Source organism: Rhinichthys klamathensis, unplaced genomic scaffold (genome assembly GCF_029890125.1).
Source record: "Rhinichthys klamathensis goyatoka isolate OS25496 unplaced genomic scaffold, OSU_Roscu_1.1 h1tg000208l_1, whole genome shotgun sequence".
Lineage (NCBI taxonomy): Eukaryota > Metazoa > Chordata > Actinopteri > Cypriniformes > Leuciscidae > Rhinichthys > Rhinichthys klamathensis.
Genome location: NW_026606733.1, coordinates 431637 through 488610, shown reverse-complemented (window position 1 = coordinate 488610; position 56974 = coordinate 431637). Strand labels below are relative to the sequence as shown.

Genomic DNA, 56974 nt, shown 5'->3' with positions numbered 1-56974 from the left:
ACATGTTTCTGAACTCTACATTTGGTACTACATTTTGACTTTTGTCATCTTGACCTCAAGATACACACACTTTATCCTGAGATAAATTTAATTTTGACTGCAGTGTTTGTGGTTTTAGAAAGATTCATGTAAATTAGGGTTGAAAACTGAATCATTTGTTTCACCTTTATTATAGCATCAATAATGGAGCCTCATAACACAGAGATTATCATCTAGCATTAGGAAATGCGTGGGCAAACAAGACGATATTTCGACAATTAGGAGGCTTGCGGTGTAAATCCGACTTTGAGTTTTTCATTTCTCTCGTGGAATCATTTGTAGCGTGGGAGAATTTGAGAGAGGAAGATTATTGTGTCAAATTGTCTAATAAAAACATGCTCAGAGCAAATGTCTTAACATCGATAATTAAAACAACAAAAGCCATCTATTACCTTTATAAAAATGTGTGGTGCATGAATTCAGTTCAGTATAAAATATTGATATACTTTCCATTTCTTTGTAGGCCTATAGCCTACCATACGGATCGGAATGATTCTAACGAGCCTATGCTACAATTTCAAGAGTAAGAATTGCATGCTATGTTTTCAGTTTTCCAATGACTTAGGATAAAAACCTTACAGTTTAGAACAAAGACTTGCCTTCCCTTTGTTGAATCAAACTGAATTAAATCATCATAGATCAAAGACAGTGCAATTCAACTGAATCAAAAGACGATTCATTCTCATTTTCAAGGCCACAATGTCTATAGTTGAATGTTTGAATTTGTTGACCATTAGCACATTATATTATATAATTACTTCATTGTTATATATTACATAAATATTTTATAAACTTACATCACACTTACATGTTATGTGGAGACACTTTCACTCCACATATTAGACTGAGCTGCCATCTGCTGGACTGATGTCACGGACAAATAAGAATAAGGATCAAGTTTTCAACTTTTAAAACCCTAGTTTTTTGCTTAATCATAATATTCAATATAATGTCTTTTCCCTCTCAATTTGAATTCAAATTTGAATTGCAGCTGAATTTTTAATTGTTTTTGTTTTAATTATTTTGCCTCCCCATTAGGCTCACAAGCCCTATTGTTTCCAGGCCAGTAGATGGCAGTGAAGATTACGAGAACGTTACAAGAATATCATGAAGAAAATGTTACTTTGAACCGAATCTTTTCGAAGTTTCATTCTAACCGATTCGCAGAGTGAGGAGCACAACTGAGAAGTAGTTAGGTGACAAATTGGAAAACGCAAATATAAGATGTGAAAAAACAGTAAGTTATAAAAGATCGCGTGGAAAATGCGGGGGACACAGGGAGGTTTTTGAGTGATGACTCAAATGAATCAGTGAATCGTTTTCAGAGCCCGTTCACTGTACCGATCTGTCTAGGAGCCGATTTGCTAAACGATTCGGATTCCATTGGTACTTTAGCAGGACACGCAGCCAGCAACACTAACTTCATAATGAAACACCCGTGACAATAATAATGGTATTCGCTGATATAATGTAGTGGGTCAAACATTAAAACCGAAAATATCATACATATTCCGACTGCATAAGAAGTAAGTTCATTTAAATGTGCATTTTCTCTTGCTTAATGTTTCGTGTGAGCTCCGTCTTATTCATAATGTGCAACAATGTCACATATTTGATGTTGTTCAGTGTCATTTTAACGAAGTGGATTCATTTAAAATGTCGCATGGAAAACAAACACCGAAAACGTTACCTTTATTTATCTCTTTCCTAAGAGATGCATAAATATCATTTCATCGTTGCTTTTCTGGTTTCTAACATGTAAGTTACAAGGCTTGTCATTTTTTTATCTGAAGATATATGCAGTAATTTAAAAGAATATATTTATCCATATAACCATGGTACTGAGAGTCTGTGGTACAAACGTTATATGTTTTGAAAGTGTATTCATATCATAATGTCACAATTGTATTTACATGGTAGGCTACTCCAAGTTGCTTTAGAGAACATGCCAAAACAAACAAACAAGGAAATCCATGGTACTTAGAAAAATGTTACATGTTCGAAAAAAAGAAAGAAAACAAAACGTAGTATCATGGTATGTTTTGTTAGTATTATTGCAGCTACATCATCTTACCCATGTCACCCATGATGTGTATAATATTTGAAGGCATGTGTTTTTATGCTCTTTGTAGATAGTGTTTTTTTGGACTCTGACCTGACCTCTCCAGGACCTCATAACAGAAATATTGTATCTTCTAAGAGCGCAGAAATGGCTAGTCAATCTAATGCTGAGCTGCTCACTTCAGTTAAAACATAATTGTAAATCAACAGAACCAAAAGTTGTAAACTCGTCAACTTAGTAGTTCTCGAAAACAGTGCATTTACAATTAGACAGATGGCAATTAACCTGGCAATTTTAACTAAGCTGTTCTTGATTAAAACATGTTTTATGATTTCAAAATGTAACTTTTTTTTTTGCATGCTTGCTTTTTCATTTGGTGAAATGTGCAAAGAACATGAATCTTTCAGAAGAAGAGGTAGAGTATGAAATATGGTCTCATTTCCTCTCCAATAGCCACTCCACTTCCCTTCGTAGTTCTTCCAAATATTTTGCAGTTTTATTCACTTCAGAAAGTGTTCACCTCTGTGTGACATCTGTCACGTGACTTTTAGTGGGATTTAATGTTGTTGGCAGATATAGTGTCCTGATAGCTGTGCCCAACAGAGGCTGAAACTGTTGAAGAACTTGCTGATGCCTGGATTTTTAAACTGATTGTTATTCTAATTTAATACAGAACATATCAAGATACTTCCATCAATAAACTAAACAATTAAGTGAATGCTAAACGTAATAGTATACTTTAAATATGTGATTGTCTGTCTTCCTGTCGCTTCAGTGCATGTAACTGTGCTGCCACCATCCTACGTTTTGCAGCAAATTAATGTACAAATTGCTAGTTGTACAAAATTATAGAACCATTTTAAGCAATTATATTGGTCAGCCTCAGTGGAGTGGAAGATCGTCAAAGAATAAAGACTTAAAGTTGGTCAGTTTGCAACAAATCACATGGATTCAGAAGAATTGGAATTTAGCGAATGATTCATGATCTGGTCCACTGTTATGTTAGTTTTATGATGCTTTTTTTTAAAGTTTGAAAGCTGCAGTCCTCATTCATTGTAATCGAAAATGCAAAAAAAATGAGAAGTATGCCAGGCAGAATATCACCTTTTGTGTTCCAAAGTTGAACGTTTTTTATTCATTTTCGCAGGACAATCTTAAGCAATACAATAACCAAAAATAAAATAGATTTGCTGGATAATTCAAGCCATAGTGCTATTCTTTAAGAGAAATGAATTAGTCTGGTTGCACGAACAGTGTGGTATGCAATGGCGTTTTTGGTGACACTTTACAAAGCCTCTAAAAGGACATGTGGTGGAAAAAATTGAGATGGAAAGAAAAAAGTATATTTCGAAACTTTTGTGTTTGCTTGCAAAACGTTTGCATTCCCCATGAAACTTTGAATTCGCTCGCAAAGACCTCAACATCTTTGTGAGCATATGCAAAGTTTCTTGGGGGAATGCAAACGTTTAACGCAAAAGCATTGACATAATTTTTCCTCCCATCTTATTTTTTCTCCATCACTATGTCCCTTTAGGGGCTCTACGTTTAATATGTTAGGTAATGCATTAACTAACAATGAGCAATTCATTTGTTACAGTATTTATACATCTTTGTTACCATTAGTTAAAAAAATACAACTGTTCATTGTTAGTTCGTGTTATTTCATGTCCATTTAAAATATAACAGACACAACTTTTGATTTTAGTAAGATAACTATGCAGTTAAAGGGATAGTTCACCCAAAAATGAAAATCATTTACTTGCCCTCAAATTCTTCCAAACCTGTATGAATTTCTTTTTTTCTGCTGAACACAAAAGAAGATATTTTGAAGAATGTCGGTAACCAAACAGTTGAAGGGCCCCATTGACTTCCATAGTATGGAAAAGAAAAATATTACGGAAGTCAATGGGGCCCAACAACTGTTTGGTTACCGACATTCTTGAAAATATCTAAGAAATTCATACAGGTTTGGAAGAACTTGAGGGTGAGTAGATCTAAATGATGACAGAATTAAAAAAATTTGGGTGAACCATCCCTTCAACAAATGGAACCATATTGTAAAGTGTTAAATAATGTTGTTACCTTGGCAAACCCCGTTAATTATCTTCTGTTTTCTTTTTACCTTATTTATACTCAGACGTTTGAAATGGTGTCATACAAGAGACTCACCCCTGAGGAGGTTCATTTCTCTGGAGCCGCGTTATTGGATCCTGATGAGTCAACGGACACGGATGGGAAGGAAGTCGACCCAGAACTCCCCCTGCTGCCCCAGAGCCCTCGCTGCTCCATCACCGCTGCCCTGCTGACCATCGCAGGACTTATTGTGGTTCTCTCTGGTGTCTGGATGCTTGGAACTATATTTTGGTTTCATAATCCACCCTCTACAGATCCCCATAGACTCCCTCCACCCGCCGTGGCTAAAAGTCCAAACGGGACGTGGCTGCAGCCACAGTCCTGCTGGAAGATTCCCGAAGCGGGGAGGTTTGACTGCTATCCTGAGAGAGGTGTGGTGGTCACGGAGGAGATGTGCCACGTTCGAAACTGCTGCTTCATACAGCAGTCGCAGGCTAAGACATCGCGACGGAATGGAGTGCCGTGGTGTTTCTACACACCCGACTATCCGTCCTATGAGTTGGTGTCCGTTATTGACACCGAGATGGGGAAGGTGGGAAAACTGCTCCGGAACAAAAAGACATATTATCCAAAAGACATAGATGCACTGCAGCTGGAAGTGCTGTATGAGGAAGACAACCGACTGCGTGTGAAGGTGAGAGTATTTTTGGTCTTCATGTTACTGGCTCTTTATTCTTGTGATCTCTCAGAATAATTTAGTGATTAATGTTGATGTTGAAAGTCCTAAATACTTTTTTATTTTTTATTTTTTTATTTTATAAATTGAATTTCAGTGGTGAAATTATCTGCATTCATCTCACTCTCAGACCACCAAAATGCAAATAAAGATCTGACTACAAAAAGGGATCCTCAATATATTGGTACCAGGGCCCGTATCCCTAAAGAATTTTTGTGCAAAAAGTGGCTCCTAGCGGCCAAATTCTAAGAAAATTCTCAGAGTCATGACGTTTTCTTAGAATTTCCCCTAAAAGTGACACGAAAATCCCAGTTAATATAAAAGCTATTCCTCAAGATTCCTAGCGCTTAAAAGGGCTCCTAAGGCGAGATCTGCTAAGAGCAGGGAAGAGGACTTTTAGTGGCTTAGGAGTTCAAGGAGTTGTAGGATATTTGTTAACAAGCCTTCATAAATAGACCAGCCAGCAATCACAGACATTGATAAAAGCTGAGCCGTGTTACCCTTGTTAAGACCACACTGAGTTGTAACGTTGCAATTTCTACTTCATTAAGGACAGCCCCTTGAGATAGGCCATCTTGTTTTCAATGGGGTCCATATGGGAGTGAAAGTACAAAATATGCCAGCTAGGATATTAATATGAGCAAATAAGACACGAATCATTATTTGAACAGGGTGTAATGAGCTTAAGTTTTCAGTAGGGCTGTCAAATGATTAATCACGATTAATCGCATACAAAATAAAAGTTTTTTTTTACATAATACATGTGGGTGCACTGTGTATAATTATATATAAAATATTTATATTTATATATAATATAAATTATATATAAATCTATTCTATATACAGTATATACATGAAAATATTTCTTAAATATATACAAGCATGTGTGTGTATTTATTTTTATATATATATATATATATATATATATATAAAATAATTATACACAGTGCACCCACATATATTATGTAAAAAAAACTTTTATTTTGGATGTGATTAATCACGATTAATCATTTGACAGCCCTAGTTTTCAGATATTTTAGATTCTAATGTTAGGCTATAACCCCTACAGCTTACTATTCATTTTACAGATATTTTCTTGAATGTGAAATATCATTTAAAATTACAGTCTGCATAAGATTAGAGTGTATAATATGTTTATTGATTTGAGGGTATATCCTTTGCTCATTATCACCAAAAGTTCATTTTCATCAAACTTGTAGGATCAACCAATCACGGCTTTTGAAATGAAGACTCATACCTAGCAACGGGGTCAACCACACCTCCTCACTAAGATAGGATTTTCCATCCATTCCTTGCTCAGAGTTCACTGAAAATGTTCTGGAATCACTTCTAAGCTAAAACTCCTGGCAAGGAATTTTTAGGTTAAGTTAGGAGCTCTCTGAAAGGATTCTCAGAATCTTTAGGGATACGGGCCCAGATCTGTTGACATTAAAAATAAACAGTTTTAAATTATTAAATAAAATGATTACATATTCAATCATTTAAAAATGTAACATTTAAAGTAAAAATTTTTAATGCTTTTGAAAGAAGTATCTTATGCTCACCAAGGCAGCATTTCTTTGACCAAAATACTGTAAAAACAGTAATATTGTGAATATTTAATATTCACTAACAGTTATTTTAAATTCCTCCAGTCTTCAGTGTTACATGATCCTTCAGAAATCATTCTAATATGCTGATTTTGATTTGCTGCTCAAGAAACAATGCTTATAATAATTATCATCACAGTTGAAAACAGTTGTGCAGCTTAATATCTTAGTGGAAAAGGTGATTTAAAAATAAATAAAAAAATTTTAGAATTCTTTGATTAATTGAAAGTTCAAAAGAACAGCATTTATTTGAAATATAAGTCTTTTGTAACAATGTAAGAGTATTTATTATTATTTCTATTGTTTTTCGTATCATCATTATAAATGTCTTTGCTGTCACTTATGGTCAATATGATGTATACTTGCTAAAGTATAATTTTTTTTAAATATAAAATGTACTACTGACCCGAAACTTTTGTTATATATATATATATATAGTCAGTTATTGGTTATTTAATCTATTTAACTAAAGTAATTTTCAGGTACTAATAATTCAATTACACTGTTAAATTTAATCTTTGACAATCAAGTCAAGACAGCTTATTAATATTGGCCATATTAATATTGCTATGTCCCTGTTAGAAAACGTCTTTAGATATTCGTAACCTTGTACATTATTTATTGTTTCATAATGTTCAATTGTCTCATACAGATAACAGACCCGTCTGAAAAGAGGTACGAGGTGCCTATAGATGTTCCTGTGGTTCAGAAAAGAGCATCAAATCCTTCTTACACCGTAGAATTCATCGAAGAACCTTTCGGGCTGATTGTCAAGAGAACGCAGACAGGAACTGTGCTGTAAGTACTGTTTTTTTTGTCGACTAGCATGAGAAAATGCAATGATTTAATTTCTTTTACCATTAGAAATGATGACCAGAAGACTCTAGTTTAGAGATCTATAGTGTATCAGCATTGAGTTATTAACATGTATGTTCACATTCCGTTAGGCTGAATACATCTATAGCTCCTCTCTTCTTTGCGGATCAGTTCCTGCAGATGTCCACATCATTACCGTCACGTTTCATATATGGACTGGGTGAACATCGCTCCAACTTTCTGCATGACGTCCAGTGGAACACACTCACCATGTGGGCTCGAGATGTTCCACCCATGGTAACAACATGACTTTTGTCTTCTGATGTAATAATCTGCCAGTGCTCTTTCAAATTTCAAGATTTAAAACACTGAAAACAAGAAGTTTAGCACAATTATTGGCCTTTCATCCAGTCTATAGGAAAAGTAACACGGTCACATCACAGATTAATAAAAGTTCTAGATTGCACTTACTTTTCTGTACTCCTCGATCCTTTTTTCAGGAGCTGACCAACCTCTATGGCGTCCATCCCTTTTATCTTTCTGTGGAATCTGATGGGATGGCACATGGGTTTTTCATGCTCAACAGCAATGCAATGGGTGGGTTCATCACACACACACATGCACGCTTCATTCTAGCTTGATCTTGAGGTAATGGTTAATATGAATTAACTTGAATCTGCTGAAATGTTCCTATAAATATATTTTCTTTCCAACTGTGCATTCTGAATAATAAATAAATATATTTCCCCACTAACAGCAGCAGTCCAGTGCTCGTCTTCTCATTAACAGTGTTTTTCTCTTACTGATCATATTTCATACCTGCTGAGTTTACATTTTTAAAGTAATTTGACTGATAAAGGGATTGCTTGTGTGTGTATTACAGTCTTTTAAAATATTTGAAGGAATGTGTGGTACATGCCTTAAATTTAACAGTTAAATATTTAATTATTAAACAGTAACGCACACAGCATAAAAGGAGAATGACAGTCAACTACTAGGAATATTAATTAAGAATTTGGAGCATAAACATGTAAATTACATACAGTAAAATGACTGACAATGAGAAATGACAGAATAGTGATTAAAATATTGAATACAAATAAATAAATATTCTTATTCATCAGGTCTCACACACTTCAGCATTGTGCAGCATCACTAGTGTAGATGAGCACTGTCAGCCTGTGGTGAAATAATCATGTATGTTTAACAGCCGCTGCTTTCTCAGATTGGCTTGGGTTGGATTAAAACTTCACGGTGTGTTCAATTTGGAAAATTCTTTACACAGTAAACATTAAAATATCTCGTCTCCTGTCTCAGAAAATGTCCAGGTTCTTCTCATTTTAGGTGACGTTTAGTCAACTAGGTGACTAAAGCACATTGAAAATATAAATAACCAGAAATAAATAAGTTGTACTATTTCAAAACCGAAGTGCCTCATGAATGCAAGTAGTCCATTTTTGTTCCTGAAATGCTCAGTGTTTTTGCCTGTGAATCTTTGTTTTTGCGGATAACGTCTCAACTTTGTATTAACGTGTGTAAATAATCTGTCATGTAGATGTGGCTCTGCAGCCTGCACCTGCTCTCACCTGGCGTATGATTGGTGGGATCCTCGACTTTTACATTTTCCTGGGCCCAGATCCCATCTCTGTGATTGGACAGTACCTGGATGTTGTAGGTCAGCAAGCATCATAACCAGTATTTGATTTTGCACTTTGACATGAATCAGAAGTTGACCAACTAATGATGTTATCTTCTCTCATTAGGTAAGCCTGCAATGCCCATCTACTGGGCTCTGGGCTATCATCTCTGCCGATGGGGCTACAAGTCTAGCAACAAAACCTGGAATGTTGTGAGAGAAATGCGGAATTATGGGATACCTCAGGTACTACACAGTAGCTGTTAGATCATTTTCATTAATTATTGGTTTGGTGTAGGTAAATATGGTTCATAGTCAAATGTTTACTGATTGGTTAGAATTTGAAATCAGCCGAAGCTCACTAGATTTGCGCTTTCAATAGACATCAAGAAAAACTCTGCACAGAAAATAATGCAAAAAACGTGTGCAATAAATTATATCTGTTTCCATCAGTGTTGTTGTAAACTGTTGATAAATCTTATAACTTGAACTTAAATGAATATTAGACATGTCGCTTTGGCAACTAAATGAAATTTAAATCAATTGAAGTGATTAAAATTAATAAAACAAAAATAGATAGAAATAGAAATAGAAAAAAACAATAAAAACGACAAAAATCAACACACTTACTAAAATTAAAATAAAAAATTGTTAAAAATAAACTCTGCATAAAAGAAATGTCAATTTTTCAGGATACTGTATTTTAAAGATAATTTTATAAAATCTAAATAAGCTTTACAGATCTTTATTGGAAAGTGTTAAAACAATGTCTTTTCATGCTCGTTCAATGATCCATAAAGAAATTTTTGCACATGCACCAGTTTACAGGCAGGCAAGAAAATTAATGTCACAGTTCCAATAACTTAGGACATTAAAGAGACCTTTCTACTAACATTGAAAAACACAAGGAGAAAGATGCGCAGGGTCTCTGATCACCTGTGTGAACATTCTATAGTCCTGCTGAAGGGAGGCATGAGGACTGCAGATGTGGCCAGAGCAATAAACGGCAAAGCCCATAATGTAAGACGCCTAAGACAGTGCTACAGGGAGACAGGAAGGACTGCTGAGTGTCCTTGCAGTGCCAAACCACCTGTAACCATGTGTCGTCCCAGATGAGTTTGAGAACTTGCAGGTGGAGCAACATCTCACAGAAAAAAACTGTCAAATATGTCTCAGTCCATGAAGATGATGCACTGTAGCACTTAAAATGCCAGATACTACTGACTGCTACTTTTGATATTCACCCCCGCTCTGTTCAGGGACCCATTCCATTTCTGTTCATCAAATGTCTGTAAAATCTTTTCTGTTCATGTCTCATTTGCTGAATCATTTTATGTCCATACAAATATTTACACATAATAACCAATTTTATGTGGAAGCGGGAGCAGTTAGCAGCGTGAGGATGTTCCTTTTTTTGCTGAGTTTAGTAATACATACTATAATGTACATATAAATAATTAATACTAGTCTGTATTGGGGTAAACTACTAGCATTGTAGACAAACACTCATTGTTCACAGGGACATTAAAACAGCACTTTTGAAATCTAGTGAAAATTTTAATGTTGCATATGCATAATGTACTTGATCATTTGCCTCATATTGCTGACACGCAAAGAGAAGTCTGATTTAAAAAAAAAAAATGTATGAACCACAGAAGAACACTGACTTAGCATTATGCATTTGGAAAAATGACTAATTATAAATTGTACAAAGCAAATTGATTTTTTTTTTTATCTTTCAGGACGTTCAGTGGAATGACATTGACTACATGGATCGTGCTCTAGATTTTACTTATGAGCCTATGAACTTTTCAACCCTACCTGATCTCGTGAAAGACCTTCACATACATGATCAACACTACGTCATGATTCTGGTACACACTCACACACACACTCACTTTGATTGACTATGAACTACTATACCTTAGGTAACTCTACTAGGAAAGCTAAATGATCTTGAAGGGGATAGGGGAACTTACTTCATACTTTATAAAATAAGTTTACTGTACCAGCATTTCTGCAGTACTGGTAGTACCAAGTACCCGGTATTATCGGTACCCGCTGTTTTCAAACGCTCTTGTTCGTGTTTGTTTGAGCACTCTCTGACAGATGAGACAAAACAGGACTTTTTTTTTTTAAAGTACTAAATTCCAGTTTTTGCTCTGGTAACGAAATTGGTACATAAAACCTCGAAATCTTTCTGGTATTAATACCGACTACTGAAATTTGGTGCCGTGGCAGCTTCATACATCCACTAAAAATCACCAGTTGGTTAAAAGTCATTGCACAAATGACTCAGAAAAGTGAAGTTTGTTTCCTGCTCAATAGCTCCTGGATCATTTGTTTGAAGATGACACTTGGTTTGAAATGCAATGACTTTCATACATGTTAAATGTGTCTTAAATCATTTGTGAGGACTGTCAATAGATTTATTTCCAGAAAGCAAATCAACTAAAAATCAAAATGAGAGGAACTTCTATGTTCTGTGGGTTTATTAAGCATCCATATGACACAATTCCTCATTCTGCTCTCGTCTCTTTTGTGTTGCATTAGAATCACACTGACAGTCATGAGGCAGATTTGGCAACTGAATGTTTCACATGCGGTTGAGATCATCACTAAAGCATTTGGATGTGTCACTGTGGATTTAGCTGAAGTGGGCTTGATTTAAACTGCAGTTTGTGTCTTTTTTGCTCTTCCTCATCAGGATCCCGGCATCAGTAGCTCTCAGCCGTCTGGCTCCTACTGGCCGTTTGAGGAGGGGAAGAAGAGAGGCATTTTCATCAATGATTCGAATGGAGACATCTTAATTGGGAAGGTACAATGAGTTTTTTTCATTTATTTTTATTTTTATAAAGAAGTCACATATGCTCACCAAGGCTGCATTTATTTGATCAAAAATACAGATTTTTTTTTATATTGCGAAATATTATTGCAATTTAAAATAACTGTTAAAATAACTTATTCCTGTGATGCAAAGCTGAATTTTCAGCATCATTACTCCAGTCTTCAGTGTCACATGATCCTTCAGAAATCATTCTAATTATGCTGATTTTGGTGCTCATGAAACCTTTCTGTTAAATACCGTTGTGTTTTTTACCCAAAACTGAAGAAATGATCTCATGTCCAGATGAATACTACAGACTTTTCCACAATAATTTCATGCCTTATTGGTTGTGGAATAAATGAATCATGGCTGACGACACGAGTAAACATTTCTCCAATTGCATCGTAATCAATAAACTTAAGTGTCATGCTGCATCGCACCAATAGGTGTCAATATGAAGTCCAACAAACATAAACATAAACTTAGTAATTAATTAGAATGTATAAGAGTGCTTGGAAGCTTAAATGTTTTTGATTAAACAAAATTAAATGAAAATGTAGTAATTATGAATATTATATGTGACTTGACTGCAGATATTTTTGCTTGTTTCTAAGGTCTGGCCAGGACTCACTGCTTTTCCAGATTTCTCCAATCCAGACACTCATGAATGGTGGTACCAGAATCTGCAGAGGTTCCATGATAAAGTGCCATTTGATGGCGTGTGGATTGTATGTTGTGCATTTGTATTATTCCTTGTTTGATGGTTCATTATTTGTATTTAGCCAAGCATTGATCTTGCTTTTTAATATATACTCTTCCTCTTTTTGTCTCTTCCTCAAGGATATGAATGAGCCATCTAATTTCTTTGATGGGTCACTGAATGGTTGTCCAGAGAATGAACTGGAAAATCCTCCCTACACACCAGGTATCAGTGTGTTCGCTATTATGTGGACATCTACATTATTCATGCTACGTTTCTTCCAACAATAAGACATGGTATTGTCTGCTGTAGGTATTCTGGGTGGTACATTAAGGGCCAAGACTGTGTGTGCATCTGCACGTCAGAAAATCTCCTCTCACTACAACATACACAGTCTGTATGGACTCATGGAATCTAAAGCCACTGAAAGGTACACACAATCACACAAAAATACACTACCATTCAAAAGTTAGGGGTTGATAAAAAATGTATGCTTTTGAAATGTTTTTTAATGTCTTATGCTCACCAAGGCTGCATTCATTTGAAAAATAATGTAAAAAACGTAATATTGTAAAATATTAATAAACTTTACATAACTGTTTTCTATTTTATATATATAATTTATTCCTGTGTTGGCGAAGCTGAATTTTCATCATCAATACTCCAGTCTTCAGTGTCACATGATCCTTCAGAAATCATTCTAATATGCTGACCTGATGCTCAGGAATTTTTTTTTTTTTATTATTATCAATGTTTAAAAACAGTTGTGCTGCTTAATATATATTTGTGGAAACCATGATACATTTTTGTGAGGATTCTTTGAGTAGAAAGTAAAAAAAAAGAACAGCATTTATTTGAAATAGAAATCTCTGTGACAATGTAAAACCCACTTTTGATCAATTTAATTCATTTTTGGTTTTTCTCCTTCTTTTTAAAATCTTACGACCCCAAACTTTTGTCAAAAACTTTTTGTTATTTTTAAAGAAAGCACATTTTCAACCAAAACATTTCATCCCCCAAAAAAAGTATTTGGACACTTTGTTTATCAAACGTTAGTGGATCCTGACCATCTGTCTCTCTCAGTGCTTTGAGGAAGATCACAGGGAAGCGTCCTTTCGTCATTTCCCGCTCTACGTTTCCCAGTCAGGGCAGGTATTCGGGCCACTGGCTCGGAGACAACAGGAGCCAATGGAAAGATCTGGTCACATCTATACCAGGTATAATCGCACACTCTCTGCTGAGGTCAGAATTAGTCCCATATGGTGTTGTATTGACTACAGATTCACTAACCATTTTATTTAAAATTTTTTCCAGGTATGCTGACATTTAACATCCTGGGCATTCCTCTTATTGGGGCAGACATCTGTGGCTTTGGGGGCAGCACTACAGAAGAACTGTGTGTCCGATGGACCCAGCTCGGAGCTTTCTACCCCTTTACAAGAAACCACAACTCCATAGATGAACAGGTGAACTTTCTTCCATCCAACCAAACACTGTTATGACTCTTTATTTAGCTTTAGACTACAGCAAAATCTGCAGCTGCAGCTGGTCACAACTCATAATGCTAAGATACGCGCTGCTTTAGAGGATCTACTGTGTTTTTCAACTGTTTTGGTCTTATTGATTTTCTGCGGTCTTGAGGCGTTTTTGTCTGTTCATCTGATTAGTTCCCCATCTGTCTGTTGTTTTGCCAGTACAATATTCTGTTTTTATAATGTTTTTCATCTGCATTCCAAAGGCAAGACTCTGATGGATTAACAGTTTTGTCATTTTCACAACAGGATCAGGAACCAACTGCATTCAGTCCTGCAGCTCGTACAGCAATGAAAGAAGCCATCCTTCTCCGTTATTCCCTGTTCCCACATCTCTACACACTCTTCCATCACGCACACATCAGTGGACACACGGTCGCCACACCACTGCTCTTTCAGTAAGATAAACACATGTGACTTCAAACCCTTATTGCATGTGCATTTAATTCTTAAAGGAATAGTTTTCTCCAAACCTTGGAGTTATCTAGCAGCATCTAATGACAGAATTATAATTTTTTAGTGAAATATCTAGATACAGATCCAGGCACTTAATATTAATCATTTCAGGAAGATGTCCACTTTAATTGACTATTTTGCATATAATCACGGTCTGACTCTGTGCTGTGTTTTAGGTTCCCTACCGATGAGAAGACATATGGGATAGATAAACAGTTCCTATGGGGAAAGAGTTTGATGGTCACGCCGGTTTTGGAGGCAGGACGAGATTATGTAGTGGGATATTTCCCTAAAGGTCTCTGGTACGATTTTCACACCGTAAGTCACATCCTCTCTTGAAACCCTTTTAGAAATAGAAACTCACAATTCTTTTACTTTGTAGTCTCATACAACATTGATATTTGTTTGTCACAAACAGGGTGACTCATTGGTAAGCAGAGGAGAAGAGATCAAACTTCAGGCTCCAATGGACAAAATCAACCTGCATCTAAGAGAGGGTTCCATCATTCCTACACAGGTGAAAAAGAATAACATTATTTACATATTCGTACATTATTGTTTTTCAGTTAATGCAGACAGACTTCCTTAAAGGTGCATTGCGCAACATTTCATGTTAAAAATACCTGTTTTTCTAACCCATACATGCTTAAACAATTGCCTGATGGGCTGAATGAGCCCTTCTCTGATCACTGCGATTGCCTCTATAATCCTGTACAGTAAAATAAATAAGAGGGATTCGGGACTGAACGTGAGACTGGGCGTGACGTCATGCGCGTTCACGCTCCCCTGGCTATGTCTGGCAGGTTTGTGTATTCGCCGCCATTCTCCGTATCAGCGAAGCCAACTTGAGCGACAAAACTTTAGTCAACTTTTCGGCAAAAGTAGAAGATGGATTCCAAGAGACCGGCTTGTAGTTCATTTTGTCTTCTAAATGTATGAACTATTGTGACCTTGCCCAGGGACAGCAGTTGAAAAGTATTGACACATTTCACATAAATGTTCGTCAGTATGTATTGTCCCTGTCAAAATATCTACTAAATAAATCAGCACTACTACATGTAGTTTAGTGATTCGCTATTCGAGTAAAACAGTTCAAGATTCTTGAGTGTGATATAAAATGCTGATATATAAGGTAGATAATTAGACACAAATTTTGAGCAAATTACTGCCTAATTAGGATGTAACGTTATTGCTATTGGAATATGCTACTTAGCAGATCAATAAAACAGGCTAAACCCCCGCAAATCTTCGGCGGATTAGCCTTTTTGGCTTTTACGGTAACGTCATAGTGCCATTTGATTGTTTATTACCTTGAGACATTTGAGTGTACTTTGTTGACCAACTGTGTATGGTATGATTATTATTGCAAGCGTGCGTGTGCTTGTGGTCCAAAAACTCAGAGACTTGCGGAATGCACCTTTAAGTAATTTATATGTAATTATTTCTAAATATAATCCAGATTTTATATATAATAAATACATTTCCTGTTAAGGAGGTTTTCTCCATTTACTATTGTTGCACATTATCATACATCATATGTTTAATAGTTAATAATGGTTCTTATTATAATCATAAATGCTGAAAACATTTTTTAAAAGATCTAAATGGTAGTGCATCACATTTCTACAAAAATATTAAGCTGCACAACTGTTTTCAACATTGATAATAATAAGAAATGTTTCTTGAGCAGCAAATCAGCATATTAGAATGATTTCTGAAGGGTCATGTGACACTGGAGACTGTAGTAATGATGCTGAAAATTATTAGGTAGAATATAAATGACATCTTAAAGTCTATTAAATTGTAATAATATTTCACAATTTTACTGTATTTCTGATCATATAAATGCAGCCTTGGTGATCAGAAGAGACTTCAACATTAAAAATCGTAATTATTCCAAACTTTTGACCCCCATTGTATATATACATTTAATAAATAAATGATCTGTTTAGGAAGTCTTTGTTTGATGTCTAGGTAATTTATGTATCATTTATTTGATACTTTAAGGAAGTATTTAGGAAATAATTTACTAGTAGCCGATATTCCCTCTAAGAAGCGGCGGCCGCGCAGAAAAGAATAAAATGCCACGCAGAGGACTGACGCGAAATGTGTGGGGAAATCCATTTGATTGTAGTTTAAGTGAGAAAAAATTTCAGTGCTCTGGTCAACCGCTATAGAGTGAAAACTGGTAAATGCAGTTTACAGGTTTCATAGAAAGAGAACGATGTGAGCGCGTGTGATTGGCAGTGAGTCGTGTGTGCGGACCAAATAGCTCAATACGAGAGGCAACGAGAAACGCAAAGACATGTGAAATAAAATCCCATCATAATGTTTTAAAGAAGATTAAAGTGGTGGAAATAACGGTTGATGGCCACAGAACGGTAACAATTACACACCCACCCACGTGCAAATTCAAAATACATAATTAGTTTAAATAATTGTTTTGTGTGTGGGGGGAGTTTCAGGGATGGTGAGATTATAAAAGAGTTCACATTCACTTTTCTTGAAAATATTTAGCTATTAGATCTATTTAAACGCTTCAGTTTGTTTTCATATTATAATAATATAATATGTAAACAAATTGAAGCATTTAAACTGATATATTATATCACTTCAAATACTTCAATTCGTTTTTTTATATTATATTATATTAGGCCTATATTTTATTATATTATAAGCCTAAATAAAGGATCTCACAAGGGTATTGTTAAGGGCTCGTTGCCATTAAAAAGTTTGAAACCCCCTGCTAAAGAAGATATTGGAAATTCATAAGCAATAAACAATCATTTAACTTTGATGGTTTAATGCTTCCTGTACACAATTAATTGACTGTACAAAAACACTTTATGGTTTTCCCAAACCATCTCAGTGTAACAGCTTACTTTTCTTTCATACATATTCTATTGTAAAGAATTGAACTGTCCTGCAGAAGATTTTGTAAATTATTTTTCATAGGATTTCTTGGTAAAGACTGTACAGTTAACAGCACTGTAAAAAAAATATCAGGTAACCTAAAATGTGCTTCATTTAGTGACTTCTTAATTAACTGCTTGTTTTTCGAAAATATGATTTAATACCAATGAGTTACATCAAGGGTCAAATAAAATAGAAATGGCACATTCAAGTTAAAAGTTACAAGTGAATGTTGAAACCATTGTGTTTCTACGTATGCTGTACAGGTCAGGTATAAAGAATATTTTTGCTCAGGTGGCGAAAAATGTCCGCCCAATTGAAAAAAGTTTTGCTCAGCAAGAAAAAAAATTCGAGGGAACATTGCTAGTAGCAGTAGTGTTGGCTGTGATCTTTGGGCATGTTTACTTGAATTTTGTTCTATATGTTTGTGTTTTAGAGACCGAACACCACCCTGTGGGTGAGCAGCGGTCAGCCCCTTCATCTGATTGCAAGTCTGAGTGAGGACGGTCTGGCCAAGGGTGATTTGTATTGGGATGACGGAGAGACCATTGACTCATATGAGACTGATCAGTACGCTTACATCTATTTCACAATAGAAAAGGTACAGAAAACAGAAAACCGTTCACGTTTACTGAAGCACACCAGAATGCTTTACTTTCAGTAAGCTTTCATTAGATCCTCATTTTATGGGCACAGTATAAAAGGTTATTTATTCATCTATTTTACATGCTGCCTCTCACATTTCATGTAATCACCCCTTAACTTTTCTCAAATACTCAGTTTATTCTTATTCAATGTTATTTTATTAAATGCATCACTTGCTTGTTCTTAAATGCTGTCTACTACTTGTGTGTGTATGTATGGATATAATGATCTTTATTAATGATCTTCAGAACACAATGAAATCAGAGGTGCTGCATAATCATGAGGAGGCTACTTACATCACTGTGGAAACTGTTTCCTTTTATGGGGTGAAGACAGAGCCAGAAAATGTAACCGTGAATTCACAAGAGGCAGCATTCACTTACCGTGACAATCAGGTAATATACTTTAATACAGTTTTTAGGAAGCTACTGGTTATAAGTACTGTGATGATTGTACATATTTAGTTATCAGGTTAAATTAGAATTTTAAACGGTAAGTTAGAAGAATAAAATGTAAATGTTTAGTATGTTCATCTGCAGTTATCTGATACTCTATAAGCTTTCATTAGGCTTAGGTTTTGTTGAAAATAATTTGGAATATTTGTCTGTGGTACACTGAATTACAAAAAAAGGTTTATTTTTGTAATGCATTTAAAAATAATTTAAATACTTAAAATATCTAGGTCAGGGGTATTCAATTAAAGTTCCAAGAGGTCCGGCCTTTATATTTCTTTCCCAGTGGAGGTCTGGACAATACTTTTTTGGAATAGTTTATACATTTCCATCTGGGCGGCAGTAGTACTTTGTTAAAGAAAAAAAATTAGTTTATTGGGCCATCAAAGCCACAGAAGTGGTGTCTGAGAATTAAAAAAAAAAAAAAATAGATAACCAAGATATTAATATTAAAGGGTAACATCAGATGTTTTATCAGTCTATTATTATTTTTACATTTAGATACATATGCATGGCAGGAGGTTTTTTTTTTTTTTTTTGCTTAAAATAAGTATCTGCTAAAAACAAACAAACAAACACTGTACATAATCAAGACGCTCTCATCATGAGCTGAAACTAAAGTTAACTTCTAATTTCGAAGTCTTTCCTTGCCATCTACAAATAATTTTCCCAATTCTAACATTTATGAAAAGCTGTTAACATGGTGATAAATAATGCTATATGTAGATGAAAAAATCTCTTTGTCAAAAAAAGACATGCATATATATATATATATATATATGCATGTCAGATGAAAATAATTGTATTTGCTGCATTGTTGTTTTCTGCAGTGTTTAAGCTAAAGTATTAATCTATTTTGCTGTTCGCTGTGTTTCTGCTACTGTTGTTAAAATAACTGCGTCATCTGCACTGTTTTTAATGTGGCTCTTTAGTGGGAGAGAGAAGCAACGAGCAGGAAGGTCTTGACTTAAGGGCGTTTGGCTCTAGATAAAAAATATTAGAGGATATAGGGTCGAAAGATTATAACCATAAATGACCCTGAGCGTGTGTGGCGTGTTCTGCTCCTTTGTTTTGCTTTGCCGCACTGCTCAATTTAAACAGTAGAGACGGTAAAATGGTGCTACCGTTGTCATTATGACTCGCCGTCCGGTTGGAACCAAACCAGGGTTCGGAACCGGAGCGCAGTCCACCCCTGATCTAGGTTAAAATATCTAGGTTGAATTAAAAGATCCAAGATTCAGTTAGCAGTGGTGTCAAGAATGATTTTTTGAATTTGAAAAATAGCAAAAAAGAAAAGAAAAGAGCCTTAAAGAAATGTATTTATTGTCTTCTGTCTGTCTAGGTGCTGACAGTAACAGACTTGGGTCTGAACCTCAGTCATAACTTCACAATCAGTTGGATGTAAACGTGAATCATCAGTGCTGTTTCTGAACTGCAAATTCCTGCTGAAATCATGATCTTAACATCTCAGCTGACATTATCTCAGTACTTGTACAGTGGTGGTTCTGGTTTCAGCCTAAAATCAAATATGAACCAGAAAGGATATGACAGATTATTGATTGTATGTTGAATTTCTCATGTGCACTTTAAGTGTACTCTTTATTATTGACCCACCAGTGGTCAGTTGCACTCAGAGGAATTAAAACCTAAGGGAAGAAGTATGTGTATTTTGATGAAGTTATTTGTTTGATCTGTTGAATGGATAGATATTTTTACCTATGATGTTATATTACTGCCTGTTATTGCTGATATTGTTTCTAGAGCAGAAAGATTGTTCTTCTGTTTTAAACCTTTTAATTGTGAATTAAAGGGATAGTTCACTTTGAAATTAATTTTTGATATGTTTTAGCTTAGCTCAAGGGCATCCAAGATGTAGGTGTCTTTGTGTCCACAGTATTTTCAATTTTGATATTTTTAGGTCAAACCGTTCTTGTCTGTCAGTCATATAATGCAGGTCTATGGGGTCCACCTCAAAGAGCATGCTCAGAGAAGTCCAAATTAAACATGATTTAATGACTCATACATGTAAGTACACATTGATGGCCTAAGACACGAAACGAGCGGTTTGTGTGAGAAAACGAACAGTATTTATATCGTTTTTACCTCTTGTAATCACAGTCACGTCCAAGTACTCTGATGGCGCGGGCGCCTCTGTCTGCGCAAGCGCCGGAAAGCCCCGGAAGTGATCTCTCGCGCGTGTACATCATTCTCTGACGTCACTCATTGTTTACACAGAGATTTCGGGCGTTTTACCTTTCACTGTGAAGATCTAAACATATTTAGATAAGCAGGAAATCGCAATGGAAGACGATTTCAGAAAGAAATTAGAAAAAAAGAGAGATTTTACGTCCGAAATCTCTGTGTAAACAATGAGTGACGTACACGCGAGAGATCACTTCCGGGGCTTTCCGGCGCTTGCCGGCGCTTGCGCAGACAGAGGCGCCCGCGCCATCAGAGTACTTGGACGTGACTGTGATTACAAGAGGTAAAAACGATATAAATACTGTTCGTTTTCTCACACAAACCGCTCGTTTCGACAAACCTCAGTTTGTTTTCTTGCCAAGAGTTCAAAAGATAGCATCCATTCAATTATTTTAGAAAAAAAGGTCTGAAATTTTGTTTAAATATAAAGAAAAAAATTATAGATTCACCATTTGTGATGTGGCAGCGAGCTATAACGCACATACTTGTTCTTTTTATGTGTTTCTTAGAGGTTGAATTCATATCAAAATCTGCCAAACTTCCCATACTACTTCTGAATAGGATGTCTACTTCATAAATTGTATGAAAATTGTGGAAATAATGGTTCATATCACTCAAAACACATATGGAAATGGAGGGGCCCTTATATGGGCAGTAATGGAGTCTGGTCGTGACCTAGTGAAAAAGTTTGGTACTGCGCCCAAACAAAATCTTACTGAAAGCTCCTTTTTTGAGCTATCAACCTACAATTTGTAACACAACTTGTTCAGATTTTTGGCTTTGATTTTTTTTGTTTTTTTGCAGTTTTAGAGTCGCCCAGGTTTTGAAAATATATTTAATTTATTTCACTTCTACAAAAATCTGCCAAATGTCTTCTTTAAAACGAGACCAATCTTACGTCTATATTCCAAAGCATTCTTGAATTACAACCATTTAAGTTCGAATTGTGCATTTTCATGTATATAAAAAAAAAAGGGGGGTGACAGTTAACGGGTTAAAGTAGTTTCCCATGCCATCAAAACCTATAATTCAAAATGAATTTGAGCATCTTAAAGCAAATATTTTGGAGTGATTCAATGAACCAACAGAACAAAAACAACTGCAAATTCAAAAGTTATCCTGCTGAATTCATAACCTTCCAGATTTTTCCAAATTATGTAAATATTATTTTGAATTGCATATGTGTATATATTGTTTACAAGCATGAAATGCATGTTTAAGTTAGCAAACATTATTTCCATGCACTGACAGGCTTGTAATTAACATGATCCATTATATTCAGCGATAGAAACTTCTGAATCATTTATTTGAATGCCCAAAGTGATTAAGTCTAAAATGTATAACCATGAAAATATTATGAAAGTATATCACTGTACAGTATTCATCAAGGCTTAAAGAGGCATAATTGTGCAGTATTGCTACCACATGCTGTCGATATTACCATTTATAGCATAACATTGTGCCTTATATTTCATCAAAGCTGTGATTCAACATTCAGTGGCTTTACTGTGAATGTATAAAACCCTCTGTTTGAAAACACTGGGCTGCTTTACAGACGTGTGCTCCTACATGAAGCTAAAAGATATATCTATATGAGTGAACAAGCCAGTTTAAGGCATCTTTTTCTTGAAATGCTTTCAGAGGACATACAGGGTAGTGTGCAATAAAATTCAAAGTGTTCATCTTTTCTCTTGTGTTTTTTTCCTTTTGTTTTGAGGCAGTGATACACTCTCAGAAAAAAGTTACAAAAGCTGTCACTGGGGCGGTACCCTTTTGTTCCTTTTAGATACCAATATGCACCCTTTAGGTACAAAAGTGTACTTTTTGAAAAAGTAATGCCCCAGTGACCGCTTTTTTTCTGAACTAGCAATCCCCTAAACACCATAATAACCACCCAGAATACCTTAGCAACATGCTAAAAACAACTCCGCAAATATTTGAGTAAAAGGCCATGTGTTTATTTTTATCATTTACAAACTTTTTAAACCACAGCATGTACTCATATACCCGAACCTAACACACCTGATTATTTGATGTCTTGCGGTCAGAGCTATAGTTATATGTGGCCGGGTTATTCCTACATGAAACTGGATTTGGAGGCACTTCCTTCACTTTGTAATGGGAAATGGCTTTTCTCAGCTCAGTGCTGAGCCCTGAGGAAAAGTCAGGGAGCTATTTAAACACAATACATTTTTCTAGTATTATAAAGTTATATGCCCTCAGAAAATAAACTCAAATGTGATTTTTTGTTTGTTTTAGGTAACATTTAACAATAGTCCCATTAGTTAATATTAGTTTAGGTTAGTTCACCAAAAAATTTAAATTCTGTAATTTATTCACCTTCATGTTGTTTCAAATCTGTAAGACTTTTGTTCATCTTCAGAACACAAATGAAGATATTTTTGATGAAATCTGAGAGCTTTCTGTCCCTCCGTTGGCAGCTACGCAAGTGACACAAAGATGCATCAAAAAGCTCAGAGATCGTAAAACTACTCCATATGAATAGAGCGGTTTAGTCCAAATTTTCTAAAGAGAAACGATTGCTTTATATAATGAACAGATTGAATTTAGGCTTTTATTCACATTCGTCAACTCACACATCAGTTGTGGCAAACAGAAGCTCAAGCATGTTTGCAAGTTACTGTTTTTTTTAGACAGACATCAGTGTTTAAAAAACAACTTTCAGCCAAAGTTTGATTTTAGTGTACAATAATCCAGAGCATGAAAGCAATTACCGACAAGATTTTGTTTAGACCTTGAGCATTTCTGTTGTTTTAAGCAAAATGTGTTTCTGTCTTTTAACACATTTAATAAACATTTTCTTCTTGTTCTAAGAAGCATTGTTGTAAACCCAGAGCTGATAGCCAAACGTAGCTTTCTCTGTGAGTGAATCTGCACATCTGAACCTTCAGCTTTCATCTCACACTGACACAAGACCTGTTTGAAGATCAAAGCCAGACTTTGCTTCCACATAGAGTATGATATGACAGCAAGTTGACAGCCATGTTTCTGTATAGGCCGATGCAAGCAGAAAGAAATAAAGGCAAAAAACAAAACGAAAAGAGGGACAAAAATAGAATTAAGTATGGGGCAGAACTTTCATTTCTTGATTGGTTATTAATTATGATTTCCATTACACGAGAAAAATAAATAAATAATCATAATTAATGAATTAATGCATGTTGAGAAGTGTTTTCCGAAGGTCCAAACACAATTATGAATACATGAGCTTCCTCTGACAGAAGATTTCCATTATTAACAAAATAATCATCACAATTACCTTTAAAACATGACAACATGTAGCAGACCAAGATAATGGTCATAATTACTACAGTGCAAATGTGTTTTTGACAAATTAATGATGAATATGAAACGTGTTAAAGCGAGCGCCTGTCATTATCCACTCCATTCCTCTTGTAATAGGGCTATTCTACAGTGAGAAAACATTGACTGTTAAAACTGTCCTATGATAAATGACACTCAGATACAAAATATGACAGTGGGAATTCACACTACCGTTCAGAAGTTTGGGGTTGGTAAGATTTTTTTTATGTTTTGAAAGAAGTCTCTTGTGCATCAGTTGTGTTGTTAATCTAATTTCAACAAAATCAGCATTGACTGCATTTAGCAAGTTTGCTCTTGCAAGAAACCAAACTAATTTTTAATAATACAATTAATGCGCAACAAACACTAATTCTGGAATGTTGCTTAATTTACTTCACAGCAGATTTACATGCATTGTCTGTGTAATTCCAGTTTAATACGCTAATTGGAAATTCTTTCAGAATGAAATAATGTTTATTTTGGCAGTAAAAGCAGAATAGCATTCATTTTAGCCTAGAAGAAAGCAATCACACAGTACTCCCCCGCATTCTCTGTGTGTATATTGAGGGCTTCCGAGATAACAGCTTCCAGATGTCCCACATTCTCACTCTTTCATTGCCAAAGAAGTGACATTATACCATGAATTGTTGTCTTTCTGTCAGTTTTTTCTGTCACCATGTTTCGGTCACCACCACAGGGTTTTAGAGAGGCAGAAACATTTTATCACACACATACACAGTGCAAGAGTTTGTTGGGAATGGTTCATTCATATCACTTGGTTTTTTTTAAACATCTCTTGGCATACAATCTCAGCATTTCTAACTAAAAATGAATTTCTTGATTCCTCTTTATGTTCCAATTAAGATAAAAGTATGTGTGGGCTGCTACAAGCAATTATTTAGGACTGTTTAAATACACAAAACCACGTTTAATTCTAGAACAAACTAGATTTAACTTCTTCACTAACAAATAGCTTATTCATTCATTACTTTTAGTAAAGACTTAAAAAGCACATGTTGATGATTAAATATGAACAAAATAGTAAAAAAGTCCATTTTTAAAGGAGCTGTATGTAAGAAATGTTTTTCAATTAATCATAAAATGGCCCTGGTGTGTCTCTAGACATTAAGAAATCATGTTCATTTCAAATACTTATATCACTGACAACAGTAGTACGGCCACGATATTGTCATTTAAAAAGTGAAGTTGCAGCCCTCAACTGATGTTGATGTTGTCATCTTGTGTTTTGGCCTGAAGCCCCACCCTCCACCTATCTACCAATCACGAAGTCAGTAGTGTTTCAGCATCGGGGTTGCCAGCTCTGCTCTAGTTGAAAGCTACTTGTAGCAGCCAACGTTCCTGCTGGATCCTGCAGCCTATCTGGCAACCTCGCGTCAGGGGGGAGGGGGAGGGGATGCACCGCTCTACAGTAATTTGAAAGTGATTGCAGTACCAGTTTTGTCCAAAATCTTACATACAGCTCCTTTAAAGTTGGTTTATATCTAAAAATGTATACCGTCCTTTAAAGTGCCCCTGTGGTGAAAATCATGTTGTAGGTGAAAAAAGGTGAATAGGTGAAAAAATGTTTATATGCTATGTGGTGTTTTTAATATGCTTTAAGACAAACCATGTGTAAATTCATGTCAACACCATTGCTGAGTATTTTCTCCTTAAAACTGCTGTGAACCAAAGACAGTCTCGAAAACGCAGTTTGTTTCTGACGTCACAAACTACCTTGTAACCAATCAGGTCAACTTGTGATCCTCAACGAGTGGATCTCTGAGCTGGTGTGAGTGAGTGGAGGCGGGGCTAATTTGCATATTCATTGAACCGCGAATACTAAATGAGGCAAAAGGTGTAGAGTTACATTCAAGCTAAAGGCATGAAAAAACTTTTAAATATGATCAAAGATGAGTTTTAAGGGATAAAATTATTGACTACATGGGGACTTTAAAAGTTTATAAGTCCTTTAAAGGCCCTTACCTTAAAGAGGACCTATTATGCCCCTTTTTTTTACAAGATGTAATATAAGTCTCAGGTGTCCCCAAGAATGTGTCTGGAAGTTTCAGCTCAAAATACCTCTCAGACCATTTATTATACCATGTTCTAAATGCCCATTTTTGAGTGGAAGGAAACACATGTTGACTTCTTTACAAATGAGCTGCTACTCCCCTCTCCAATTCCGCTGTCCAGAAGAGGGCAGATCCTGTACAGCTAATGCTAGGTTTTGATTATCATCTCTATCGCAGTTAGCTCACGTGACATTGCAGTTCTTCATCATCAATAAAGTTTATTATCTGCATGCGTTTTAAAGCCATATCAGTCTAAACTTCTGATACGGTTTTCTGACACACACACACCCGGAGCACGCGCACAGAAAGCTGGATGTCAGACGCCGCGTCCCGTGAGTATTAAACTAAGTTCTCTTTCACGTCTTATGTAAACGGTCAGATAAACACAATCGGTTATGTCTGTGAATGTAAACAGCAAGTTAAGAAATCACGTATATTACTGTATATTAAAGTGAAAGCAGCGTAATATACAATACCTACTGCTATACACTCACCTAAAGGATTATTAGGAACAGTACAGTGAACTCATTGTCATGTTCAAGAAACCAATTTGAAATGATTCGAGCTTTGTGACATGGTGCATTATCCTGCTGGAAGTAGCCATCAGAGGATGGGTACATGGTGGCCATAAAGGGATGGACATGGTCAGAAACAATGCTCAGGTAGGCCGTGGCATTTAAACGATGCCCAATTGGCCCAAAACATCCCCCACACCATTACACCACCACCAGCCTGCACAGTGGTAACAAGGCATGATGGATCCATGTTCTCATTCTGTTTACGCCAAGTTCTCTACCATCTGAATGTCTCAACAGAAATCGAGACTCATCAGACCAGGCAACATTTTTCCAGTCTTCAACTGTCCAATTTTGGTGAGCTCTTGCAAATTGTAGCCTCTTTTTCCTATTTGTAGTGGAGATGAGTGGTACCCGGTGGAGTCTTCTGCTGTTGTAGCCCATCCGCCTCAAGGTTGTGTGTGTTGTGGCTTCACAAATGCTTTGCTGCACACCTCGGTTGTAACGAGTGGTTATTTCAGTCAAAGTTGCTCTTCTATCAGCTTGAATCAGTCGGCCCATTCTCCTCTGATCTCTAGCATCAACAAGGCATTTTCGCCCACAGGACTGCCGCATACTGGATGTTTTTCCCTTTTCACACCATTCTTTGTAAACCCTAGAAATGGTTGTGCGTGAAAATCCCAGTAACTGAGCAGATTGTGAAATACTCAGACCGGCCCGTCTGGCACCAACAACCATGCCACGCTCAAAATTGCTTAAATCACCTTTCTTTCCCATTCTGACATTCAGTTTGGAGTTCAGGAGATTGTCTTGACCAGGACCTTAAATGCATTGAAGCAACTGCACTGTGATTGGTTGATTAGATAATTGCATTAATGAGAAATTGAACAGGTGTTCCTAATAATCCTTTTGGTGAGTGTATATGCTGTTAATATGAATCAAACAAAAGAAAAACAGAAAATCACTCACTGCTCTTGATTGAATAACTTTATAGCTTTAATAGGAATACATTTCTTACTTGAATACTGCTGTTAAATGCTCTGGCGAGGTGATAAACATGGCGGACTGTGTACAGCTCACTCAGGGCGGGTCTATGCTAATAGGGCAGAGTTCGTCGGCAGTCGTGGACGGGGCCTGTGTAATGTTATGTCACATTGTATAGAAACTGAAAATCTGGCTTATTCTGAGACACTGCTTATGATTTATGGGGATAAAAAAAAAGGAATGGGTAATTTGTTTTACCATTATAGGTTGGTTGTGTTTTTTTTTTTACCATATAGGGTGCAACGTGTGTTAGCCAGGTCTCACCTGCGCTCACGAGCTATCAACACAGGGTGATGATAGCGTACATGACTGGTCATATTAGAGCATATATGGCACTCGTATTGAACTAAGTTTAAGGGAAGCCAGAATGCATATCCATTGACAGAAACATACAGCCTAACTCTGTCTGTCTGTTAGATGCGTATGCATCGTCATGAGATGAACCGCGTTGCAAGTGCGTGCCAAACCGTGGGTGGAGAACGGTACGGTTAGATTTCTTACCGAGAACATTACATACACTGCCGACACACATTTATGTTCAAACACCATGTAAAAGTGAATTTTGCATAATAGGTCACCTTTAAACTCCACCCATGAAGACATAACTTCAGATGGTGAAATCTGTCAAAATGTATTGGTGAAGGTTAATGAAAACCAAAAGTGTTCAACATAACAAATGTGTTATGTATATATTTTTTTTTGGATATCTTCAATTTAGAGGACTTTTTTTTTTAAATGTATACTTTAATGTATACAGTAGTTCCATAAAGTTTCAGTTCCATATAAATCAAATTACCATGACATTACCATCCATACTATTTCTGTAAGGGAAGTCCTTTAAAAATGCTTAACTTAAACTCCACCCATGAAGACGTCAAAATAACTCTTCCCAGGAGTTTCAGGGGTTTCTCAACTTCAGCTGACATGGAACTAACTGACAACTACCCAACTATGATTTGGTCTCTTACTGACATCCATTGGTGAAATAAAGAATGACAACCATTCCAAGTCTTCAAATGTTTTTACACATTCTATATTTGCCTATACGTAGGCTATCTATTCTAAATTCTAGCTATGTTTTATTGTGAAAATGTTTTCACTAAGAGCAAAAACATTGGCACATGTCGATAATTAAATATGAACAAATAGTACGTTTTAAAGTTGGTTTATACCTAAAATGTATACTGTTTATATAATACAAATATTAAAATAGTTAAAGGTCAATCATGTCTAAAGTGCAAGCCTCGATTTGTTACTTCCTTCAGTGTGACTCAGCGAGATTAGACACGTCCAACCACACATACAGAGCACAGCCAAGACACACACCCTGAACATAACCAACACCTGCATATGAACACTGATCTGCAATAATGCACCTAAACAGCTGCACAGCTTTATACAGAAATATAAAGCATGTACACTACCTTGCGCATTGTTTTAAACACAACACAAAGTATTTGGACAATAACAGCACACATTGCAAAAAAAAAAAAACTGAAATTAGAAACAAAATATCAGACAAAGTGGCATTTATTTAAGGAATGATCTGAGGTACACTTTTTCCATAATAAGTTTTTGTGTATGAAATGAGAAAGCAACACATATAGCCTACTGTTCAAAATTAAGTAGCCTATATGGACACTTTCTGGTTGTCAAAGTCTCTTTCAAGGATATCCATCGTTGTAGTCTTTGTATAACATTCTCACCTGGTCACCTGTGAACTTGAGGGGAAATTACTTCATACATACATGCACCAAAAAAAATATCAAAGCATAATTAGTTTGCACTTGGTTTGATGTTTTTTAACTAATAAAATAGTATTCAAAGATTTTCCAATATTACCGTGGCACTTGTCATGGAGCAAGCATGTTTTGGTAGGCTACTTTTTGTAAGTTCTTGCTTGGTACATGAATATGGAAATCATTCAGTTCCATATAAACCAAATTACCATGACATTACCATGTTGTAGGCTACCACACAATTTCTGTAAGGGAAGTCCTTTAAAAACGCTTACCTTAAACTCCACCCATGAAGACGTCATAATAACTCTTCCCAGGAGTTTCAGGGGTTTCTTAACTTCAGCTGACGGTGAAATCACTTGGTGTGGGTGAAAACCAAACGCGTTTAACATTCAGCGTTCATCTCGCTTGTAGGCAGTTTCAGAATCCGTGTTCATTTTAAAGTAGCCTACTAGTCCCGTGTTGAATCGCAGTCGCACCATGTCTGCTGTGAAAGCGCTTCAACAGTGGTGTAAAATCCAGTGTGGAGGATACCGGGACGTGTCGATCACTAACATGACCACATCTTTCCGGGACGGTTTGGCTTTCTGCGCTCTAATTCACAAACACAGACCGGAGTTGATGTAAGTAACATCCCCCACAGAACAAACGCGCGGTTCGGTGCTGCATTGTGCTCAGAAAAGCACAGCTCCTGAACTTTGGACGAACGTTTAAATGCTAAACATTCGACCGTAGAGTTTGTTTACGGTTTATACCTCCTATCAGACTTAAGAATATTTAGAATTGTGGTTCAAAACAAAAGACATGTTGAACTTATGACGAGGGCATAACACTTAAGAACATTTAGAACCTAGGATGGCAAGTAAAAGTTGTAATATGATGAGAACTTTTAGAATTTAGGGTGAAGAAATGTATTCGTGAAAAGATAGGAATTATTTTACCTTAAGTTAAGAACTTTAGAATTTAAGAAGGGAACATTGGTACTTTTAGTAGGCTACCATTATTTAATGTTTAGTCCTTCATGATTTAGAACCAGAACTTTTAGAACTTCCATTACATTTGAACTTAGTACAAGAATAGGCTATTGACTTTTTTAGAATTCCAAATTAGATGTTGGAACTTTTAGAACTTTGGATGACATTAAAACTCCTTTAAAACCCTATTTTACATCTTGTCAAATGGATTGTGTGCTTGAAATACTCAAACTTTGTGTTTACGTCTTGTAACATTCTAGTTGTTTCAAGTGAGTATCTGGCACCCCTTGTTTGTTGACATTGCATTGGTACATGCTTGTGATTTGTGTTTGTATTAGTGTAAGATTCACATTGTTAATATTTGGCATGGGAAATTCCCTTTTCTTTTCACTCATGTTCACTTTTCTCTCTTGCAGAAACTTTGACTCTTTGAGCAAGGAAAATATTTACGAAAACAATAAACGGGTAAGATATTGTTCACTTTATAAAATTATCTTATCAACTTTTATCACTTTTTTTCAGTAATTAATTTCCATTACCACAATATTTTACATTTATGGCATTTATCCAACAAATTCAATTCATTTACATTACCTATTTTTATTTTCTGATATCAAATCCATCTCCACAATAGTTAAAATGACACTTTTCCTCATATGACTAACAGCCCTTCAAAGTGATCATCAGCAATATAAAAAAGCAGATTAACATTTGGTACCATTCGCTCTTAAAAATAAGGGTTCCAAAAGGGGTTTTTGCAGCAATGCCATAGAAGAATCATTTTTGATTTCCCAAAGAACCTTTCAGTGAACAGTTCTTAAAGGGATAGTTCACCCAAAAAAAATAAAATTGTCATCATTTACTCACCCTCAAGTTGTTCCAAACCTGTATGAATTTCTTTTTCTTCTGCTGAACACAAAAGAAGATATTTTGAAGAATATGGGAAACCAAACAGTTTATGGATCCCATTGACTTCCATATTATGGAAATAAATACTATATACTAAGTCAATGGGGTCCATCAACTGTTTGGTTACCGACTTTCTTCAAAGTATCATCTTTTTTGTTCAACAGAAGAAATACATTTATAGAGTTTGGAACAAATTAAGGGTGAGTTAATGATGATAGAATTTACATTTTTGGGTAAACTATTTAAAAGAACCCTTTTCCACAATCAAGAACCTTTATGAAAAAAGTTCATGTTCATGGAACAATCAATGCCAATAAAGAACCTTTGTGTTTTTTTTAAGAGTGTTTGTAGGGTTCTTGGATTGCCTATACAGTTCTTCCAGGTTAAAAAAAGTAATTGATGCATTATAAGTTCTTCAGATCAGTATGTTGGTTTAGGCTTCTTTAAAGCATTCCCACAAACATGTTTTGTGAAATATAAAAATGCTTTGGTTCTTAATGAGAGCAGATCAACAACTTTAATTTTTTTGGGAAATGTCTTCATTCCAAGTAGATCACAACCCCATCATTTTAACAGTTAGTATGTTTCCTAGACCTCTCATGGAGCTCTTTGACCCATATGTGGTTGACCAGGGCTAAGATGTGACAGATTGGATGCATACTCCAGGCTTATTCTTGTGGTTTCTTCTATTTTTGAGGCAGCTGAATCACATGTTGTGCTGTTGTAGACCATTATAAATCATCATCTGCACACACTTGCCTTCCTGTTTCCATTGAAAAAGGAATGCTGTCCAGAATTGTTGTGAAAGAGAGAATACAATAATGAAAGTACTGCAAAAGAAAAGCTAATGAATAGCTTTGTGTGCATGTAAGGAAGACATTCTCTTTCCAAGCAGAACACGTGTGAGAGACAGAGAAAGTGAAAGTGTTAAGATAAGGTAATGCATGGTTTACAGGGTGGAGATTAAGTATAAGGTAAACAGAAACCTGGCACAGACTAAGAGTTCAACGTTTTGTGTCACACATAATGGCGCAAAAGTAATGAAATGTTTTGTCCCCTCTCATTGCTGTGCTGTTTTATAAATAAGGAAAATGTGTATAAAATACACTGTGTACAAAATAAGTCTTAACATTCTCAGCTATTAGATCTGTATTGATTCTCAGTGTTTACATTTAGATTTGTGGTCTTTGAATCGCATTTCCTGCTCTGTGAGTTGTTGAATGAATCTTTACAGAGAAATGCCTCCCCTTATTCCTCTCCATCTAGATTTTTTTCTCCTTTTTTTTTCTCTCCTTGGTCATGTCTGCTCTTGTTTATTTTTGATCTAAGTTTTGTTTTTTTCCCCCCAAAGAAATCCAGGCCAAGTTCACATTTTTGTGTGTGCATAATGGCATGGAGGAATTATAGTTCTTCCTCTGGATGGAAAATCACCACAAATTACCCACTTCTTCCCAACGTTTCATCATTGTGAAATATACATAATATACACTCACCTAAAGGATTATTAGGAACACCTGTTCAATTTCTCAGTAATGCAATTATCTAATCAACCAATCACAGTGCAGTTGCTTCAATGCATAGGGTGTGGTCCTGGTCAAGACAATCTCCTGAACTCCAAACTGAATGTCAGAATGGGAAAGAAAGGTGAATTAAGCCATTTTTAGTGTGGCATGGTTGTTGGTGCCAGACTGCCGGTCTGAGTATTTCACAATCTGCTCAGTTACTGGGATTGTCACGCACAACCATTTCTAGGGTTTACAAAGAATGGTGTGAAAAGGGAAAAACATCCAGTATGCGGCAGTCCTGCGGGCGAAAATGCCTTGTTGATGCTAGAGGTCAGAGGAGAATGGGCCGACTGATTCAAGCTGATAGAAGAGCAACTTTGACTGAAATAACCACTCGTTACGACCGAGGTATGCAGCAAAGCATTTGTGAAGCCACAACACACACAACCTTGAGGCGGATGGGCTGCAACAGCAGAAGACCCCACCGGGTACCACTCATCTCCACTACAAATAGGAAAAAGAGGCTACAATTTGCAAGAGCTCACCAAAATTGGACAGTTGAAGACTGGAAAAATGTTGCCTGGTCTGATGAGTCTCGATTTCTGTTGAGACATTCAGACGGTAGAGTCAGAATTTGGCGTAAACAGAATGAGAACATGGATCCATCATGCCTTGTTACCACTGTGCAGGCTGGTGGTGGTGGTGTAATGGTGTGGGGGATGTTTTCTTGGCACACTTTAGGCCCCTTAGTGCCAATTGGGCATCGTTTAAATGCCACGGCCTACCTGAGCATTGTTTCTGACCATGTTCATCCCTTCATGGCCACCATGTACCCATCCTCTGATGGCTACTTCCAGCAGGATAATGCACCATGTCACAAAGCTCGAATCATTTCAAATTGGTTTCTTGAACATGACAATGAGTTCACTGGACTAAAATGGCCCCCACAGTCACCAGATCTCAACCCAATAGACTAGAGCATCTTTGGGATTTGGTGGAACGGGAGCTTCGTGCCCTGGATGTGCATCCCACAAATCTCCATCAACTGCAAGATGCTATCCTCTCAATATGTGCCAGCATTTCTAAAGAATGCTTTCAGCACCTTGTTGAATCAATGCCACGTAGAATTAAGGCAGTTCTGAAGGCGAAAGGGGGTCAAACACAGTATTAGTATGGTGTTCCTAATAATCCTTTAGGTGAGTGTATGTGTCAAAGTTGATCTGGTGACATTCGCACCGTTATAAATAGTATAACACTGATCAAACATTCCACAGAGTTCAACTTGTTCAAAACATCCTAAGTTGTAATAGCTAATGTCAATCAATATGTTCTGTGTAAGAGCTGATAAAAGCAGAAATATAGTTGTTTAATTTGTAAAAAATAAAATTATTTAATTGTAATATTATTGTCTAGTTCCCCTTGTATATTCTATAAGTTAATATTCATCAACACATTGCATTTAATTATGTTTTTTCCCTTTTGCAGCCTGCAGATATCAAGATATGTTAAAATTTGGAATGATTTTTGCACAGGTCTAGCACTTGATAATAGGGGTATATTAATTTATAAACACTTTCAATAGGAAATCCTCTAATTGTTCTGCTACACATATGTTCCAGCAATAATGTCCACACACACACACACACACACACTGAGACATCCTTAGTGCTGAGAGTTAAATCCCACTTGTGAAAAGCTTACTCCTCACATTATTTAATTTTTTTTACCAGGCTTTCGAGGTGGCAGAGAATGAGTTGGGTATACCTGCCCTGCTGGATGCCGAAGACATGGTGGCTCTAAAAGTGCCTGATCGACTCAGCATTCTGACCTATGTGTCCCAGTACTACAACTATTTCCATGGACGTTCTCCCAGTAAGAAATGCGTGCGCACAATGAACATTATTTTTCACATATTTTATATTGTTGCGGCACCTCTCTTCCCAGTCTGTCAGTAACACTCTGTGATGAGATTCTCAAAAGCATTGTGAGCTAAGTTGATCGTTGAGAGCTTTGGTGGAAATGGTTCTACAATCTACTTAGGCTTATGATGTTTTGTGGAATCGCAGTCCAGTTTAGTTCCTGTCTTTATGAAGCCCCTAATTCCAAAAAGCGCAATGTGCTCTGATTGGTCAGCTGGAGCAGTGTGTTGTTAGCCTGACTTCGTCATACTCATATTCTAGTCAGAATGTGAGTCTGATACTGCTTCATAGGGCTTTGATTATGAGGCGTGTCTTAACCGAACCAGGAAAAAAAAAAACCTCTGCACTCAATTGGATAGACCTACAACCAATGAGAGCAACGCAGTAAGTCAACTACTTTGCAAAGCACAACTGTTGTCAACTACAGAACTCAAATGCACGCACGCTGGAAGAAGTAAAATAACGAGTGTTGCTTCTTTTACTTGGCCCTCTATGAGTGCGACCAAAGGAGAAACCACAACGACCACAGGGTTTTCATTGCGTCCCATCTTCTTAGTTACCATCGAAGCCAGCTGATAAATTAAACTTTTGCCGAATCCCATAGGAAGGACGGCGAACACATCTTTCCGATCGACAAATGCCTTGATTGCAGTTCTATGTTCGTCTTTTAAAATGAATGCGCTGTCGATTTCTTTTACAACGGACGCGATAGCGGAATCTCTACATCTCAGTTATCCAGCGGCAGTCAACTCTGAGGGAAACCAGTTCAACCCAAGCGCTCTTTGATAACGTGATGATTACGTCCCTGCAGATCATCTGTCCATCATCGTATAAAGCCCGCCCTGGCAATTTGATTGGCCCGACGATTTCTGAACCGATCATAATTACTCCTCAATGGAGCGAGTCCAGACCGAACTTCCCGATCAAAAAATGTTGTGGGCGGGGTTCAGGCTGGCATCCAGGCTAGTGTGTTGTGATTGGTTAAAAAAAAAAAAAAAAATAACCGCGAGTTTAAACATGCTATGAACGCAACTCAACCAGGAAAACTTAAGACTACAATCAAGGCGTTTCAGGGAGTTCAGAAACAGTGCAATCTTATATAGAGAATAACTCTCTGGAGTGACTCTGAGCTTTGTAGCTTTGCAGACCTTTTTTTTAATGCTCAAACAGCAACATTGCACCCTAAAGCATAATAGGCACAAAAAAGCACAATAGGTCCTTGATCTTTAAAAAACTTGTTTAGCATGTGGTCATTTTTTTAGCATTGCTAAAACATTTCACTCTTTGGATGTGCAGTTGGAGGTATGGCTGGGATTAAAAGACCAGCCGAAGAGTCTAATGAAGCGCCATCTGAGAAGAAGAACCAACCCGTCACAGCTAAAGTTTTCGCTTCACCTAAACCAGCCACAGAAAATAAGACGCCGAAACCGGTGAACGAAAATAAGGTACAATATGTCATTTATCTGAGATTTGTCACCTCATATAGGAACTTTAAATTGTTTGACAGTTCTGTATTTTTGGTCAAGTGTGTGTGTGTAATGAGGGCACATGAGCAATTTAACCCTGCCGTTGTCTTTTATTACTGAGATGTTACTTTATTTTGAGATGACTAATGTAAATATTGTTTTGCACATAATTATTGATTATTTGATTAACTGATAAAACCCCTATTGAGGTGTTTGCACAGTGACTAATTGATCTTTTTTTGTCATTTCCAGAGAGAAGTTTTGGCTGAACGTGCAAATAAATCATCAGGATCTCTGAGCAGCAGCTGTACTGTTTGTAACCAACATGTTCACCTTGTGCAGCGCCACCTAGTAGATGGGAAACTGTACCACAGGAACTGCTTTAAGTAAGTCACTTCTGTTTTTTTGCAAATGGATCCACTCCACATGACTAGTGAATCATGTTTGAATTGTCATCGCAATCATTTAATGTGTGCAATGTTATGTGGGGAGTGTTTTTTGAAATAGCTGCTTTTCAATTTTGCTTTAATTGTTCTGTTCTTCAACTATCATAGTTCTTTTTTTTGTCACCTGATCATTTAGTATGCATGACTAAAAGGGAGTGAAGATAAATATCTGTTGGACTAATATACTATAAATTAATCATTCACCTCCTGATGTCTTGGAAAGCATTTACAATTGTTTTGTTTTTTCATGATCAGATAGCTATCCAATGCATACCTTTTAGACCTTTTTTTTCAACAATACAATATTTATTATAAAGGACATTTAAAAACAACTGAGGTTGACAGAATTGCTGTACAATAAAAGCATACAAACCAAACAAACATAAGATGTACACAAATAGGCAGAGAAGATTCAAGGAAGGTTAAAAGCTGATGAAAATAGGTGAGTTTTAAGTCGAGTTTTAAAAATCGAAATAGAAGGGGCAGTTCTAATATGAATCGGGAGACTGTTCCGGAGTTTGGGACTGGCAATTGCAAATGCACGCTTTCCTCTGTGCTTAAGTCTGGATTGGTTTTTCCTAAGTGTTTTGTTTATTTCAACCTTTCTTTTCAACAGATGCAGAGAGTGTTCCACTATTCTTCTCTCTGGCACCTATAAGCCTGGAAAAGAACCTGGCACTTTCATCTGCAAGACGCACACAAGCACAGAGAAGCCTCTAACAGCGCCAACCACACACATCACAGTGCCTCCACCGAAGACGCAGTCTACCTTTATAACCAAGACTGTCCAGAATGCATCAGGTGGAGGTACTGGAAAATCTGGTTTAACACCTAACGCATCTAAACCGGATTGGCTGGCCAATAAAAGTGACCGTACACCCACCCGTGGGTTAGTTGTCACACCTACTCCAGCAGTTCAGCTCAAGCCAGTGCCAAAACCAACTCCAACACCAGAGACAACAACTGTGAAAACCTCTTTTAACCCCAAAACACCCTCGGAGCCTCTTAAAGCTGTAAGCAACAGTGTACAGACGAACCAAGAAGCCAGAAAGAGGTGAATGTCTTTCGGTTCGGTATTTCGACAATTCATTTGTGATATATATGTTATATTTGGGATAAAAGATAGTTTGTGACCAATACTGACTAATAGTGTAAGTGTGTTTCTCTTGCATTTCGGATCAGTGTTGTTAATGTAAAATTAAACTATTAAAAATTAGTTTTCGGTTTGAAATAAAGCTGAAATAAATGTATAAATATTAGATGAAAAACTTAAATGAAAATATAAATGTTGCCTTTTAGGTTTAAGTTAAAGTACCAAAATGCCTTATTAAAACTGAAATAAAAATAAATGAAAGCTATATGGAATTAAAAAAAAGATAAAATGGATAAAAATCACTAAAGGCATAAGAAAATTACTATAATTTTAGCCAAACTGAAAATATAGTTCTATAAAAGTACTATAATAGTGCTAAATTTCAATTTCATCAGTTTTGTTAAGAATTTATTGTATATCAGATTGTTGGATTGTATTTCAAAGATTGTATTTAGGGATGCATGATATCTCAGTATCATGTCTGCTAATATTACAACTTTAAATTTATTAGTATCAATCAGAACTAGTCATACAGTATATTGGATATTTAATTGTGCATGCTCTTTTCCCCAATTTTTACATTTTAGATTTCCCTTTACTGTCATCTACCGTTGTGATGCCTAAACTCACTTAAGCATTTAAGGGCCGTTTAAATGACACCGTTTTCAACTATAAACGTAAAACGCTTCATGCGATCTGGCTGTTCATTTACATGACAATGGAGATTTGGAGCCTGAAAATGCGAACTTTCAAAAACGAGTTTCAAAGAGCAAGTTTTTGAAAATGATACCGTTATCGTCTCCGTGTAAACTACAAAAACGTGATCTTGTTTAAATGGTGATGTCATGCACATGCGTATTGCGTGTTCAGTCTATAAAGCGTGTAGTGTTTCTTCACAATGTGACATCGCCAACTATTGGCCTGGCATGAATAACACAGCATTTTTAGTCATTTTCATGGATCCATGTGAATGTGGATCGTTTTGACAGCGTTGTCTTCTGTACGCTAAACGTTTCAAAACCTCGAAGGGGAATGTCATGCATTGACCCTTAAGCCTATTGATTTTAGTTTTTTGCGTTTTTTATTATTTATTTTTTAGACAATTTTATTTTAATGCTGCCAATTTATTGGTTATCGACCATAACTTGACAATGTTCAGCTTATTGTACTGACCAGAACATTAATATTTTTTTCCTTTTCTTTGTTAGATTCTTTGAGCCTAGCAGTACTGTGCCTGAAAGTAAGAGCACCCCATCATACACCTCAACTACACCTGTGAGTACAGTAAGTGTTACTCCTACAACAGTGAGTACAGTAAGTGTTACTCCTACAACAGAGAGTACAACGCCTAGAGTCACTGCAGGAGCTGGAGCAGGTAAAAAAAGAGTCCTGCTACGGGTGGGAGACTGGGCAAAAACACAGGACACAGAAAAAGAGAAGGAGAATGAAAAGGAGAAAGCCAAGGTTGTGATCGGAAAGATGGTGACGGTGGGAAAAAATAATAACAGCTTGTCTCCGAGTCCAGCTGGGCTGAAAGCAAGCAGCAGGTGAGCTACATTCACCTATATAAAGCACATTACATACTTGGCCTTTATTTGATCAAATATTTTCATAGGGTGGAAGTATACATGGGTCATAAAACAGAATTTTAGCCTCTATGTACTCAAGCCTGTTGAGTATTGTTTAAATCCATCTTGAAGTGTTTGTTGACGTGTTAGTGTAGGCACATCCATTAACACGTTCTCGTCACACTTTGGTTTCCATAGTAATGTTTCCCCTGTGGAATCGGGTGCTAAAGGCCCCTTTGGTAGGGTGCGTCTCAAAGCACTGGATACCGATGTGAAACCTGCTGCCCCCGCTGCTACTGCACCATCCTGGATCAAAGATAATAAAACCTTATCCAGGCCTGTGAGCACGCTGGCGTCCGAGAGCAAGGGTGAGGAAGACTAACTCACCTATACAACTGTCACTTCATGCATTGATCATTTGCATAGCTTGGTCTTATTGGTCCTCACTTTACAGTGACTTTAAAATAGGATTTTTTTCAAAATCAGGTTTTTGATCATCACATTTCTGTCAAACAAATAGTCCCTGAAATAAGGAGGAAAAGCACCCCCTCTGTGTTAATTTATTTATTTATTATGGTTTTATTAAATATTTTATTGTAATAATATAAAATGGAAATATCATGTCACGTTTCCATTTCAGGTTTATAAGATTTTGAGGTATAAAATAAACTATTGTTAAAGTTCTTTTTACACCTTTAAAAAGTGAAAGAGCATGTATTTTAAAAATGAGCAAAAGAAAGTTATAGTTATTATACTTGTGTAATGTGATTTATCCAGGCAGGATATGTTCCTACATCAGCTTCCATGTTGGAATTCCTTCCTTCTTAGAATAACATTCTAATCAATCAAAGTGACAGTGTAGCCATTTATAGATTTACTAAAGGTTTCTTTTTCAAATAAACTGTCTATTCATCAAAAAATGCATATCTTGGTTTCCACAAGATATTAAGCAGCTCAACTGTTTTTAACATTGATGATGAATAATAAGAAATGTTTCTTGAGCAGCAAATCAGCATATTAGAATGATTTCTGAAGGATCATGTGACACTGAAGACTGGAGGAATGATGCTGAAAATTCAAATGCATAAAAATGGAAACAAATTAGAGAATATATTTGTAATAGACTTTGTGTAACATTATAAATGTCTTTACTGTCAATTTTGATCAATTAAATCCTTTCTCTAATAAAAGTATTAATTTCTTCTTTTTTTTTTAAAAAAAAGTGTTGTTTGCCAAAAATCTGATTTGATTACCTGATGCGAATGTTAATCTAAGACCAACAAGGAAGCTGATGTAGGAACATATCCTGCCTGGATAAATCACAGCTGTAGCTTTCTTTTTCCATTTTTAAAATATCTGACCAGTGACCTTTTGAAGGTGTAAAAAAGAAAATGTAAACTTTACAAATCCTTCATTTCAGACAATGATACAGCTCCATCTGGCTGGAGGTCCATGCTCAAGCCTGTGAAGTAAGTTTGCTCATTTCTGTCGTCTCTCCAAATGAAACCAGCTTCTGACCTTTTTACTAATACTGTCTTGTTCTTTAGTGTGGAATGAATTTATGAATCATTTTGTCATGTTCTTTCTCAGTAAAATCATTTATTATCTTCTCTATATGATTTCCCTAACCAAATCATCTTGCTCTTTATTGATTAACCGCTTCGTTCTCCAGAAGGTCTGTCCCTCCCACTTCTTCACAATCTATTGTGATTGGTTTTCTTCATGGGCATGTAAAACTGCTGCGCCCAGTAAGACCAGCAGTGGGTCGTATCTGAAAGTTCCCAGAGCGATAGAGCTCAGTGCACATGCACTTCCCCCTTGAAGATCTTTCACCTGTAAATACCCCCTTTAAATTCCTGCCCCAAACTTTCACCCGTCAGAGGTGAGAGAAGCGATGCTAAACATTTAGTGGCTGAGAAACACAGCAGAAAAGTTTAATATCTTTCTCGTGTTTCCTGTTTTTTTTTTTTTTTTAGAACTCCTCCCAGTAATATAGAAAGCACCGGCTCACCCTCCAAGAGGCCAGAAGTAGCAGCGGCTTCTCCACGGACATCAGGTCTGGGAATCACCACAGCATCCATTCCTGCTCCCTCTACCACCAGCATCTCCATCAGCATCAGCTCCCCAAAAGGGCCCTCACCTAGCCCGATGAACAACAGCCCTAAAGCTAGTGGTAAGGCCTTAGGAAACGTTGAGGAAATGGAATATTTCTTTATTCAAGAGGTCACATAAGAACGAGTACTTGCTCTGGCAAAAATGTTCTGGCAAAGATTTACCAGTCAAAAGTTTGAAAACAAAAGAAAATCGATCTATCCATAGCAAAGCAATGAATGTATGCATAAATACAACGATCGAGATAAAATACTTTCTCTGAAAACCAGTGTTTTCCCTATTATTTTTTATATACTATTCTAGAATTTAATATTTGGAATTAGCCCTTTTTATGTTTTCATTTGAAAGTTTAGTAAGTAATCTTGTTATGGGATTTTGTCATTGTCATTTATTTTCCTTTTAATTTTTTGTGTTTTAGTCATTTTAGTACTTTTTTTAATCTTTATTACAATCACACATTAACAATAACACTACTGAAAACTAGTACAATTTTGCTTATCAGGTAAATATATATTGTGAAACATGATCAAGATACTGATTTAAGGATATTTTTGCAGTGTATGGAAACCATATATTTACATATCAGGATATACACATAGTCCTTCAAAGTTATTTAAAAGAATATCAACTTAAATGCATTTTTTGTCCAAAATCCAAGGTAATACCATCATACTTTTTTGTAAGGATGCCAGATACAGCCAAACTTGCTCTAAAATGTTAACATTAATATTAATTGCATTAACATGAATAGGGGAGCACTGCATGCAGTACTTTTTTTTTTTTTTTACTGGTTTCTCTGTTCATCCGTCTGTTGTTTCTCTCTCTGTCTGTCTTCCAGACTCCAGCAGTGGCAGCAGTGTTTCTCCGGTTAATCCCTCAGGGACTGAAACTCACAAATCACACAAGGTGTGTGTCAAAACAATAATTACATGTGTTATCTGGTCCTGTGCATTTCTGTCTGCACTGATGTGAGTGAGTGTTGAGGGATTATTTTGTCAAGGGGCCTATTTAGACTGTTTTGGAGAGTCAAAGGGACCCTTTGGGGCACAGTTATCTTTGAATAGGCTACTACAATCAAAATAGAGTGACTTCATAGTAAACCCAGGCTTTTGAAGCATCTATTCAGTTCCTCAGATAGACTATACAGATCCTTAGTGGTTTATTTATTCCTTTCAATGCTTTTTTTTAGAGTAATATGTGCAAAAGTTCCCATTTGACATATTGTGTGTCTGTTTGCTTTAGCCGGGTTACATTCCGAAAGAAGACATTCAGAAAGAGCTGAAAGAAATTGAGATGAATATGAACGAGTTGCAGAAAAGAGGAGTAGACCTGGAAAAACAACTCAGACAGAGTGATGAGGGTCTGTACAAAAATACACACACTCAAAACGGCTCACCTTTTACAGTTGATCAAATAAAATGATGGGATACATAGACTCGCATGACAAACAAAGAATTATTGGTAACACTTCACAATAAGGTTCATTAGTTAACTACATTAGTTAACATTAACTAAGAATAAACAATACTACTTCAGCATTTGTTAATCTTTGTTAATGTTAATTTCAACATTTACTAATACTTTATTAAAATCTTGTTAACATTAGTTAATGCACTGTGAACTAACATGAACAAACAATGAACAGCTGTATTTGTATTAACTAACTTTAACAAAGATTAACAAAAACAGTAACAAATGTATTGCTCATGGTTAGTTCATGTTAGTTAATACATTAACTAATGTTTAATAAATTAACCTTATTGTAAACTGTTACTGAATTATTTTACTGACAAAAGGCTAGATCCACTTCTCAGTATAATAATTCTTCCTGTGTCACATTATTTTGCAAAGTAAAGATGCATATTATGAATTAAGTTTACAAACTTTTCACATTCTATATAAAAAAAAATATATATATAATATATATATATATATATTAGGGCTTTCAAATGATTAATCGTGATTAATCACATCCAAAATAAAAGTTTTTGTTTACATAATATATGTGGGTGCACTGTGTATAATTATTTTATATATATAAATACACACACATGCTTGTATATATTTAAGAAATATTTTCATGTATATACTGTATATAGATTTATATATAATTTATATTATATATAAATATAAATATTTTATATATAAATAATATTTTTTTCTTAAATATAGATGCATGTGTGTGTATTTATATATATATATATATATATATACAAAATAATTATACACAGTGCACCCACATATATTATGTAAACACAAACTTTTATTTTGGATGTGATTAATCGTGATTAATCATTTGACAGCCCTAATATATATATATATATATATATATATATATATGTGTGTGTATGTACTGTATATGTGTATGTATATATTAATTAGTTGGCATGAAATGGAAGTTGCGATCGTATTTTCTTCCCTGTTGTGACGTATACACCAGTGAAACGGCTTCTGTAGGGCGGGACTTAATTTTGTTTGAGAATTGATTAGATTATTTGTCATTTGCATACTTTTCACAGACTGTGGTGATGCATTTCCACAGTTATCAACATTGCGATTATAGTAAAGTTTTTCATATTTAAAAAAATTAAACACATTTGTAACGCTATATATTGTTATATTACCTTGTCGGTAAATGACAGAAAACAAATGACCACTGCTGCGAGGGTGTTAATACAACGACGGAGGGTGTGAAGGCAAATTTGACATTTTTCTCTCTTCTGACCAACGTAATCGATCTCTTTTTTTTCTCTCTCTCTCTTTTGGAAAGTTCTGGAAACTCTTATCAGATTTTTTCTTTTGCTATTGGAGCAAATGTAAAAAAAATATATATATATTTGCTGTCGTCTCCCGTTCGCCACTGTAGACGTTTACCCAACTATGACGACTACCGCTTCTGAGACCCCCGGAAATGTGAAAAGGGTCCATTGCTGTGATGTCATTTGAGTGACAGGTTGTCCCGCCCTCGCGTCAGTAAACGCATCATTAGAGAAGAGACGTCGTTGCAAGAGGGAGGGGAAGTTATTTTGATTGAAGATTGAGGGAAAATTAATTTTTAAAAACTGTGTACGGACAAATCATTTATAATAATACTGTAACTGCAATATTCAATGGTAATAAAAAAAGACTTGTCAATTTAGAATTTCATGGTGACTTAAAGGGATACTCCACTTTTTTGGGAAATAGGCTCATTTTACAACTCCCCCAGAGTTAAACTGTTGAGTTTTACCGTTTTTGAATCCATTCAGCCGATCTCCGGTTCTGGCGGTACCACTTTTAGCATAGCATAGCATACATCATTGGAGTGGACAAGACCATTAGCATTTCTAAAAAAAAAACTTCAAGACATATTGTGTGTCTCAAGAAACTTCACAAGAAACTTCACTGCCGTACCATGAGTGCAGCAGGCGTAATGATATGACGCAGCGCCTGAAAATAGGCCACCTTCCGTCAACACAACGGAACTATTTTCAGGCGCTGCGTCATATCATTACGCCTGCTGCACTCATGGTACGGCAGTGAAGTTTCTTGATTATTACGCAGGAATGAGAGTATAGTTCCTAGCCATATCAGCCTAGAAAATCGCAACTTTACATTTTCCGTCGGTCTTAGTGCACGATGTAACTACAGAAGAGTCAAGTTTTAAATAGGAAAAATATCGAAACTCTTTGGTCATTTTTTTTTTTAGAAATGCTAATGGTCTTGTCCACTCCAATGATGTATGCTAAGCTATGCTAAAAGTGGTACCGCCAGAACCGGAGATCGGCTGAATGGATTCAAAAACGGTAAAACTCAACAGTTTAACTCTGGGGGAGTTGTAAAATGAGCCTATTTCCCAAAAAAGTGGAGTATCCCTTTAAGTCCCTTAAACTCTTTTTTTTTTTTTTAATGCCTAAATGAAAGTGTTGATTCATCCTTACTGTGAACTAATGAATTACGAATAGATGATCAATGTTTTGGTGGTCTAAGCATTATTTAAACACGCTTAATAAAACATAACCATTCAGAGACTGATGTTGTCCTCTGGTGCTCCAGCAGGTGGAGACAAATATTACAAATGCAGATTCTCAGCTCTTTAACTTTGCTTGCATTTCTTTCTTTTTTTTCAGAAGGAGAAGAGGACACAGTAATGAATGACTTAATGGTGGACTGGTTTACCCTCATCAGAAACAAACAGGTCTACATGAGACGCGAATCCGAGCTTGTGTACATGTATGTGCAAACTGTTGAACGCTGATAGTGAATATCCTGTATTTCTGAATGCTCTGTTTATTAAACAGTTATTATCTGTGATTTGTGTTATAATAGTGCCAAGACGCAGGATCTAGAAGAAGAACAGCCCAGTGTTGAGGCCGAGCTCAGGAGACTGATGGACACACCAGGTTGGTACAACACTGGAAAAAAGTCTTAGCATTATACAAACAAAATATTAAACCAAGTGGATGATGTTATTGCATTCATACTTTTTGGGGTCACTGCATCTCAGGATGCTGATGAAGCTTTGTGTAGACTAGACTATTGTAGTCAACACAAACAACTAACTGCTTGATTTGGTCTTATTCAATAGGTCTACTTTGTTTAAAGGCTTAAGTGCTTCACATTCGAAGTAAAATCTAATCTAGCAATAAAATAATTTTTGTATCCTGTAGAGAAACTGAAGACCTACCACGAGCGTAAACGAGAGGAAGAGCTGATGGCCAAACTTGTGGAGATAGTTAATGACCGGAACGCCATATTAGAGGGGTTGGATGAAGACAGACTGAGGTGTGCAGGAAGAAACATATCATATCAGTCTATCTCATATATCATATCTATTTCATATCATATATATAAATCTCAAATATACACACATATATACAGTGTGTATATATATATATATATATATATATATATATATACAGACATACATATATCATATCATATATTGCTTAATCTTACCTAATCTTATTTTATTGCATAATGTCGCATAAATAAAGAAAATTAATTCTATTTTATTCAGTGGTATTAAAGTTATTTGGTATTTAATTTGGTTTGGATTGGAATGCTATTGGGTTTTTGGATATTTTTCCTACATAGATCATTGGTTACATCAGCAGAAGAGTTTAAAATGACTACTTTTTAAAAATTGTTTTATAAAATGCACAATATGGCCAGGTACACTTCATTAAAATAAGTAATTTGTTTGTTTGTTTGTATGTATTTAAATATTCTTTATATTTATCCAGAACACTATTGCATATCTAAACCCTTTACATAATGTGACATTTGTGGCTCTTTTTACACTTACATCCACAGGGAGGAAGAGGAGGATGAGGAGCTGAATAAGATGATGCAGAATCTTGGTACCGGTAAGTATTATTATGTAGCATCAAACCCTGAGAATAAAAAAGTTTTTCCCCATAGGCCTTTTGAAAAAGATGGAGCAAAATAAGCAAATATTTAACGTTTATCAATAAATAATATTTGAAGGACTTTAACATAAATTGCCACACATTTCCCCTACTTTACTTGTTCAATAGATTAGATTATATTTCCCTAGCTAGAAAAATGATTACTGTGCACCAGCTGGCTCCAATTTTAAAGAGGCAGAAATTTGCAGCCAACTCTATTTATTATAGTCCATTCTGTTAGATGATTCAAAATGAACATCCCTTCCTGTTTGCACATAATAAGAGGCTGGCAACAGAGAGGCAATTGTTTATTGTCACCATTTGTTCAATGATGGCACAGAGGATTATTATCGGTAATGTTTAGTGTCTGATTCTAGTCAACATAACAATATAAACGGATATATTTAGTTTGTACTTGTAAACCCTTTTAGTAAAGCTGACTGCACAAGAGATTTACTCAAGGGCAACATTCTCATTTAAAGGCATTGGTATCTGGTGTGTTAAATATGGAAAGCTTGGAAAGTTTTCTGATTAAAAAAACATGCATTCATTTCACAATATTGTTTGCACTTTTAACCCAGCATTTCAGTTTTTTTTAGCTTCTATCACTGATGCTAAAACTAAAGTTTTCTATTTGGAATAACTAGCACCTGTTCAACTCTCTGCCCACCAACTCAAATGCTATGAATCTTGGGAGTAATTACTCCGTGCATGTTTATATATTCCATATTTTGAAAGGCCAAACAGGAAAAGTAATGCTACCAATTTTGATTTAATGATCACTAATGGAAACCATAGGTATCTAGCTTTGGCTAATGATCTGCCTGCATTTTCAATGCTAAAACGAGTTATTATAAAATGTATAATTTACCAACCCAATTAAACCAATGCATAAATGTGGGCAAAAGTCATAACCATTTGCAATTCATGACATAAAAACGGTCTGAAAGCCCTGGAAGCTGTTACTGATGTTCTGTGGAACCAAATGAGACTGTGGTCACCATTAGTAAATGACCTCTTGAAATGAACTTTATGTACCTTGCAGTTAAGTATGGGTTGTGCTCTACCATTTGCAGATGTGAAGAAAGAAAAAGTCAAGAGAAAATCTTCCATATCCCGATGGTTTAGCATAAAAAAGTAAACGGGCGTCTGCTGATGACTGATCCTCATGGATGGTGTGTGTGTGTGTGTTTAGTCTCAGACAGAATGTTTCTGCTGCAGTTTGAGGTCAGATGACAAAATCTAAATTGCAGTTACACAGACTTTAACAAATGGTATTTTTGTGAAATCACATCATTATGTATTGTCACACTGGGTTTTTTCTCTCCACATACTTTTGCACATTTTTCATCTGTCTCCTCATCTCCTGTCTTTGTGGGTGTGATATGTTCATTTTGTTAGCAAACGTTTTGCACTTGAATCCTCTGAATAATGGAGATTGAATCTCTCATTCAGTGTTTCATTAGGGAATTAAACGGTGTTGAGAGAAAGGAAGTCTTTATGTCATATTGATTCATATTGGATCAAAGCTGAAATGGACAGGTATGGTCCGACTGTACTATATTCACACTCTGATGCTTTTTTTTTTTTTTTAAACGTATTTTTAGTTAAGAACATAATTTCTTTCCTATTTGAATCATTTTAATGGTGTTATCCTGACACACTTATACTGTCTCAGCAGCAGGGGGCAGACAGTGACTGATTTCAGCGATAAGACACTGTTTGCCATCTAATTTCTCAACACACTGTAAGAGCACTGATTTAAAGGGGTCTTTTAAGCAATTATTTAGGATTGTTCATTTTAAGAGTCTGTAATGTTGCTACGGAACTAGGATTATGCTTTTAACCACTGCCCAGGTAGCTTTTTATTGATTGTTATTTATTCTTCATTTCCATAAATATGAATTGTCTGCGTGATCTGCACTTTTTGTTTCCTTTCTCTTTTTGCTGTATTTGATCAATCAGTACATCTTACATGCTTATTACACATTTTAAGTATTTCGTTTTTAATTTAATTTAAGCCAAAAGGTCTCCGTTTTTTACCCAGTAACCAACATCTATTTCCAAACCTTTATACAGTGTACAATAAACTTTAATAATCAACTTGAATGCTTTTCTTTTTAGTCCATCTACTACAGTTATCAGATGTAATTATACAGTTTTTTCATGTTTTTCATTATTTTAGTTGCCTATTGCCTTCCATTAGCAAGACAAATTTGTTTGCATATTTTTAACCACGATTGCTGTGTAAGCATTACAAATTTCCATTTTAAATGACTGTGTACTGCCTGCAAAAAACAACCTTTACATTTAGGTGTGACCGTACCGAACTGCTAATCTGAGCCTCTGTAAATAAGTTAAAAGGCCACCTTTTGTCCTTTGCATATAATGGTAAAATGCCCTTTAATTGTAATATTTCAAAATACATACAATATTTTAATATATTAGTGTATGCGTATATAAATATACACACACATGTTATATTGAGTTTTTATACACTGCATGCAAAATAAAATTTTTAACTGATTTCTATTTTAATATATTTGTTATATGCTGATTTGCTGCTCAAGAAACATTTCTTATTTTTATCAATGTTGAGCACAGTTGTGCTGCTTAATATTGTTGTGTAAATTGTGATGCATGATAAATATTTTCAGTATTCTTTGATAAATAGAAGTTAAAAAGAAAAAAAAAGATTTTTTTTGTGAAAAGGTAAATGACTTCACTCTCACTTATGATCGAATTTTAATCACTGCCCTTGCTGTATAAAAGTATTAATTTCTTTAAATTTTATATATATATATAATGACACCAAACTTTTGAACAGTAGTGTATGTTGACACTGTAAAAAAAGACATAGCTGTTGAACTCCATGTCTCCTCCTGTATGGAAGATCCAGAATAGAGTGTCACGTATGCTTTTCAAGTGAGAGTAAATGCTCTTGGAAAACACCTACCAGTGCAGAATCCCATAATAAACTGATGATTGGTCTTATTTTGGGGAATCCCTATGAAACGGACTTTGTACACTTTGTGTCTGTGTACACATGGACTTACCTGACCAAGATTCATCTCAATAATGTATGTTAGCATTTGTCTCTCAGCATGTCTGTGTGCTTCTAATGCACACAAATTTATTCCGGATCTCTCTCTGTTTGGCTTTGTCGTTCAATGAAGAAATCTGCTGCGACACAGATTATAGAGCATGTGAGACCACAAGAATGGGAATGCTAACATATGCTAATGTATGTGTTGATGCTCTGTCAGCGCTGATATGGCGAGTGGATTACCTGTGTTTCCTCCCATCTGATCCACTGAAAGCACCAACAAGCGAGGGCACCCCATTGAGCTGTACATGTGGCACTGCTTTTGATATGCATTTATGCTAAGAGTGTTTGTTTGGTGCTGCTTGAATTGAGTGATGAATATAGGTTTGTGATCTTGTTTAGTTTGCCTCAATTATTTCACTGTTAAAAATGAGAATTCGGCTAAAAATTACAAACATATTCAGTTCCTCCGTGGAACACAAAAAGAGGCATTTAACAATGCTCATGTTGCTGTTTTCGTAACCTAGAATGATTAGGGGGGGGGAAAAACATGCATACTTACATTTTTGCACTTACATTAAATTCACTGCAGTTTCCAGCTGAAACGAACACTAGGGGCTGCACAAATCACACAAATTGATTACAGTGGCAAACTATTGATTGTGTTTTGACCTAAAAACACTTTTACCATAGTGCATGATTTGATTGTAAACCAATAGGCCTACATGTTGACTTGTTGCTTCCATCAAATGCGTTTTTATTTCACGTTTTCTTTTGTTAACAGTGTATTGTTTAGGGTCGGGTGTAGTGTAGGTTCTATTTTCAAACACGATAGAGCCTTAACCTTTTAGCGCTACTCACCACCAGACATTGCTTTTCCGAACTGCCACATACGTACAGTAGCCTACAACAACCAGCATATTAAAACGTTGCCAGATCTGTTTCGGATAAAACAAATTCGTTTTTTTTGTGCCACTTTGAAAGTGAAACGAGATAAAAGCAACATCAGTGTATTGCGTTACAATATTGCATCACTCCCTAAAAAAAGTAACTAATTGTTTTACTTAGTTACTTTTTATGGAAAGTATTGCGTTACTTTGTTTTATTTTTTTTCACCTGAGTTGGGCTTGCTTGTTTTTTTTAAGAACAGTAAAAATTTTATTTTTGCCAAATGTAAAGACACTTTCACACCCAAAGTGAAATGAATAAGCCTCTGATGGAAATGCAAATTCACTCCTGTACAGTAGAGGGCGCAGCTCAAGCATGCTGCCATTCTGGATTACAGAAGAATAGGACGCACATTTAGAACTACAATAACCATCATGTTTACACAGCGCACACAACGCCTCTTTACTTCCGATTTCACTCAACATGGGGACAGGAGAGCTGTCAATCAATGCATAGGAAAACAAAGTAACTTGTTACTTATTTCAAAAAGTAATAGTTATTTTGTTGTAAATTTAAAAGCAATGCATCACTTTACAAGTTACCGTAGCCTACTTGGGGAAAAAAGTAATCTGATTACATAACTCATTTTACTTGTAATGCGTTACCCTCAACTCCCTCAGCATGTCATTTTGCATAAATGTTGCTACAGGTGCGTTTTTCCAATGAGTGAATGTGAATGATCACTTGCAAGTTCCAAAAAATCTTCAATTTTTGAGCTTTGAGTGTGGAAGATTTTTAATTTATAACTATGTATATAGCCTAATATTAATATAAGCAATACAAGTCATACCACATTTGTCACTTTTATACTGTGTACTGGTGCTTGAAAGTCCTTGGAAAAAGAAAATTGTAATTTGTGAGAGAAATTAGTGTAAGATAAAACAATTTATTAAAGGTTGCGAGATTGTGTTATGTTGGAGGTTATTTTTGTGAAAGACATAGTAGGGAATTTCTCTGCAGGTGCTTAATTTCACAACAGCTTATGCATGTGTATAATTGTTTTCTTTCAGTGGGTCCACTGTGCTGAGTAGTGTAATTTATTGTCATAAATGGTCTGGGTTAAATGAATTTAAGCACGCACACACACAAGGCAGAATATAAGCCCCTCATTGTGTGCGAGGAGATTTCTGGGAAAGACATTAGAGATGGAAAAGCTATACACTGATCTGGAGAGATAGTATTGCCTGCATGTGCACAGTTCTACACACAGCACACACAAGTATTTGAGCCAAGTTTGAACCCAAAACTATCAATTACACAAATACACATGTTGTATTTGATGGCTCAATAAAACCGTAAACACCCATGAAGCGTCATAAGCATACTTTAGAGAAAGTTTCTTATTGCTGAATTGTTACAGACTCTGAATTTTGATTTAAAGCCATTACATTTAAATAAACATTAAACTTTCAATAAACACTTGTGACTTCACATACTAAATGAATGCAGAAACAAGCTGTTGTTTTGCTCATTAACTGTATGTTCTGGATATAATTATTATATTAAATACAATCATATAAATGTAATTCAGATTGTAATTATAAATATATTTAACCAGTAAAATCACTGTAAAACATGGCTTTCATAGTTTATTGGTTTTTGCCACATTGATAAAAATTCGCTACAAATGTAAACAAACAGAAATCGTTATTATCCATTTTATAAAGGTGTGTAGATTTATGTAAGTATGTTAAGTATGTAAAAAGTATCCGTTTTACGTCTTTAAAGTCTGTTGAGTAAAAGTCAGAGAAAAAGCAGTAAGATAAAATTGACCCCAATGTCTCTCCATACTGAAAAAAAAAAAATCATTACAGGAGACAAATCAAATACATTGTCTTGTATATTTTGATCAGATTACACCTTCTTTTGTTACCGTTATTGATTTTTTTTTTTATCATGATAGCTTATTGTTCTCTATGATGTTGTTTGTGGGCACACTTACTATTTGAATTCTTTCTCTGGTTTAATTTACCTCAGTGTAATTGCTTCTGACTTGGTAATCGGATTAGTTGGTTTGGCAAAAACATTAAAACAAATATACTTAGCATTCGGTGATGCTGATTTCATTATTGCATATTTAGTTGTGTATTGGACAGCCTAGGTGAGAGGACATTCTAATCTGTTTCGTGTCAGTTTGCAGAGAAATAATTGTGTGTCATGCTAGTGTGTTTTGAACAAATCATAAGCGAACAACTTTTCAGAGATGTGACTTAGCGGTTAGTGCAAAAGCTTTTATTTAATTCAATATATCCGCTGCATGTTTCAGAGTGAAGCGCGGCACTGCTATTAGAGAGCAGCTCAGCAGCGTCTCAGAGCGGCTCGGTTCTGCTGGTGTACATGAATTCCAATGCATTTGAGTTTGGGGTGCATTAATGTGCATTTGGGAACACGACATCCACCAACCATCTTCCCATAGGAAGTATAAATAAAAATTCTATTTAAAATTTTATTTTAAAAAAAAATAGAGGTTTACTATGCTTGTTTGAAGGCCTGCTTAATTCTGTTCTGAGTGGTTGCTTGAGTATTGCTTACCCAAGTAAGAAGAGTCCACCAAATCTCAGATCCCTACATGGCTCACTTTTCGTGAGTATATACGATGTTTTAATAGTCTGAAAATCATAAGTGTGATTGCCTATAGCACACCTCTCCAAAACAAGCTTGGGTTTGAGGTGTCATGTCACTAATGTTACAGTAGGTATAAAATAAGTCTCATTATAATCAATGAAGTTGTCCTTCAAGTACTAAAAGTGTGTACTACATTTTATACTTGTTACTGTAATATTTTTATCTATTTTTTTTTTTTTTTTTTTTTTCAGTATATGTCAGTCTATGTAATATGTTTGGTTTGTATTCTGTGTTACAATTCTGCTGCAACACTGCAATTTCCCCTTGGGGATTAATAAAGTTTTTCTATTCTATTCTATTCTATTAGTGCTGATGGGGTGAATGACTGTGTTGATTAAAGCCATTTTCTTGAGGTGTGTGTGTGTGTGTGTGTGTGTGTGTGTGTGTGTGTGTGTGTGTGTGTGTGTGTGTGTGTGTGTGTGTGTGTGTGTGTGTGTGTGTGTGTGTGTGTGTGTGTGTGTGTGTGTGTGTGTGTGTGTGTGTGTGTGTGTGTGTGTGTGTGTGTGTGTGTGTGTGTGTGTGTGTGTGTGTGTGTGTGTGTGTGTGTGTGTGTGTGTGTGTGTGTGTGTGTGTGTGTGTGTGTGTGTGTGTGTGTGTGTGGGTGTGTGGGTGTGTGGGTGTGTGGGTGTGTGGGTGTGTGGGTGTGTGGGTGTGTGGGTGTGTGGGTGTGTGGGTGTGTGGGTGTGGGTGGTTGGGCAAGCGCACAGCTTCACTTGATCTCTCTGAGGCAGCTGACATCACTGTAGGATATGAGAGAGTGAGACCTGTTAAATTATCTCACCTTTTCTCTTTCTTTCAGGTTTCTTGCCCCATGATACTCACTTTTCCACTCTCATTAGATGTGTGTGTTCTGTTGTGTAATTCAAAGCGGTTCTGCTTTTTCGATCTTTTAGGTTGTGAATCACCCCCATTGACGCGAGTCCATGAACAATTTGTCATTTGTGTCGCTCTCTGTCGCTCGCACGTATATAGACTCTGCAAAGCGATAATTCAAAATCATGGTGAAGGAGGACCGGTTGCCAAGCCCAACACGGCACGGCATAATTAACGCTTTAAAGACGTGTGTGTTTGTGCACAAACTGACGTCAGTAGCAAGTGAAGTTTCTCTCTTGGTATTTTTGTTTTGTGTGCGATTGAATGTTGTGGCTCATGTGCGGTTTCGTCCAGCACTTTTGCAGTCTGTCTGTCTAAACGCAGGCGACTGTGACCCAATATTAGAAGCAGGGTCTGATTTTGGCCCTGTCCATCATCGTGACTATGATTCTCTGCTGACGTTTATTACTTTATGACTAACCATCTCCCAAAAACACACACTGGCGTCACCACACCAACAAGACCAGGCCCAAAATGTGACAACTTATTCAAGAGTTATTCCATCCTGTATTATTCCAATTTATGATGTATTGTCCCATAAGTCTGTTAAATATTGAGAAGAAATGAGAATACGTCAGGATTTTTCCAGTAGGCATATTAATTCAGCAAAATGAAGCTGATTGTCCTCCTGTTGGGAGTTTGAACAAATTTGCAGCAGAATAAATAAATGGAAGAAAGTCACTCTTTGGAAAAGGTAGCCGTGTCGCTAAACACTAAAAGGTACAAAGACAAAGATACTGTATATTGAAGAGATTATTTACACAAAAATTTTAAACACACTTTCATTTCAAAAGTACACGTATGAGTTTCTTTGTTTTACAGAACACAAAAGAATATATTTTAAAGAATGTTGGTAACCAAACAGGTTTGGTGACCAATAACTTTAAAAAATCATACAAACAACAAAACTTTTCTTAACATATCTTTCATGTCACACAAGAAAGAAAGTCAAATAAATTACAGAACTTTCATTTTTGGGTGAACATTTAAAGCGTGACATAGTTTGAGCTGTATAGTTTTGAATGAAAAAACATCAAACTTCCTGATAAATTTACTCTAATTTTAACTAGAATTTCAAATTTATATAAGTGAGTTGACAAAATATTGATAAACTAAATATTCGGCTTTAAAGAAGATAAAATGCTATGCAAGGGGTCAAGGGACTGAATCTTTTTTTGTATCATGTTAGTTGTATCCAAGAACAACCGAGTCACATGGTAGAAGATTATGAATTGATGGAATGATTGGTTCAATAGCCTACTACATCTTGATATATTAATCGAATAAAAGTAGGCCACAAGAAGATTTACAGACAAAGCACACACACGGACTTCTGCCCATTCATTTCTCGTATATCCCCATCTATCCTCTTCATTACACTATTTTCCCCATTACCTCCTCTCTCATTTCTACCCCTTTATTTTTTCGTCTCATTACAAGTCCTCTCCTATTTCTCCTCTTGCGTTCCGTCGTCTTGTTTCTAAGCTAACCTGATTTCAGTCCATGTAGTCTGCACAGATAAAGACAGATCCTACTCCATTTAGTGGATTAGATAGTTAATCACAGTATATTACAACCTCTCTGTTGGCTTGCCATTGAAGAAGAGACACCTCTCTCAGCCAAAGCACATTAGACGGCCTAATCAGATCTCCCCTCCCTCTATTACAAATTGAATGATATAATATTCCTCAGTTTTCAATATTAAAAAAGCCCCCGACCTTTTAGTTTTGCCTTTCCAACGGGCGTGTAGAACTTCATCATGCCCCTATGATAGAATTAGCTGATATCTGAGCTTCCCATTCCAGCATGTCTTCATGGCATGTAAGCTTCCTCTAAGGCTGGCTGATTGAATTTGAGGGAGGCTACACCAACCACTTAAGGATTTCTGCACGCTCCTGATTGATTATGCCCTTATCATATCATCTTGCCTGGAGTCGTTTGATAGGCCTGCTCTCCATACGTCTCGCACTCTCTCCCTCTCTTTGCAAGTAATTTCGCATCTTTTTTATGCCTTCCAGTCATGTTTCGAACCTATTTCTCATGGTCTGTGCAAGAGAGTCAGATAGCAATGGATAGCTTGTATCCTCTCATAGAGTTAACCTGTAGCCGAGTTATGAATGGGCTATGGTTAGTTATGAATGGATGATTAGAGATTGAATCATAAGATACTGCATATTTCTTTGTTGTACTATCTCTTGTAGTTTAGATCTGGCAATAAAATGTCCCAGTTTCGAACAACACCCAGATAATCATGTTGATTATTAGATAATGAGAAGGACTTCAGAGTTTTGTTGGTGAAGCTAAGGAGTATTAAACGTCATTGCTTAACTCGTTCTGCATGGTTTGTGCTACAGGACATGACAGGCCCGGATATTAGAGATGCACCAAAACCAAAATTAAAGATTTCATTTAGTCAAAACCGAGAAAAAAAAAAACATTGGGTAATTAATTTTGGGTACCGGTAATTGGATAATAATACTCTTTCTGCTGTAGTAAAGTTGTTCAGAAACAATCTGCCTCTTGATGTTTCACAAATTTTATGTGTTGCTACTTTAACGTCCTTTTTGGTCACAGTGAAGTGCGTCCACACTGCTAAAATTTTTTCCTGTTGTAGCTTATCTACATTGTGTGCGCAACTTAGACGCACAAAATCATTGGAACGCTAATTTAACATCACTGTTTTGGTCAATGGTTTTGGCTATCCAAA

The 56974-nt window shown here is 36.0% G+C and overlaps 2 protein-coding genes across 4 annotated transcripts; both read left to right on the top strand.

The window, feature by feature from the left end:
• Positions 1–1466: 1466 nt before the first annotated feature.
• gaa2 (alpha glucosidase 2) lies at positions 1467–20156 on the top strand. The gene is made up of 20 exons (XM_056263566.1): positions 1467–1565; positions 4239–4868; positions 7173–7318; positions 7468–7633; positions 7837–7933; positions 8892–9011; positions 9100–9218; positions 10715–10846; positions 11680–11790; positions 12414–12527; positions 12640–12724; positions 12812–12929; positions 13583–13716; positions 13814–13965; positions 14281–14429; positions 14664–14805; positions 14906–15004; positions 17837–18001; positions 18294–18440; positions 19840–20156. Exons 2-20 carry the CDS (start codon positions 4248–4250, stop codon positions 19900–19902), a joined length of 2880 nt encoding a protein of 959 aa, XP_056119541.1. The 5' UTR covers positions 1467–1565; positions 4239–4247; the 3' UTR covers positions 19903–20156.
• A 9666-nt stretch (positions 20157–29822) lies between these two features.
• On the top strand, positions 29823–48366 carry micall2b (mical-like 2b). Of its 3 annotated transcripts, none has more exons than XM_056263563.1 (17): positions 29823–30016; positions 30784–30832; positions 34512–34653; positions 35997–36154; positions 36419–36552; positions 37229–37666; positions 38914–39252; positions 39472–39641; positions 40694–40742; positions 41250–41446; positions 42224–42291; positions 42628–42745; positions 45495–45597; positions 45694–45767; positions 46035–46149; positions 46681–46733; positions 47852–48366. In XM_056263563.1, the coding sequence occupies exons 1-17, from the start codon at positions 29874–29876 to the stop codon at positions 47914–47916; spliced, it is 2415 nt and encodes an 804-aa protein (XP_056119538.1). In that variant the 5' UTR covers positions 29823–29873; the 3' UTR covers positions 47917–48366. The 3 variants fall into 3 exon arrangements, with proteins under 3 accessions (XP_056119538.1, XP_056119540.1, XP_056119539.1); XM_056263565.1 differs by having other exon boundaries at positions 35997–36145; positions 46681–46727; positions 47852–48364; XM_056263564.1 differs by having other exon boundaries at positions 35997–36145; positions 47852–48364.
• Positions 48367–56974: the final 8608 nt, after the last annotated feature.

Bases quoted from the DNA above. Each gene is read 5' to 3' on its own strand.
- gaa2 (XM_056263566.1), top strand. From the start codon at position 4,248: ATGGTGTCATACAAGAGACTCACCCCTGAGGAGGTTCATTTCTCTGGA. The intron at 10,847-11,679 runs GTACACACTCAC...CTTCCTCATCAG, and splicing joins AACACTACGTCATGATTCTG to GATCCCGGCATCAGTAGCTC. The intron at 12,725-12,811 runs GTATCAGTGTGT...TGTCTGCTGTAG, and splicing joins AAATCCTCCCTACACACCAG to GTATTCTGGGTGGTACATTA.
- micall2b (XM_056263563.1), top strand. From the start codon at position 29,874: ATGTCTGCTGTGAAAGCGCTTCAACAGTGGTGTAAAATCCAGTGTGGA. The intron at 34,654-35,996 runs GTAAGAAATGCG...TTGGATGTGCAG, and splicing joins TTTCCATGGACGTTCTCCCA to TTGGAGGTATGGCTGGGATT. The intron at 41,447-42,223 runs GTAAGGCCTTAG...TCTGTCTTCCAG, and splicing joins CAACAGCCCTAAAGCTAGTG to ACTCCAGCAGTGGCAGCAGT.